We start from the raw sequence: 70085 nt of genomic DNA, 5'->3' as shown, positions 1-70085 counted from the left end.
AGGGACCTGCCAGCTTGATGCTCACACCTTCCTGGAGAAGCCTGTGGATTGTTGGGCTCTGAGTCCCACAGAGCCCAGCCCCCAAACCATCTAAAGTGGGCGTCCATGGGCGCAAAAACAGTGGGGGCTGCAGGGGCTGGTGGGACCTGCATCTCCATGAGTTCAGGTTTCCTCTGAAAGGAACTGGGGGTCTGGGTCCTCCTCTCCTTCGCAGAGAGCCCGATGCACAGGAAGGTGAAGGCCTGGGCATCACGAGGACTCTTGAACCAACTGGCACAGACCTCAGCAAAGCGCCTCTGAGCTGAGCTGGGCCTCCAGGGGCAAGCTCGTATGTGTGTGTGGTGGGGGGAGGTCATTTGTGCTTTGACTGCCTAGAACCCATGTGTCCTGCCCAGCTGCATCCTCGCTGCCTCTGGGGCATCGCCTCCCCCCTGCACGGTACTGTACGGATGACCTCCCAGGCGACAGATGACCCCAGCCAGGCCAAAGGCATGGTGCTGTCTCCTTGGAATGTGAATCTCCAGCAGGAGAAGACAAGCTGGAGGCACCTCTGGGATTTCCTCTGTGAGATCCCCTGGTGTCCAGAGCAGCTGTTCTTTCTGCCAGTTTCCCAGCTCAGTTCCTGTCAGTGTGGCAGCTCCCAACATTCTCCCGTTCAATTCCTTCTGCTTAACTTCGCATGAGACGGTTCACCTACTTGCATCTGGAGAACCCAGCTTCTCACCTGGAGGCGCCCTCGTCCTCCCCAGGCCTGATCCCCTTCCCTCCAGCTGGGCCAGCCTGGAAGGGCGGCCCGTGGAGCCACCGGGACAGCGCGGGCTCGGCTCCGCAGCACCCCCTGGCCAGGGCCCCCAGCCCTCGGAGAGGCGGCCACCTTCCCTGCTTCCCGGGCTTGGGAAGAGATCAATACGGCAGGCTTCCGGCTAAGACAAACGACTCTCCCCATTACAGGAGAGATTCGCCCGCTGGGCGAGGCCTGGTTCACGGTGTGCTGTGGATGTAAGCCTTAAGTGTGTTTTCCACAAAATGAGGCATTTCCAGGGCAAAAGAAAACCCACTCTGTGAAAATGACGAACTATTTTTAAACAGGCCCAGCCTGGTGGGGCCCTATCTCTGTAGGTCGGCATTGCTGTGCCCACTCAAGCAGAATATTTCGGTTGACTCTGGTAAATGATAACACAGAGCAATTGCCCTCATGCTTGTGCCCCGCCTTCACCACAGCCCCATCCTTCTGACCACGACCGAGAGGCAGTGGCTTATCCCTGTGGCCCCAGGGCATGTACCTCATGGTACATCCACCTGTGGGAAAGAGAAGCCAGAGTGGGCCTGGCCTTGGACAGCACCGTTTGCAATGAGCTGGCCGGGTCTGAAGGTGGCCTCGGCCCCTCACAGCCTCCACTATGTAATTCTGAGGTGATGCTGCCAAGGCCTTGTCCCCCCTGCTCAAACCATGGACCCACAGCTCCAAGAAAAAGGCGAAGCGAGAAGCGGTTTGAGGTTGGTGACAAGGCCTTGCCATACTCCCATGAAGACCAAAATTCGGCATGGTTATTGCCAATTTCTGTGACATCCACCAGTTTTAGAGGTTTGGTTTCGTCTGAAGTGGAACCCTTTTCAGATGCTTTATTTGGGAGCTTTTGCAAACCTTCTGATTAAACAGCCTGTTTTTCCTAAAATGACTGATTCGCCAGACACATATTTTAAAATAATTTGAACATGTCCATGGCTTTGCTTGTACAAGTACCTTAGGATTTGCCAAAAACTCTTTTCCTTTAATGGCTTAAGTCAATTAACAGCTAGCATGGGCGAAAATTCCAAGCTGTTAATTTTGGGCTCTGTGGTCTTAAAATGTTCTGCTTCTCCTCAGATAAGACAATATTCTGCAGTCATTAAGCAAACCACTACATTATGGGGTTGAATTTGATCCAGACTCAATATTTTAATTTAAAAAATTCAAATTTCTGAGGCATCCTGAAAATATTTCTGTGGGGCCAGCATTGTTGGCCTGCTGACTTGGGGGGTCCAGAGAGCTCCATGGGCCCCAGAGGGAGCCCAAGAGGAAAATCCTATTCAGCCAGTGGAGCTCAGCGTCTACAGGTAAGATCCCTCTGTCTTAGGGAACATTTTGTTAGAACATTGAGTGCTGGAAAATCGGAGACTTCTGCTCCAGTGATGAGATGTGACAGAAACCCGAAGAAGCCACTCGGAAGGCCTCCAGGGACAGCTCTGCTGGAAAGAGTGGCCACACATTCTCACGGGGACCACCGGTGAGGGAAGCCACGTCTGCATCTCCGAGAGCTCCCCTTTCATCATCTGCCTCAGTAGCACCCACCCACCGCCCCCAGTGTGGGCCCTCCACAAAGCCCAGAGACAAGGCGTTCCTCACCAGGGTCACCTCCAGCGCAGGTGTCACCAGGCCACCCACAGCAGGAAACGAATTATGCTGCATCCGCTCATGGGAACCTATGCAGTTATTTAAAAGAATGAGATGGAATTACATATATGGGCACAGAGCAATCTCCAAGTTATACCATGAACTGCAAAAATAAGGATCCTCCCGTGTGTGTGTGTGTGTGCGTGTGTGTATACATGTATGTGTATGTGTATACACATTCACACACGCACACACATATGCTAGAATGTGTAGAGACTCTTTGGAAAGATGCTCAAGAACTTGGTAACCAAGTAACCAAGTTACCTCTTAACCAAGGTACCTCGTTACCTCTAGAGAGGGGACGAAAGGAGAGACTAACCTTCACACCGTGTGAACTTTTCACCAGGTACATGTAGTATCTTTTCAAATAAAAAAGAGAAAAACTGAACAACGCCAGGGCATCTAGGCTGATTGGGCCCCTCCCCCTACCCTACCCCCCAGTACCTGCCTCTCTTGGCATCCTGGACACCGGACATGACGTGAATTGAAGAGGATGGGCCACTTCCTAGCTGTGTGGTCTGGGGGAAATCACTAATCCTCTCTGATTTTTTTTCTTTTCTATAATACAGTCGTGGGTCACTTAATGACAGGGCTATGTTCTGAGAAATGCGTCATTAGGTGATTTTGTCGTTGTGCAAATGTCATAGAATGCACTTACACAAACCTAGATGGTACAGCCCACCTCACACCTAGGCTACGTGGTACTAATCTTATGGGACCCCCGTGGTCTATGCAGTCTGTCATTGATGGAAACGTTGTTATGTGGTGCAGGACTGTATAACACTAGGTTACTTTGAGACTTAAGTGAGAAATGGATGGGAGAGCTGTTTGCAGACTTCAAAGATATGTACGGTGTTAAGTAAAAGTAGCCCAGTTCAAAACAAAACTCACGACCCTGGTTTCAACCAGCCCACACTGCAACTGGGGTGTGATCAATGTTTTATTTTGGGGCAACTTCTGGTTGTACCTTGGGTCAGTCCCATCTTCCATTCAGATTCTGTCTGTACTGGAAAGTGTCATACATTTTTAAAAATTCTTTTTGAAGTTTTAGAAATATTTACTTCTCTAGCTCATGACTTGAAAACTTAGCTAGCTAAGCCCCGCTCTCTCCCTACCGTGTTGCCTCTTTTCCTCTATCATGTCTTCCTTGTCCTGGCTTCCTGAGAAGCTTCTAATTCTAATTGTCTTTCATCACGTCGAAGACAATCACCACTAAATTTGATGTCTGCACTTTCTATTGCTTTCCGAGTGAATCAGAATCCAGCTCGAGCTAAAACTGGAAACACACTGGAATCTCAATGAGGGCGCGGAGAATCCTGGTGGCTATTAGCAGAGAAGATTGGAAAGTGAGAAGATTAATGGCGGGAGGAAGCACACGGTTGGATGAGGTCATGGTAGTCATGACTCCTGATGCCTGTATCTGCTCTCAAAGAGGTTGCTGTCTTGCCAGATCCACAGCAGCCAATTTATCTGCCCTCCTTTGACATCCTGCTTCCATCTGGCCAACGGGAAGAGAGGCTCCCACCCTGCCAGGGCTTAGGAAAGAGCCAGGTCAGCAGGAGGCTACTAAACAGAGGACGATGACGTTACAGGATGTCCGGGATCAAGAGAGTTCTGTGACTTTCTCTGTCCCTTAGAGGCACAGCCTTTGCGTGGCTGTCTCCCCAGTTTATGGATCTTCAGGAGCTAAAATCCTACATCGGATGCTGTCAAAATCCTGGAGCAGTCCCCCCCTCCTAGGCTTGCACCAGCTGATGTCATGGTAGTATGTGTTCGTGTAGGTTACTTATTTACATTTCTCTAAATCGAAATGCACCTGCATATTAATTTCTGTTTTCTGGAGCCATATCCTCTCACTTGTCGTCAGTAGTTTCTAACGTGGCCAACCCATTCCCTTTAGGGATTCACAGAGGTACCATGAGGGGGCTTCACAAGATATTTTCAATATTTAAAAATGCCCAACAGAAGGTTATCTATTTTTCCTTACTTACGATGTGCAGGTGTCTATGCTTTGGGCTGAAATAACATCTGGCCTGAGTGGCTGCCTGGGTCAGCCAGGCTGATGGGTGCTGCAGGGTGGGCCCCAGAGGCCGATTGTCTGAATTCACACCCAGGTCCCATCCCTACTGGCTGCCTGACCTGGGTAGATTCTTAATGAAGCCGAGCTCAGTTTTCCCATCTGTAAGATGTGGATGCTCAGAGCACTCAAGAAATGGTGGCTATTATTATTGTACTTGATTCTTAATAATGAAAAGGAAAACTGAGTATTACTTAATAATGATTCATTCATCAACAGATCTCCATTGAGCTTTTTACAGTGTTCCAGGAACTTGGGAAACATCAGTGAAAAAAACAAGACAAAATTCCCCCTTGCTTGTGGGATTGACATGCAAGAAAAGGGAGCCGGAAATAAACAACAGACATAACTAAGAAGAAACTGTATAGTCTGCTCTGTGGTGATAAGCATGTGAGGGATATGGGGGCGGGGGACGGGGCAGTTATCATTTTAACTAAGGTCGTGAGTGTGGCCTCAATGAAAAAGTGGCCTTCCACCAAAACCTTGAAGGAGCTAACCATGCCAATATTTGAGGAAAAGCAAAAGAAATTTGCTAAATAGATAAAATCTTCCGAAATACAGAGTTCAAGGGGAGAGAAAAAGATAAAACATGGCTCTTCAGAGAACACATTTGGAAATCCAGAGCATCGTCCATGGTGCTATTTGGTTTGTTCAACACACACTCTCTGAGACTTTGTTGATGGGCAGCGGTTTCTGAGAGCCTCATGCGGAAGTTCCTGGGTCTTCCAGAGAGAATGCAAACGCTGACTGAACGACTGCCCGGTGGGGCCAGCATAGGTCATTGGTCTAGATGAGGTGCTTGCAAATGACAGTCGCAAGCCAAATGCAGCCCACTGCCTGTTACATTTTTTCTAACAGCTTTATTGAGAACTAATTTATACGCTTGAAACAGGTTCGGCTGTTTCAAGTACGAGTCAATGGTTCTAACTTGTACATTTACAGAGCTGTGCAACCATCACCTTATTCAAATTTTAGAATATTTTTATCATCCCAAAAGGAAATCTTGTACCATGAGCAGTCACTCGCTATTGTCCCCTAAGCCTGTCCCCCGGCCAGCCTAGGCAACCACTAAGCTACTTTCTCTCTCTACACATTTGCCTATTCTGGACACTTCATATAAAAGACATCATACTGTATACAGCCTTTTGTGACTGGCTTCTTTCACTGACCATGGTGTTTTCAAGATTCATCCATGCTGTGGCATGTATCAGTACTTCATTCCTTTTGTTTTGCCAAATAATATTCCATTGTATGGACATACTACATTTTTTTTATCCATTCAGCAGTCAGTGGACATTTGGATTGTTTCTGGGTTTGGTCTACTATGAATCATGCTGCTCTGAACATTTGTGTACAAGTTTTTGTGTGGACATAGGTTTTCATTTCTTTCGAGTGTATACCTAGGAGTGGAATCGCTGGATGATACGGTAACTCTATGTTTAACATTTTGAGGAGCTGCCAGACTGTTTTCCAATGCAGCTGCACCATTTTCCATGCCCATCAGCAGAGTATGAGAGTTCTAATTCCCCTACATCCCTGTCAACACTTGTAACTGCATGTCCTTTTTATTCTAGCCATCCTAATGGGTATAAAGTGGTATCTTGTGGTTTTAATTTGCATCTCCCTAAAAATGCTGTTGAGCATCTTTTCATGTACTTATTAGACATTCATACACTTTCTTTTGAGAAATGGTCATTGAAATACTTTGCCCATTTTTAAATTGAGCTATTTATCTTTTTATCATTGAGTTTTAAGAGTTCTTCATGTCTTCTGGGGGCCAACCCAGTGGCGTATCGGTTAAGTGCGAGTGCTCCGCTTCAGCGGCCCAGAGTTCACAGGTTCGAATCCTGGGCACACGCTGATGCACCACTTGTCAAGCCATGCTGTGGTAGCGTCCCATCTAAAGTAGAGGAAGATGGGTACAGATGTTAGCTCAGGGCCAATCTTCCTCAGCAAAAAGAGGAGGATTGACAACAGATGTTAGCTTAGGGATGATCTTCCTCACAAAAAAAAAAAGAGTTCCTCATGTCTTCTGGATCCAAGTCCCTCATTTAGACATATGATTTGTAACTATTTTCTCCCAGTCTGAGGTTGGCTTTTCACTTGCGTGATGGTGTCCTTTGAAGCACAAAAACTTTTGGTTTTAATGAAGTCCAATTTATCTATCTTCCCCTTATCATTTACGGTCTTATTTAAGAACTCATTGCCTAGCCCAAGATCACAAGGATTTATTTCTTTGTTTTCTTCTAAGAGTTTTATAGTTTTAGCCCTTACATTTAGGCCCATGATCCACTTTGAGTTAATTTTGGGTTATGGTGTGAGATATGGGGTAAAATTCTGTCTTTCACATGTGCATTTCCAGTTACCACAGCACCATTTGTTGAAAAGATTGTTCTTCTCCCCATTAAATTGTTTTGGCATCTCTGTCCAAAAAAAAAATTCAATTGACCATAAATATGAGCGCTTAGTTTGGGATTCTGCATTCTATTCCGTTGATCCGTATGTCTACCCTTATGCCAGTACCACACTGCCTTGATTATGGTAGTAAGTTTGAAATGGGGAAGTGTGAGTTCTCCAACTTTATTTTTCATTTTCAAGATTGTTTTAGCTGCTCAAGATCTCTTACATTTCCATATGAATTTTAGGATCAGTTTGTCAATTTCTGGGAAAAAAGTATCCAGCTGGGATTTTGATAGAGATTGCATTGAATCTGTAGCTCAATTTGGGGAATATTGCCATCTTAACAATATTAAGCCTTCTGGTCCGTGAACAAGGAATGTTTTTTCATTTATTTAGATCTTTAATTTCTTTACAGTGGGGTAACCCAGAAAACACTACCTCAGGCAGATGGTCAAGGTTAGCACCCTCAGTGATGTCATGTAGACAGTGTGCACCCTTGACATGATGTGCTGAGAAGGTCGCTTCATCTTGGTAGTCTTCCTCCCCAAAACCCATAACAAGTCTAATCATGAAAAAAAAAATCAGAAAAACCCAAACCGAGGGGCATTGTACAAAACACCTGACCAATACTCCTCAAAACTATCAAGGTCATCAAAAACAGTGCAAGTCTGAATAGCTGCCCCAGACCAGGGGAGCCTAAGGAGACAGGATGACTGAATGTCATGTGGGATCCTGGATGGAATCCTGGGACTAGAAAAGGACAATACGTAAAAACTGGTGAAATCCAAATAAAGTGTAGAGTTTAGTTACCAGAAATTTATCACTGCTGGTTGTTTAGTTGTGACAAATGTACCAGAGTAAATGAAGATGTTAACAATAGGGAGGAGAGGGTGTGGGGTACACAGGAGCTCTCTGCACTGTCTTTGCAACTTTTCTGTAAATTGAAACTATTCTAAAATAAACTTTGTTTAAATTAAGAGACACCTCAGAGTTAAAGACTGAGTCACAGGCTAGGAGGAAATATTTGCAACTATAAAAAACAAATGAATGATATCAAGGGTATATGAGGAACAACTACCAGTCAATAAGAAAAAGCCAAAAAAAAAATTTTTTATAAGAAATGGGCGTGGGATCCAAACAAGAAAATCGTAGAAGAAGAAACATAAATGGCCAAAAATATTTTAAAAGATCTCAATCCCACTAGTAATTTGTCATGTGGAACTAAGACAAAATAAGAATACTTTTCACACGCTGGCTTGTAATAAATGAAGATTCATAATGTCAAACATTGATGAGTATGTTGGAACAGGAATTCTCATTAACTATGGTGAGTGTGGACTGGTGGTTAGAGTGTTAGTAAGGAGTGAGTTAAGGCAAGTGTTAGTAATAAGTAAAATTTAAAATATGTGTACTCATTATTCTAGTAATCCTTTTCTAGGGGTCTACCCCAGAAAAGCTCAAACAGGCAGGAATAAGGATATTAATAGCATCATTGTTTATAATAGCAAAAACTTATAAATAACTTAAAATTCTTCAGTAGTAGACTCATTGCATAAATTGCATTCATTTATAATATGGAACACAATTCCTTTTTTAACAGCAGCTAAAACAAATGGTAGTGTACTGATGTATAGTGATGTGGAGAGATCCCTGAGACATATTAAATGGACAAAGCAAATTACAGAACAATATTTATAGCATTTGACTGTTTATAGAAAGCAAAACCATACATTTCTGTATGTACAAATGTGTGTAGGTAAATACAGCGGGGGAAAGGTCTGTAAAGAAAAACACTAAATCTAGAAAAATCATTAGCTCTGGGGAAGAATTAGAATGGAGGAGGAGGGTGCATCAAGGGGAAATTAAGTGTTTAAAAAGAAGATATAGAAAAGAGACTCCTGCTTCCAGAAAGATGGAGTAGATGTACTTTCTTCACTATTCCTCCCACTAAGTACAGCTAAAATCCTGGGTATTTATGTAAAACAAACAGAAGAAGACTGAGAAAAGGAGAGAAGATGGTGGATTGGCTATGGACCTCAGATAGCCAAGGAAGTGAGTTCTCTGGGTCTTCTTTTGCCCTCATATAGCCCCAGCTTAGTGCTGGAGAAGCCAGTAGCCTGGGTACAGACAAAAAAATCTCCAAGAAAAGCCTGTTCTTCCTAGCCAAAGGACCAGGAAGGGGCAACCTAGCAAGACATAAAAAAATTAGACAATAACTGTTCTACTCCAGCCAAACGCCACAGAAAAAAAATCGCAGTATATCCCTGCATTGGAATACTACTCAGCAATAAAAAGGAATAAACTGCATACACACAACAACTTGGATGGCTCTCAAGGGCATTATGCTGACTGGAAAAAGCCAATCTTATAAGGTCACATACTGTATGATTCCATTTACATAACATTCTTGAAATGACAAACTTATAGAGACAAAAAACAGATTTGTGGTACCCGGGGCTTAGGGATGGTGGTGGGGAGGTGGGTGTCACCATAAAGAGGTCGCAGGAGGGAGATGTTTGTGGTGATGGAACAGTTCCGTGTTTTGATTGCAATGGTGGTTACACAAATCTAGAATGTGATAGCACACACACACATTGTACCAATGTCAGTTTCCTGGCCTTGCTATCGTACTATCATTACGTAAGATGTAACCATGGGGGTAACTGGGGGAAGATATACTGGAGGTCTCTGTAATAACTTTGCAACTTCCTATGAATTTATGATCATTATAAAATAAGTTTTAAAAATCACAATGAGGTACCCCTACACACTTATTAGAAGGCTAAAATGAAAATGGCTGAGCATAACGAGTGTTGTCAAGGTTGTGGAGAAGTTGGAACGCTCATACACTGCTGACGGCCATGTAAAATGGTACAACCCCTTTAGAAAACAGCTGGACAGTTTCTTAAAAAGTTAAACATACACCTACAATATAATTTAGCTCTTCCCATCTAGGTATTTACCCCAGAGAAATGAAAGGATATGTCCATGCAAAGATTTGTAGATGAATGATCATCACAGCTGTGTTTGCAATTGCCAAAGCTGGAAACAACCCCTGTGTCCATCAGCAGGTGAACTGAGAAGCAAATTGTGGTACCTTCATACAGTGGAATATTACTCAGCAATGAAAAGGATGGACTATTAATATAGTAACCTCATGGATGAATCTCAAAGTTATGCTGAGTGAAGAAGCCAGACAAAATCCTGTATGATTTCATTTAATATAAAATTCTAGGAAATGCAAACGAATCTATAGTGACAGAAGGCGTGTCTTTGGTTGGGGAGGGGCAGGTGTGAAACAGTCCATGGTGGCCAGGAGAGGGTGATTAAAGAAAAGTTTTGGGGGTAACAGATATGTTCATCACTTTGATTGTGGGGCCAGTTTCATGAGATACGTGTATATCTCCCAGGTCCTCTTTAAATATTTTCAGTTTACTGTATGTCCATTATACCTCAATAAAGCTGCTAAATATTGAAAAAACAAAAAGAAAATATATTTGTGGATTATAAATGTAATGACAAAAATAAAGTAAAAAATAAACACTTCTGGGTGAGAATTGATGCCAGATCAGAGGTCAGGGTGGCATCCACCTACCCCGACTGCTCCCACCTGGGCTGCCCACCACGATTCCACGGCCCAGAGGAGTAGCCCTGAGGTCACTGTCAAAATGTGAATTGGGTAGAGATGTGAATTTCACAATCATAGTTGCAAAGGAGGGGGCAACAAGGAAACTTGATTTCTCCATCACTGAATGGAATCCTTGGTGCCATGCCTCCTAATAGTGGAGTGCGTGGTCATCCCTCTGTGTGAACTCTGGCACCGGGCCTTTGCTGCATCTCCGTCCTGGATTTTCCAGGAGCTAGTCCCATATGGCTCACCCTGTGACCCCCTAATCCCAAAGGTCCATGGCTCTGAGAGCCACTCTCCCCGCTGACAAGTCTGCCCATCTGCTTTTGCATCCGTAATTGACAGCCGCTATGAAAATGGGCGAAGGCGAAGAGTGCACATTCAGGTGTAAAAATTGTGCCCATACCACGCAGACATGGTGACACCACGGGGAACAGCCCCAGGAAGAGAAGGAGTCCAGACAGCGAGAGTGGGAACGAGGGAGGTGGATTCCATCCTGCCTGCGCGGGAAGCAGATGCAGGGGACGAGGCTATGAGTTGTCCTGTGAGCGTGAGGAGCACAGAGGTCAACCGTTATCACCCCAACAACAAGTGCCCTTGGTCTGTGGGAACCCTGGTGTCAGGGCCATATGACCTGCGTTTTTAAGTCCCCCGGGCTGGCAGGGAAGGCACGCCTTCTTCAAATGACTCGGGGCGTGTCCCTGAGTCAGGCTGACGGATCCAGCGCCACCTGGCTCAGCGACAAGCCCAGCATTTTGAAACCAACGTAAGTTCTGCCTGGAAGTCAGTGGGTGCAAAACCTTCCCCTCTTTGCTGTTAGGAAGGGAGATTGTGCAAGACACTGCACAGCCTGGCATTCCCGGGGCAGACCCAGGACCAGCGGTCAAAGGAATAAAGCAGAGGTCTTTTGTAGCCGCTCCGCAGTCTCGGTGCCTGCCCGCTCCTCCCCAGGCTGAGGACGGGAGCGTCTTCCCGAGCCTGTCCACGGAGACCTGGCTGCTCCCGGCTGCTGCTGTGGGTCTCCAACTGAACACAGCCTTCCCGGGCCCATCAGTGTTGGGGGGCGGGAGGTTTTGACCTGGATCAGGGCATTAAAGAGGGGTGGGGAGAATGGGGCCTCTCCTGGGATCTGGGGAGCTGGGGACAACCAGACTGGGGTGAGGGCAGCGGTCAGAGAGCCGTGGGGGTGAGAGGGGAGCAGCCTGAGGCTGGAAGAAGGATGAGAATGCTCCAGGCGTGTGGACGCGTGCCCGCTGGGCTCTCAGGGGGCTCCTGCCCCTCTAGGAGGGCTTTGAGGTCACTCCTGTGGGTGGCAGAAGGGGCGGCCAGGGGTCCACCCCGCCGTGGTGGGGACAGCCCGGGGCCTGGCAGCCAAACTTGAGTTCCCAAAGCAGGACAAGGCCTCAAGGAGGGTCAGGAAGTTGTTGGGAGGGTTCCTTGCTCATCCCTGTGTCACTTGAGACGCCAGGCCATCTGTGGGGGACATGGGGCTTCGCTGCCAGGAGGAGATAAGATGGAAACAGAGGAAAGCGTCACATGAAGTGCCAGACACTAGGGGCTCTCGGCCAAACCACAGCAGATGCGGGGAGTTAGACGGCGCTGGCTCGTCAGATGTTAGCTGTCATTGTCCTGTTGTTGCTTTAAGTATTCAGAGGATGTGGGGCTGGTGACAGACAGGAGGGCACAGTGGGTGCTGGAACAGAGGGACAGAACCTTCTGGAACAGACATACGTATAGGTGGGAAGTGGAGAGAAAGATTTCCAATCACTGGAAACAAGGCAGGAAGAGCCAAACCAGAGGTGAGTGGACCCAGCTGTCCCTGTCAGCGGGGAATCCTTGAGAATGATGTCTATACGTGAGCGATAAGGCTCAGAGCCTTGTGGCTTCTCCTGAGGGCAACCGAGTGGCTGTATCCATGTCTGCGGGTGCCGTTCCTCCTCCAACTTCTGTGCCGGGGCAGGGACGTGGGGCAGGCGGATGAGGTCGCTGTCTCACAGAGCTGACATTCTGGGGGGTGCACAGGCAGTAACCAGCAAGTCAGGTCATCTCAAGTAACGAGGTGGAGCTGTACAGAAAAGGGCTCAAGCACGAGATCCCACAGCCAGGGGTGGCTGGCCAAGGTGTGAACGCCGGCCAGCCTTGGCCAGGCCAGCATCTTCTTTCTCCACCACGTCAGCTAATCCGAGGTGGATCTTTAGTATTTCAGAGTCTCCCGCCCCACACACGGCTGCTTCACCAACAGGTGGAAAATCCTTGGTAACAGGTAATCCCTGCTTAGGAAGAAGAGCTTTAAAGCAAAAGGACGCCCTTCGTCTCCACGGCAACGCGTGTGGTCCATAGACAAAAATACAGCGTTAATGTATGGAAGCCACTCGAAGGGAGAGAGACTTTCCTGGTCTAGAGAGCTCCTGTGTCTCCTCACTAGCTGGATGGAAGGGATTCTCTCTGACACTGGCAGGGGAGCCCAGAAATTGGGGTTGTCTGAACACATTAAATCATTTTAACAATTAGATTGATTGGTGTGTTTCCTTCCATTTTGGGGGAGTAGGGGGGTGAGTTTTTAAGAAATCATGTTGTTGGGCTGCAATGTGCTTTTCCACTCGATGTATGCGCCCAGATCTCTCATCAGGATATGTGGAGCTGCCTTCTTTTTTAAGCTGCTTCATGGAGCTCTATGGTTTGACTGTAACATCAATTATTTCCCTCATCTTTATGTAACCACAGTGCAATAGCAAAACCAGGAGACTGACGTTGATAACGTGTGTGTGTGTGTAGTTATGATCTGTACCCAATTGCAACGTGTGGGTTTTCCCCCACCCTACACAATGTTCCAACACCAGCTGGGTGTCCTACAATTTAAGTCAATTCTGACACTATCTACCTGGAGAGGGCGTCAGATCGCACAGGTGACGGGCTCAGTCCTACGAGACTGCCCTGCACCCACTTCAGGTGCCAACTGCAAGTCCAGGTTGTCACCTGTGCTTCTGACCGGCCAGATGGAAGGTTCCAAGACCCCCTCGGTGGGTTTGATTAACTTTCGAGAGTGGCTCACAGAACTCAGAGAAACATTCTACTTGCTAGATTACCAGTTTATCAGAAAAGATGCAACTCGGGAACAGGCAGATGAAAGAGACGCATAGAGCAAGGTATGGGGAAGGGGCGCAGAGCTTCCATGCCCTCTTCAAGCGTGCCACTCTCCGCTAGTCTCCACATGTTCACCGACACACACACACACACACACACACAGCCTGGAAGCTTTCTGCACCCTGTCTTGGGTTTCTATGGAGGCTTCATTACTTAGGCATGATTGATTAAATCATTGACCATTGGCAATTGAACTCAATCTCCAGCCCCTCTCCCCTCCTGCAGAGGTCAGGGGGTGGGATGAAAGTTCCAACCCTCTAATCACATGGTTCCTCCCTGGCAACCAGCCTCCATCCTCAGGCGCTTTCGGAAAGTCACTTCATTAACATAACAAAAGACACCCTTATGCCTCTCAACACAGGAAATTCCAAGGGTTTTAGGAGCTCTGTGCCAGGGCAAGGGACGAGGACCAAATATATACATGGCTTATTTTAAATCACAATGTCACAGTAGTTCTATGTCATGTTTTCACATATGTAGATTTGTGTCACCACTACCACAATCAAGGTTAGTGGCAACCACTAACCTATTCTCCATCTCTATCATTTTGTCTAGAGAATGTTACATAAGGAGGATCATACAGTATGTGTCCTTTAGAGACTGGAATTTTTTCACTCAGCATAATGCCCTTGAGATCCATCCAAGTTACGTGTATCAATAGTTTGTCCTTTTTCTTGCTGTATAGTATTCCACAACATGGAACCAACATGGTTTGTGTAACTCTTCACCTATTGAGGAACCTGGGTTGTTTCCAGGTTTTGGCGATTCCAAATAAAGCTGCTATGAACATTCGTGTACACGCTTTTGTGTGGACATAAGCTTTCACTTCCCTGGGACAGGAGGAGATTGCTGGGTTGTATGGTTAAGTGTATGTTTAGTTTTTTAAGAAACTACCAGACTATTTTCCAGAGTGGCTGTACCCATCTATTTTCCCACCACAATGCATCAGAGAATCATTTTCTCCACTTCTTTACCAGCATTTGGGTTTTTTTTCCAGCTTTATTGAGATATAATTGACATATAACATTGTGTAAGTTTATAGTGTACAATGTGATGATCTGATACTGATTTATATTGTGAAATGATTACCACAATTAGATTAGTTAACACCTCCATCACCTCACATAGTCACCATTGTGTGTGTGTGGTGAAAACATTTAAGATCTCTTCTCTTAGCAACTTTCAAGTATACAAACAGTATTGTTAACTATACTCACCATGCTGTGCATTACATCCTCAGAACTTATTCATCTCATAAGTAGAAATTTGTACCCTTTGATCAGTATCTCCCCTTTTCCCCAACCCCTGGCAACCACCAGTCTTCTGTTTCTAAGAGTTTGGCTTTTTTAGATTCCACATATAGGTGAGATCCTACAGTATTTGTCTTTCTCTGTCTGACTTATTTCACTTAGCGTAATGCCCTAAAGATCCATCCATGTTGTTGAAAATGACAGGACTGCTTTCTTTTTTATGGCTAACTAATATTCCATCGTCACTAAATTTTATCTTACCCAATTTGATGTGTCGTGATGTCGCACTGTGGTTTTAATTTGCATTTCTCTAATAGTTAGTAATGCTGAACATCTTTTCATGTGCTTATTTGTCATCCAGTTTATCCTTTTTAGGAAAATGTCTCTTCATGTCTTTGGCCTGTTTTCTAATTGGATTTTGCTTGTTTGTTTTTTACCTGTTCAGTTTGAGAGTTCTGTATATATTCTAGAGATGAGTCCTTTGTTAGTTAGATATGTGGTTTACACCTATTTTCTCCCAGCCTGTAGCTTGGCTTCTCTTCCCCTTCACAGGGTCTTTCACAGAGCAAGTACTTTTAATTTTGACGAAGCCCAATTTATTGATTTTTTCTTTTATGGATTGTACTTTGGTGCCATGTCTAAGAACTCTTCTCCAAGCCCTATACCCTGAAGAGTTATGTTTTCTTCTAAAGGTTTTAGAGTTTTACCTTAACATTTAAGTCTGCGATCCATTTTGATTTAGTTTCTGTGTACATATAAAATCTAGATCAAGGTTGATTTTTTGGCCTATGGATATTTAATTGCTCTAGCACCATTTGTTGAAAAGGTTGCCTTCCTCCATTGGATTGCTTTTGCAAAAATGAGTTGGCCACACTTGTGTGGGGCTATTTCTGGGCCCTCTATTAAAGGCTTTAATCCCTGTCTCTGTCCCTCCACCAAGAGCACATGGTCTTGATTCCTGTAGCTACACAGCAAGTCTTGAAATCAGGTAGAGTGATTCTTCCCACTTTATTCTTCTTTTCCAGAGTGTTTTAGCTATTTCAGTTCCTTTGCCTTTCCATATAAATTTTAGAATAATTTTGTCTACAAAAAAAAAAAGTTTGATAGGATTTTGATAGGAATTGCATTAAGCCTGTTTATCAATTTGGGTGGAATTGACATCTTTCCTGTGACGAGCCTTCCAGTGGCATGAACATGGAATATCTCTCCTTCTATTAAGCTCGTCTTTGATTTCTGTCGTTAGTGCTTTGTAGTTTTCAGCATACCAGTCAGATGCATATTTTGTTAGATTTTCACCTAAGTAATTTTTTAAAAAGCAATTGTAAATGGTACTGTACTTTTAACTTCAGTTTCCCTGTGTTCACTGGTAGAATATAGAAAAATTAGTTTTTGTATCTTCATCTTATACATCGCCACCTTGCTGAATCCACTTATCTGTTCTAGGAGAGTTTTTCCATAAGTTCCTTGGGATTTCTAAGTGGACCATCATGTCATCTGCATATAGGGACGTCTATTTCTTCCTTTCTGATCTGTGTGCTTTTCATTTCCTTTTCTTGACTTTTTGCCGTGGTTCAAACTCCTAGTACCATGTTGAACAGCAGTGGTGAGGGTGGACATCCTCACCTTGTTTCCGGTCTTAGGTGGGAAGCATTCAGTCTTTTGCCGTTAAATACAATGTTAGCTGTAGTTTTGTAGATGTTCTTTATTAAGTTGTGGAAGTTCCTCTCTATTCCTAGTATTCTAAGAGTTTTTATATGAATGGGTGTCGAGTTTTGTCAAATGCTTTTTCTGCATCAATTGGTATGATCATGTGATTTTTCTTCTTCAGCATGTTAATATGGGGGTTACACTGATTGATTTTTGAATGTGAATCAGCCTTGCATCTGTAGAATAAACCCCATTTGGTCATGGTGCATAATTCTTCTTATATATTATTGAATTCTGTTTGCTAGTACTTTGTTAAGAATTTTTGCGTCTATATTCACATGGACCATTGATCTGAGTTTTCTTTTCTTTTCTGTTGTCTTTGTCTGGTTTTGGTATCAGGGTAATGCTGGCTTCATAGCATGGGCTGGGAAATGTTCCCTTCTCTTCTGTTTTCTGGAAGAGATTTATAATTAGTGTTAATTGTTCTTTGAATACTCGGTAGAGTTCTCCAGTGAATCCATGTGGAGATTTCTTTTTCTGGAGGTTTGTAATTATGAATTCAATTTCCTTAACAGCTGTAGGGCTCTTCAAATTAACTATTCCATACTGGGTGAGTTGTGGGAGTTGGTACTTTTCAAAGAGCTTATCCATCTCATCTAAGTGGTTAATTTATGTGTGGCATTGTTTGTGGTATTCCCCTATTATCCTTTTGATGTCTGCAGGATCTGTAGTGATTTTTCCTGTCTCATTCATAATATTAATAATTTGTGTCTTCTCTATTTTTTTTGGTCAATTTGTAGACGTTTTCAATTATCTTGATCATTTCAAAGAACTAGCTTTTTGTTTCATTGATTTTCACTATTTGTATGTTTCCAATTACATTGATTTATGCTCTTACTATTATTATATCTTACCTTCTGCTGCTTTGGTTTTATTTTGCTATCCATTTTCTAGTTTCTTGAGGTGAGTGTTCAGATTAGTGATTTGAGACTTTTCCTCTTTTCTAAGGGAAACATTTAGTGCTATAAATTTTCCTCTCAGCACTGTTTTAGCTTCATTTCACAAATTTTTAAATGTTGCATTTTCATTTCCATTCAGTTTAACATATTTTTTTATTTCCCTGAGATATCCTATTTGACTGATGGATTATTTAGAAGTGTGTTATTTTGTTTCCAATGTAGATAAAGATATTCTTATTATCTCTCTGTTATTGATTTCTAATTTGATTCAGTTATGGTCAGAGAACACAGTCTGTATGATTTCAATTACTTTAAATGAAATACTTTCACTTTCAACCTATGCATGTTATTGTATCTGAAATGAGTTTCTTGCAGAAGACATAGAGTTGGGTCACGTTTTTTAATCCACTTTGCCAGCCTTTGTCTTTAAGTGGTGTCTTGAGACCATCTGCATTGAAGGTAATTATTAATATATTAGGGCTTAAATTTGACATTTAGTTATTTTTTTTTCTGTTTGTTCTGTTTTTTGGTTTCTGTTTTCTTTTCTTGCCTTCTTCTGGGTTACTTTATCACTTTAACTATTTTTTTTGTCATACTGAAGTTTCAAATATTTACGTAATTTTGCTGAAATACATCTTGCTACCTAGTCCTACATGATTTCATGAAATCGGAAACTTATAGCATATTTGGGGATTTTCATTCCTACCATATTTTTAATTCAATCTGCACACCTCTGCAAAGCCCCAGGCCCCTTCCTCCACACTCCAGGCCCAGGAGGAACCACAGCAATTACAGGGTCCTGATTTTTAGAGTTCTGGGACCCACATCTAGAGAAGCAGACTGAATTGCTCCCTCTGAATCATTACCTGTCAGAGGAAGAAGGAGGAAGGCTGAACCCAGGAGGTCTCGAGGAATGCTCCTTTCTTTCAACATTTGCAAGTAATTTCCTAGTTTCTTATTGATGGGGCTGAAAACCCAAATAAAGGCAGAATGCTGCTTCCTTCAGAAGGACTTCTGAGAAGCAGTTTAATTTGAAAGACTAGGCACATTGTGTCTTTGAAATAGAAAAGATGACAACAATTTTAATATGGCTTTAGATGTGCCAGCAGACCATTAATTCTCAGGGCAGACACACACAAGAGCAAAGCTCCTCACGCCAGGAGCCTCCCTGACTCCCTGTGCTCCACAGGCACCGGCAACTAGCCTATGAGAGCCGCATGTTTTGACCCTAACAGTAATCTTCTTAAAATGAGGCCTTGCAGGTGTTTTTGTCAGGTGAATTTGGCCTTCATTCAGGACTGAGAAAACCTCACTGTCGTGGGCAGACTGATTAGTCTCAACAACTGGCAATCACCCTTCCTACTCTTGTTTTTATGCAACCTCCTCATGCCCCACCTCCTAGATAGTTCTGGCTTTCCTTATTCAAATCCTGCTTATCACTCTGCATCCATATGGAATTCCTCCACATCCACAAATCCTTCCTCATTGCTCCCTGCAGAAGAAGAACTGAGCAGATGGACGGAGGGCGTGTTTAGCTCAGTTGACTATCTAACCAGCCCTTCCATGGGTTCAGTTTAGAGCTGGCTGTCTGCTACAGGAGCCCACGAAATGATTTGGGCAGAACATGGACAAACATTCGTTAGGTTAATATTAACTCTTTTAAAGTAAATTAGAAAAACATATAGCTAGTACACATAGTTCAGAATTTCTAAGATCTTATTTCACAACATAAAGCTACATTGATTTAGGTAATTAAAAAAAAATGTTGACTTGTTTGGGAAACAGCAGAAGGGGAGATGGGGATGGCCCGAGTGTCTGAGCCATGTTGACGCAGCAGTGGATCACCTGTCTAACAGGACTTTCTTCTTCCAGAGGGGATTCTGGAATTTGAACTGGAATGTTTTGAGAAATGTGGCAAATTATAGGGGAAAGGCTCTCACCATTAATCCTCCTCCCTCCCCCACTGCAAGATAAGGTGGGTCGGGGCCTCCTCCTCTGTGCAGGGCCATCTGTATAAAAGTCCGGCCCACCAGCCAGTCTGGGAATAATGGCGATGACAGCACAGTGCCCGCTGTCGTCCCTGCTCTGTAGCGCCCTGGTCTCACTTGGACAGTGGATTCGGAGGCATTATCGTATCCTTGTCAACTTGCACATTAATCAACCAATAGGTGAACCACAACCATGTGCAGGGCCCTGAATCAGGCACAGGGCAAGGACTCATATTTCCAGAATCTTCCTGGATTGGGTGATAGCTGAGTGGGATCTTGAGAAATGCATAGGAGTGAGTAGAAGCTGGCTAAATAGAGAATCTTGGAGTCCAGGGGGCGAGAATGTAGACGGATGCAAACACAACACGCTGAGACAGGATACAGAGGATTCTGAGGGAGCCAGGAACCCAGGTGGCCCCAGGTGACCTCAAGGATGCCGGTGATCTGCATGAGGGTGAAACAGAAGCCACCACTACCCCACAGCTAAGACGACCACCCTTCTCCAGTGTGCACGCCCGGGCCCTGGCAGAAATGTCCTTATGAAGGTTGAGTCCCTCTTTAAGACGGTTCCATACAGAAGCATGACCTAGGCAGCATTTTCTGTGTGGTGGCTGGTGCTGCCTGACTTTCACTTTCTCCCCTTACCCTCTCAGGATTCAAACAAAACAAATTTTAGTGCTACAGCCCAATGTTTTCTGCTAAGAAATTTGAGGACAGGGGAGATGGTATTGGACTCCATCCGTCAATATATTGATAACACTTTTATACAGTTTAACCTCAATGTCTCTTGAAATTCCCATTTTAAAAGACTCAGAAATGCCAAGATTTCAAAACCAGAAACCAGCTTCTGCCTCCATGTCTGCTCCTCATTCATTCATCAGACTCTTTTGGGGCTTTTGCTGTGGGGCAGGCACACTGCCGGGCACCGAGGGGACAGAGACATTTAAAGCACAACTTCTGTCTTCAGGGAGCTTGTGGTTCTGTGAAGGGAAGAGAGTTCAACAGTTGATACAAATTCAACACAAAGGCTATGCTCACTCCATAGGGACACTGAGTTTAGCTGGATAGCCACACGGAAAAGGTCTCGAAGGATGAATAGGAGTTGGTCATATAGAAAGGGAGAAAACCCATTTCTCACCCGTTCAACTAGAATGGCTAAAAATATAAAAGATTGACATTACCAAATGCTGGTGAGGGTGTGGAGCAACTGAACTCTCACAATGTTGGCAAGAGTGTAAAATGGCTCCACCACTTCAAAGAACTGTGTTTCTTATCAAGTTAAACATACATTTACACTGTAACCCAGCAACTCTTTACCTGGATATTCACCCAAGAGAAATTCAAACATTGTCAAAAACAAGCAAACAATTTGTAAGACAATGTTCACAGCAGCCTCATTCATAATCCAAGTGTTCATCAACACAAGATGGACAAATTGTGGATTTGTTTAGAAAATGGATAAACAAATTCCAAATGGTGGAATGCTAGTCAGCAATAAGAAGACACAAACTATTGATACACACACCAGTGTATGTGAATCCCGTAAACATTATGTTGGGCAAAAGAGGCCAGATGCAAAAGAATACATATAACGTGATGTCATCTATATGAAACCCAAGAACAGACAAGAAGACATATTGATGGTGGTAGAAATCAGAAGGTGGTCTTGGGGTTGGGAAGCTGGGTGGTGCATTGACCATAACTTTCCACGTGTGGACATGTCTACATCTTATTTTGGGTGGTGGTGATCACGATTGCCAAAACTCATAAGATTACAAGTCCCAGAGCAGAATGGGATAAAAAAGAAAGGGCCCTGGAATGTTCTGGGTGCAATAAATTCTAAAGATATCAACACAGCTGGAGCATAGTATGCCTGATAAAACAGTAGGGAGGTAGGTGGAAGCAAGATAGTGAAAGAAATTAAATACTCAGATTTTTTATACTAGAAGGGGGAAACAGAATTGGGGGCCTGCATAATAATAAAGTTCTCAGAGAGGAAATAAGCAAAACACCGGCTTGCTAACCAGGACATTTTAGCTTGAGGAGTGTATTTTATTTTTTTTTTTTATTGTTGTTGTTGTTGAAGAAGATTCGCCCTGAGCTAACATCTGTGCCAGTCTTCCTCTACTTTGTATGTGGGTCACCACTACAGCATGGCTGATGAGTGGTGGAGGTCCGTGCCTGGGATCCGAACCCATGAGCCCAGGACCCCGAAGCGGAGCACGCCAAACATAACCACTGTGCCATGGGGCGAGTGCCATAGAGGAGTGTACTTTAAATAGTCACTGTCCATTGGTTGTGTTTTGGGTCTTGGTGTCTGCAACAGCATCTACGAAGGCAGGCGCCCATCCTGGTCATCCTGGATCCTGTCCTCATCAAGTCTGTCCTGGAGAAGAAGTTTTACATCCTTTTTACCACCCAGAGGGTAGGTTCCAGCTTGAGGTTACTTCTTCCACTCATATTCTTGACCAGAAGCAAGTTGAACTTGGGCTTTCTGTGCTGGCAGCTTCCTCTCCCTCCCTCTAAACCCGAGATAGGAATCAATCATCAGCTAATAGGCTTGAAGACTGTTTTCATATTCATATATTCATTTCATACTCTGATGGCTTTGAAAAATATGGTTTGGCTCTTTGCAATCCCACCAGGATCTAAGATGCAGAGCAGCTGCCCATGAATTGGTGGTCATTTTTGGAAAATAAAGGCAGGTTAATATGGAAATGGCTATACACACCCAATGGTGGCCTCCAAAGTTACACGATTTATCCTTGTGCTGAAGTTAAGATAGCCATATGTCAAGGCAGGTAGGATCTGAGCGATTTCGATGGATTGCAGGCCTTCACCAGTTGGCGGTCTCCTCTGCAGGGGATCTGAGACGTCTCGGGCAGGCCTCTGTCCAAAAATCTCTCTCACTTCCCCTGGTCATGATAACTAAATCTGTACCATTGGATATTAATTTGTTGGGGTCTTCAGGGCCAAGAACACATTTTAATCACTTCCCTAATTGCCTGTCCTCTCACATTTATCACAGCAATACAAAAATCAATGCTGAAGTCTACTGGACGTCAATTTTCTGGAAAGTTTTTCCCCATACTTTTCCATTTTTATTAGTAGCAAGTGTCCCAAATCTGATTTCTAGTCCCAGATTTGGCTCAAACCAGCCACAGGCCCCTTAGGTAGCTGAGTTTCCTCACATTTCCAAGAGGGTGACGGGCATGTGCGAGGAAGGTCTTATCTACTCTTCATGCAAGATTTCAACAGTCTTCCCTCAGACTAAAATATAATCGTTCAGAAACATTCATGGCTGATTATTTCTCCCAGCCAAGAAATAGACGGACTAGTTCTGCAGGGGAAACTCTGAGACCCCCCGACACTAGTGACAGAGGTTCCTCGCCTCGGGAGCAGCGTCGGTGTCAGCTCTCAGCACACGGCCCCACATCCACCTTGTCATGCTTCTCCGAGATGCTCAGGGAAGAGGCGACATTGCACGGTATCCGAGTCCGTGGGTTTTCTTTTTTTGGTTTTGGGGTGTTTTTTTTTTGACAGTGCATCTAATCCTTCCTTGGAAAAAATCCCAAGCCTTGTTCTCTACCCCAAGCTGCGCCTGCTTTCACTCACTTAATCCTCTTTAGAACTTGGGTTTAAATGGAAGTTTGGAATCCAGCCTCATCATCACCGAGGATGACAAGTGCAAACGGCTCAGAACCATCATCTCCCGGATCTTCAGCAGCGGAAAGCTCAAGGAGGTGAATGTTGGCAAGCTGGCCCTGAAGAGCAGGCGGGGGGACGCTGGGCCCCTCGGGCTCAGAGCCACCCCCAGGGGTCGGGGAGACGCCGGGCAGGTGGGGAGGGGTGTCAGGTCTTGAAGCTCTTTCATTTTCCGTCGTCAGGCTCCCTTTCTCTCTTCCTCCTTCCTGTCATGCTCCATTCCTCCCTCTCTCTCCCCCATTGGCTTGTCTCTCTTCACTGCAGCTTCACCAGCGCCTGTCGCTGACAGAACGTGGTGTCCAGAAACGTGCTCCTTACACTCCAGCGGCAGAGACGGACACTGATCAGAGGAGCTGTCGGCGTCCAGTGGTGCTGAAGGAAAGGAACCCAGTTCCGAGAGTGTAGCCAACCTGGACAGGGGATCCGGGAGGCCTCCCTGAGGATAGAACATGCCCCACTTTCTGGTTCCTTTCAGCTGGAGAAACTAAATATCGGATTTCAAGTTTTCCATCAGACCAAAATTCTTAGATTTTAGGTAAACGTGGACAACATCATCCTATCACTAACGTGTGTAACAAAATGGTTTAGCTGTCCCTAAATCAGAATTTTTAAGAAGTAGGGGGAAAGTAGGTATACAGCATTCAAGTTTCCAAATGTGACTTTCTCTCTATATATGAGTCTCCTCTGTCCCGATTCCCCACCCCCCGGGAACCTGGGGAAGCCGTGTTTGGGAGCCCTGCAGGCGGATCCCGGTGACTGGGGAGCAGTTGGCAGTGGGATGACCCACTGGCTTTCCCTTCTCCTGTCCTAGAGCCAGGGGCCAGGAGGCTCTTCAGACCCAGCCCACCCTGGGAAGAAGCTCTTCGTGCTGGGCTCATGGAACTTCATGCAGAGTGCTTCAAAGAGCAGCTCCTCCTGTGACAAATGAATTTAAGGTGGACGAAATACGAGGCACCTTTAATTCTGAATGTGGGCAGGCAGCAGGTTCCTCAAGGGCAAGGAGTGAGGGTGAGTGTGAGCAACATTGAGAGTCCAGACAAGTCTCTTAGCAGAGAGAGATTTAAAACCCCACGTGCCACAATTAGCTTTGTTGGACTAGTTCCTATTCAATTAACAGCATCTTAAAGGAAAGAACAGAGTCTGTACTGTCTCGAATTGTTATTAGCCAGAAGCCAACTCAAACCCTCAATCTGGCCAGAATGGGATGCAGTGAGTTGACCCATATGGGACTTGTTCATCCCTCAATTTCTTTTTTTTTTTTTTTGGTGGGGAAGATTAGCCCTGAGCTAACATCTGTTGCCAATCCTCCTCTTTTTGCTGAGGAAGATTGGCCCTGGGCTAACATCCTTGCCCATCTTCCTCTACTTTATATGTGGGATGCCTGCCACAGCATCTCTTGATAAGGAGTGGGTAGATCCACGCCCTGGATCTGACCTTGCAAACTCCAGGCCGCCGAAGCAGAGCTCGAACTTAACCACTATGCCACTGGGCCAGCCTCTCATCCCTCAATGTTTTTAATCTGCACTTGCCTTTTAGACAAAAGGGGCCAGATGATAGCAGAATAAATTTTTCACTTATATATATATATATTTTTTTTTTAAAAGGGGGTGGCATACCCACTGGCTTGTACCACCTGTGAAACCCAATTACACACGTCTTGTCCCCACTTCTCATGCTGGGATATCACACGGGGAGCTTGAAGTCGGCCACGGAAGGAGCAGTTACACCACAGAAATTGGTAAACACCACAAATCAGAGCTTTCTCCCTTGGAGAGCCAGTTGTTAAACATTTACCAACGTTCCACCGATATCCTTCCATCTAGAATTCAAGCCAATTTCCTCCCATGCATGGTGATGGCTTAAACTAAGATGGTCTTTAAGTCCTAGAAAGATTTATATTCATAGACTGGACTTGCAAAAAGCAGGCAAGTCAATTCGAGCTTCAGAAACGTTCTAAGAACCGTAATGAAATAAATGTCTTTTCTTGCTCAAGCTAATTCATCAGACCATCTCATGCCTCTTGAAATTCACCAGAATCCCCTTTGCTTCAACAGTTCTGGTCAATGGCAGTTTTCTATTAGATACACCCAGATGTCTTTTTCGGCACTGGTTACACAAATGACTAAACGCAGAATGGCTATGATTGTGCTCCACATGTTTCTACTACTCAAACGCCATGGAGACCTTCTGGTGCAAAACATTGAGAAGAAAGTGGCTCAGAATGAGTTCATGGAAGTGAAGGAGAAAGTATGGCCATCGGGGAGGAGAGGGGTCTTTACGGCGTCGGGAATTCGAGCAAGATGGATGGAGGGGGCTTTGGTCCAAGAGCCCAGGCATAAGTATTCAGGATTTTCTTTTCCTCTTTTTATAGATGATAGTATGAAGCCAGACAAGCCCCATTTACCTTTTCCCGGTCCTGCACATTATTAGCATGGCCTAAAAGGCCCAGAGCCCAAATGAGTTTAGAACAGGTATAAAAAATAACGTGGGGATTTTACTAGAGCTGGAAATTACAACCCGAGGCCTCGGTCGTCTGCTAGCGCCGTGCACCTGCAGACCGGGCAGTGAAGCGTAGACGCAGATTAGTTGTGCAAACACGCATGCTGGGTAGCTGCCCGAAAGCTGGGAGCTGGTGGCTGCAAGTCTGCAAGGGACTGAAGGTTTAGCGAAGCAGCTCCAGCCCCTGGTCCCTATTAAGATGCAAATCCCCCCTTCATATCATCCCATCAGCGCCCTGCCCCAACCACGCTCAGCACGGTGGTGTGGCTAGGTGGCAGCACTCGTCTGAGAGGTAGAACCGACCCGGAGACCAGAGGAGGGAATAGGGGTATACTTGCAGGGGCACGTGGGGTGTCATTGAGGGAGCTGAAGGTGCAGAACCGAAGCCAGAGGGGGAATGACAAGTCCTCCAACCTGGACGATTTATCCAGTGCTGGCTCCGTGCTACTTGGCAAAAAAGAGTGGCAATTTAAGAGACTGGGGATTATCTGCTTAATCTCCTTTTATCCATTCAGCATCTGAGGACTTTCTGAGCACCTACTGTGGACCTGAATTTTGATGCCACCGACCCCACCCCCCCTCAACCCACGGTGTCTCCTCTCTTCTCTGTGAACAATCCGCACCGGGAAAGGTGCCTACTCTGGCCCCCAGCCCAGCCCTCTCTGGGAGGAGCCGTCCGTTCCGCCTCTGCCCACTGACTGCAGGAGCTGATGCACATGCGAAGCCGCAGCCCACGGTTTTCTGAATATTAAAACAGCTTTAAACGTTTCCCTTGGCAGACTCGCTCAGCAGCCCTCAAGTACAGTGTGTTGTTTTTAGAAATAAATAAAGCTACATGTTTCCAATCCTCGAAACACATCTTGTTCAATGAAGCTGCGAGGAAAGGACGATTTTGCTTTGGAATACTGATGCGTTTCAAAGCGTTTCCCCTGCAGCCCAGGACGGATGCCGTGTTGCAGCCTGTAGTGGTGGGGAACAGGGTGGGCCGGGGGAGACAAGGACTTGGACAAAGGTTTTTGCAAAGGTGTATATTTCTGCCTCAGGAAGCTGATGTAAGGATAAGAATAACTCAGAGGATCAGACTTTGGTTTCCCCAAAAAGATGGAAGAAGTTTCCCCCAGTAAATTTCTGGAACATGGATTCATTCCCTGAATTGTCCTTTTTTTTCAGTTTGATGATTATTTTTGGTTACTTTTAAAGCCACTTTTATTGAGGTATAACTCATAGACAGTAAACCACACAAATCTTATGTGTATAGTTTGATAAATTTTTACATTTGTTTCTATTTGTGTAACCATCAACTAGATCAAGATATAGACTATTTCCAGCTTCCAGAAGGTTCCCTCATGCTCCTTCCCACTTGTTCTCCACCCCCTATACCTGGAAACCCTGCCAGGTTACTAGTTCTCCACCTCTATCGTTATAGATGAGTCTGGCCTGTTTTTGAACTTTGTACAAATGTAATTGCATACTACTAGACTCTTGCTGCTGTCGGGGGAAGAGGGAGAATCTCCCTCTGCCCTTTCCCTTAAGGTTCTTCTGGCTGGCCAAATAATCAACAAGACAGGTTAGCAGGAGAAAATAATACCAAGTTTAATAACATGTATACATGGGAGAAAGCAGGGACACTGCGTTTCTCAACACGATAGCAGAAATTCTCGTCTTAAATATCATTTTCAGCCAATGACAAAGGAGGATTTTGGGGGTGGGGGAGTCAATTACAGGAGATTACCACTAAAGCACAGTAAACAAGAGTAAGGTTTATTATACAGCCCCAAGGCCTCATCTTCCACATTGATAAGTTACTAGAAATGAGCTCACCCCCCCTCTCTTCTCCAAACAGAGAGGGAGATACCTTTACAAATGGAGATTTCCCTTATAAATGTAAATGATTGTCTGGCAACTCCTCGCAGGGCCATCCAAAGAATGTGGCCAGAGAGACAGGACTCCCGATAAGATGGGCTTGTTGGTGCCTTTTCTATTGTAACCTCTATCCTAAATTATCTTTTATAGCAGTCATGATAATAACCCCTTCCTAAAACAGATTTTTTTTGGTTTTAAATTTTTTAGGCAGTTTGGGAGGGGAAACTCAAATATTTTTCCTGAGCTCTCTGAGTCCTTATTGTCTTCAGCTCGAAATAATCCGCATACCAGAGTGGTGCTTCCTGGGGCAGCTTGCCCTGAGCACCATCACTGCTCTGGTCTCCTTCGCTCAGTGTTATGTCTGAGATTCATCTGTATCGTGTGCTGCTGGAATTCATTCATTTTCATTGTTATTCGTATGTCACGCTATGGATACACCAGAATTTATGTACCCATTCTACTGTTGGTGAATGTTTGGGAGTTTCCAATTGGGACTCCTATGATTAAAGGTGCTATGAACATTCTTGTACATGTCTTCTGGTGGACATATGTACCCATTTTTCTTGGGTATATACTCAGGAGGGGATTTGTTGGGTCATAAGAGTGTGTATGTGTTTAGCATGTAGTAGAAACTGCATAACTGCTTCCCAAAGTACCAAATCCCACTTTGCATTCCTGGCAGCAATGTCTGTGCCCCTCATTCTTGTCAACACTCACTATTGTCAGTTGTTTTAATTTGAGTCATTCTGGTGGGTGTGTAGAGGTCTCCTATGGTGGTTTTAATTTGCATTTCCCCGATAGCTAATGATGTTCACCCCACTCTTTTGCTCTTTTACTTACAGAAATTCTCTCCCACTTTTCAGGCCCAATTGATATCTCTCCTTTTCCACAAAGCCCTTCCTAATGGTCAACCGTCATCGTTCATTCCTTCTTTGACCCTCTGTGGAAAGCAGACTCCAGCACCCTGCAGATGAGAACAGAGTTGTCCTCTGGTTGATTCTCCAGTGTCCATTTCACAACGTTGCTCATTGTACCTGCCAGAACCTTTCTGCTGCGGGCACTCCGTGATGGGAGGAAGGTTTCCTCTATTCTTTTGAGTTTTTGATTTGCCCAGGAGCCCAGGAGCCCTGGGCCCGAGCAGGGAGCCCAGGAGCCCTGAGTGGGAGCCCAGTTAGCTGGTCCCTGATTCAGTCCCTCCAAGTCAGGGACCAGCAAGTCGGCTGGTGAGTGGGTTCCAAAGTCCCCAGATCCTCTTAACCACTTTGCCACCTCTGTTTTATTTCCTTAAATTTTAAGTCATCTTTTCCAACTTGGCACCTTTGGGGTCTGGCTGTCATCACCAGCACCTCCGTCCGTGTGGACACAGATCCCATCAATAACCTTGATGACGTTCTCCGCCGCCGCATTAAGAAGCTGATCTCGTTCAGTTTCATGGGCCCTCTGATCATCGTCATGGGTACAAAGAACTCTTCCCCATTGATGGTGCTCAGGGCAAGCTACCCCAGGAAGCACCACTCTGGTATGCGGATTATTTCGAGCTGAAGACAATAAGGACTCAGAGAACTCAGGAAGAATATTTGAGTTTCCCCTCCCAAACTGCCTAAAGAATTTAAAACAAAAGATCTGTTTCAGGAAAGAGTTATTATCATGACTGCTATAAAGATAATGTAGGATAGAGGTTACAATAGAAAAGGCACCAACAAGCCCATCTTATCGGAAGTTCGGTCTCTCTGGCCACATGCTCTGGATGGCCCTGCGAGGAGTTACCAGACAATCATTTACAAGGGAAGTCTCCATTTGTAAAGGTATCTCCCTTTCTGTATTGGGAAGAGGGGGGATGACCTCATTTCTAGAGACTTATCAATGTGGAAGGTGAGGCCTTAAAACTGCATAATAAACCTTACTCTTGTTTACAGGGCTTTAGTGATAATCTCCTGTAACTGACACCCCCACCCCCAACATCCTCCTTGTCTTTGGTTGGACATGGTATTTAAGACGAGAATTTCTGCTATTGTGTTGAGAAACGCAGTGTCCCTGCTTTCTCCCATGTATACATGTTATTAAACTTGGTATTATTTTCTCCTGCTAACCTGTCTTGTTAATTATTTGGCCAGCCATAAGAACCTTAAGGAAAAGGGCAGAGGGAGATTCTCCCTCTTCCCCCGACACCATCAACATGCAACATCGCGCTTCCAGCTTTGGCCCCTGGCCATCTTTGAAACACACCATGCTCTCAGAGCACCTTGCCATCAGCACCGCCGCCCTGAAGGAAAACCAAGACCCACTTGCCCTTCCGGGCTGCTGTGAGCATCAAAAAAGACCAAGTGTGGGAACAGGATTTGCAGAGAAATAAAGAAGATGCTTCATGTCAGTAGAAAATTTCTCCACGTTTCCCAATGTGGTTTTGCAGGAGTAGATTAAAATAGAACAGACCGCTAACGCACAGCAAGCCCAGTGGATCCAGGGCCTCCAGCTCTCTGATTGCACACTCATGTGAGTAGCAATTTTTCCAGCATGCATCACAAATATGTGCGTATTTATTTATTTATGAAGCGTACCACATTCTGCTGTGCAAATATGTTATGTACGTAATAAAGCATATTCCAAATAGGTATTTTTCAAAGGGCAAAATAAAAGTAACACAAAGAGAATTTTTAAGACCTTTTCTGGACCACTGGGGGTTGTTCTGAGTACCCCCAGATGCAGCAGGCCCAGCTCATTTTTAAGAGATTCTCTGGTGAATGCAAGGTTTTCAGGACACAGACAAAGCGTTTCCTCAGCAGCATTGTCATCGTGACAGACCTGGTCGCAGCCCTTCCAGGGCGTGTTTTTGCTGGCTCGCGTTCTCCCCTTGCCAACAACCTGTCGAAGCCCAGCTTTCTTGTCATTCTGGCCAGTCATGGAAGCGGAAGTGATGCTTAAATCAACGTACGCAGAGGAGGCTGTGAGAGGTGCAGCCCTTAGAGTGTGGACCCCAGGCTCACAAGGCCTAGACTTGAGTCCAGCCCAGCCTCCTGTGCATGTGGGACCTGGTGTGGGTTTCTCACCTCCATTTTCCTCATCTAGGAAATGCGTCGTAAGAGTTGAATGAGATGACGCATGAAGAGCACTTAATAAACGTCAGCGGCTCTTTCTCTTCTCTGCGGTCATTCTTATTGTGTTTGTTTGGGTGGGGGATAATCTCAGAATTCTCACATCCCCAACATCCTTCCCATCCTAGAACGCGTGGGTCCCATGCAGGGTTGGATCCCCCTTGGGGTGACCTCACCACACTTGGAGTCTCCTGACGGTGTCCACTTTCCCGTTCCTTCTGGTGGTGTTCCCTTGCCTTGCGCCACTATTAGAAAGAAGGAAGGCGACTCTGTTGACTGGTGAGGAGTTGGACTTCCTCAAAAATGTCACCTAGCATCTTAAGGCTGATGGACAAGCCAGTGGCCGAGGGTAGGCCCAGCGCTCCACCCCCACCAGGTTCCACCAGTTGTCAAGAAGCCTATTTGAGGTCCTCAAAGGCAAAGTGACCTTGGTGGTCCCTGCATACCAACATGCTCCAAGTATTTGCATTAAGAGCCAACTCTTGCCTTCTCCCAGAGCTGCCTCATTCTCTACAACTGAACCTGAATGGCAGTGACCCAGGGAGAATTCAGGCGGCCTGAGCAGCCTGGTTCCGGGGTGGCAGGCTGCGGAGTAGAGAAGTGAGCAGGACAGGAAGGTGAACTAGCTAAGTGGAGGTGGGCACAACCTCTGTCCCTTTAAAAGGACAGACTTTGTCATAACCAAAGATCCCGACGTGATGGGGGCGGGGTGGATAGAGCTCCTCCGCTGGGACCAGATGGAAAGGCAGCATGGTGGCCGTGGAGGCAGGTGCCTGGGGAAAGGGAGCCAGGCTTCCGACTTTCCCGAAGCACCATGACTGACGCGGCTGGACCCGGACAGGCCAGGCCCCTCGCCATTCCTCAGAGTGGGTTTCTTGTCCATCTTAGTGTCCTAGGGCTGACATAACAGGGTACCACAGGCTGGGGCCTCCCAACAACAGGAGTCTGTTCTCTCACAGTTCTGGAAGCTGGAAGGCCAAAATCTGGGTGTCGGCAGGGCCTCGCTTCCTCTGAAGGCTCCGGGGGAAGATCCGGCCTGGCGTCTTCCAGGTTCTGGTGGCTCCGCAATCCTTAGCATTCCTTGGCTTGTGGCTGCATCACTCCAGTCTCGGCCTCCGTCACATGACCTCACTTCGTCGTGTCTTCACATGGCCCTTTTACAAGATGCCAGCCCCTGGATTAGCACCCGGTCTAATCCTGAATGACCTCGTCTTAACCACATTACATCTGCGAAGGCCTAACTTCCAGATGGGGTCACATTCACAGGAACTGGGGGGTAGGACTTCAACACGTCTTTTTTGGGGGACACAGTTCAACGCACAGCATTGTCCGTGATTAAAATGCAGATATCCTTGATGGGATTATACACTAATCCATGTTCAGCCGTGTGTGCCTCATTGTCAAAGAAGAGAAATAACAGCTGCTGACCCTCCGTGTGACAGGCTCTGTGCTAGGAGTTTTTACAGACTGTTATCTCATTTCTTCTTCAAACTGACCTCGTTTTACAGGTTTCTCTGGTACTCAGGTAAATCCTGGAACCCGCCCAAACTCCTACAGTGAGCAAGTATTTGAACTCAGTCTAGAGGCCCAAACTCCACTGTGTGGCGCCTACTGCCCCAGGCCACCTCAGCACGGATGCATTTACGGGACCCCTTCCACAGTGACCCTCAAGGGAAGGCAGGAGGAGAGCACGTGGGGTGGCAGAATGAGGAGGGTGGGCTCAGTCGGGGAGGAGAGAGGGAACTGAAGACCATCTATCTACCTGATTAACTGCAGACAGCAAGGTGGGCACAATGTCTGTAAACATATGACAAGTGAGGGGCCGCCCGGTGGCTCAGCGGTTAAGTGCGCGCGCTCCGCTTTGGTGGCCCGGGGTTCGCAGGGTTGGATCCCTGGCGCGCACTGATGCACTGCTTGTCAAGCCACGCTGTGGCAGCATCCCCTATAAACTAGAGGAAGATGGGCACGGATGTTAGCCCAGGGCCAGTCTTCCTCAGCAAAAAGAGGAGGATTGGCAACGGATGTTAGCTCAGAGCTAATCTTCCTCACACACACAAAAAAGTACATGACAAATGAAGTGTTACTACACTTAATGTATAAAGAACCTGTGCAAATCAATAAGAAAAATACCAAGGCCCCACAGATAGACACTCAAAGGACATTCGTAAAAGAAGAAACACAGATGCAAATCAACATATATAGGAAGACATTCAACTTCATTAGTAACCAAAAACATACAGATTTAAAAATATAGCATAGTTTATTTTACTATCAAATTAGAATTTTAAAATTATTATATATTATAATAATATTTATATATTGTATAATAAATATTATATTATATAGATTATATATATTAAGTGTATATATGAAATGTTGGAAGAGTTGGAGGCATGGACAATATCGGTAGAAACTGGTACAAACTCTCTTGAAAACAATGAAAAATAAATAACAAAAAAAGAAAAAGTATTCAGTTCACATTCATTGAAGGAAATTTTCTGAGGCCTGCTACTACCAAGATAATAAATCATGCTTAAATAAAATTTTGCAGTGGTAAATAAATATACAGAAACCCAGCCTACTCAAATCACAAAACAATTTGGCACTGGGTGGGGAAAGTTTTAAAATGATTCCCACTCTTGACCTGGTGATTCCACTTCAAAAAAAATCTAGAAATCTATTCCAATATAATAATCAGAAATGTGTACAAGAAAAAAATTCTCAAGAAAATTTGTTTATTGGAGCATTCTCTGCAAAACAGAAAAAAATTGGAAATAAAGCAAGAGTTATGTAAGTGATAGCGCACTCATGTAATGGGCTCTTATTTGCATATCATCAAGCACCTGCTGAAGAATTTTTTATAGCAGGGGAAAATGCCAAAATTATAATGCTAGGAGGAAAACACCAAAATGCCGAGATTGTGCATAGAGTGTTAACTTATGCATGCAAACAATGCTGGAAAAAAGACTGGAAAGAAATACAAAAAAAACTCAATAGCACAACAGCATGTATCTTTACGTATTGGCTTATGAGTGATTTTTATAACATTTTTGAATGTTTAGAAATATACATAAATCTAAACAAAATAATTTGTACATAAAAATAAACGTAGAAATTCCTACCTCAGCAGTTTTGCTTAAGGTAGCTCTGCTGATGAACGAGTCTAGTGGGATGTGGTCACTGGGCTGTAGACAGGTAGCAGACGAGAGCAGGAGGTGGCCACCTTCTGGTTCTGCCTGGACAAGGTCGCAGATGGGACACAGGCTGAGGTCTGGGAAACACAGCCGTGGCCTCCCCTCCAGTGGGAGCCAGCGAGCAACATCCAAGACAAAGCTGTCAGCTTTGTCATCCTCGCTTCCTCCCCTCTCCGCTCTGGTCAAGATCACGTGGATTTCCTGTAGCGAGTGATCCACACCCGGGAGAGCCCGAATCCAGCAAGGCCAGCCAGCTCCCTCAAGGTAATGCCACAGAGGCACTCAGGGGCCACACCTGGAGTGACAGTTAGCTTGTTCTTTAAATTGAGGTAAAATATACATAACATAAAGTTTACTAACCATGTATTAACCATTTTTTAGTGTCCAGTTCAGTGGCAGAAAGTACACTCACATTGTTGTACAACCATCACCACCATCCATCCACAGAACTCTTTTCATCTTGTAAAACTAAAACTGTCCCCACTAAACGCTAATTCCTCATTCCTCCTCCCCCGGCCCCTAGCACCACCATCCACTTTCTGTCTCTATGAATTTGACTACTCTAAGGAACCTCATATAAGTGGAATCATACAGTGTTATCTTTTTGTGTCTGGCTTATTTCATTTATCATAATGTCCTCAAGATTCATTCACGTTGTAGCATGTGTCAGAATTTCCTTCCTTTTTAAGGCTGGGTAATATTTCATTGTATATATACAGACAGATAGATATACATGTATATCTACCCATCATCTCTATCTATCTCTATCTATCTATCTATCTATTTATATCACATATTATTTATCCATTCATCCATCAATGCATATTTGGGTTGCTTCAGCATTTTTTGCTGTTGTGAATAGTGCTGCTATGAACATAGGTGCAAATATCTCTCCAGACCCTGCTTTCAATTCTTTGGGGTATTTACCCAGAAGTGGAATTGCTGGATTCTGTGGTCATTTTTTATTTATTTGTGAGGAAGTTTAGCCCTGAGCTAACATCTGATGCCAATCCTCCTCTTTTTGCTGAGGAAGATTGGCCCTGGGCTAACATCGGTGCCCATCTTCCTGTAGTTTATATGGGACGCCACCACAGCATGGCTTGACAAGTGGTGCGTCCGTCCGTGCCCGGGATATGAACCTGCAAACCCAGGGCCGCCAAAGCGAGGCAAGTGAACTTAACCGCTATGCCACCGGGCTGGCCCCATGAAGTCATTTTTTAAATTTTTTGAGGAACTACCATACTGTTTTCCATAGTAGCTACAACATTTTACATTCCCACTAACAGTGCACAGTGTTCAAATATCTCCACATCTTAGGCAACACTTGTTATTTTCCAGGTTTTTGTTTGTTTTATAATAGCCATCTTAATGGTATGCAGTAGTATCTCATTGTGGTTTTGATTTATGTATCGAGGGGGCTTGGCTTTTATGAGATCTAGTCTCCAGCTCGTAGAATCCCATGAGCCTTCTGCCATCTCTCCATCATCCTCCTGTTTCCAGAACCTTCACCAGACCATCTTCTTCCAACTAAACCTCATGGGGTGAGTGTTCACAAATACCACCTGCCCAGCCAAGGGCTTCTGCTTCCCAGTTCCTTTTTCCCTTTGTTAGATGGGCATTTCACAAGAACTGAGGAGAGGTGGTAAATTTCACATGGTTAGATAGCCAGGAACACACCAGAAAGGGAAGGACTCTCTGAGGCCACAGTCGCGGGAGGTGTCCAGACTCCATGTCTGTTGTTTCTGTGTCTGTTCATAGTGCAATTCTGTTTTTGCCTCCAAACTTTGACTGACATGGAGATTTATGCACAAGCTGTTACCTTTATTTTTGCTGGCTATGAGACCACAAGCTCGACCCTCAACTTCATAGCTTATAACCTGGCCACTCATCCAGAGATGCAAGAGAAATTTCAAGAGGAGGGAGACAGTGCCTTGCCCAACAACGTGAAGTGGCTTGGGAGCCTTCATGGGGACAACAATCCTGGCTACTTAAATCTCACATTTTTAAGTCTGAGTCTAAATTCTAGAATGTTCTGAGAATGGGAGATGCTGACACCATTGGACCAACAAGTATGCGTTATATGACACCAGATATTGACTCCAGGATCTCATAGGAGCAGTGCGAGATAGGAATTCTGCCTCAAAAGAACTAATTAGGGGTGGCAGGAATGAAAATGTGGCATAGTTAAGAATATCTTAAAATTACATAACATGTGCAAAGTGGCCTGACATTCGTGCATGCAGCAAATCTTTATTGAGCACCTAGAATGGACCAGACCAGGTGTCAGGGGTCCAGTGGTGTGCAAGTAGGACAAGGCTCTGGCTTCAAGGAGCTCTACTCACAGGCGTGATGGGTGGAGACGGGGTTGGCTCTGTGGGTGGGAGACCCGTGCAGGAGCAAATGCGCTTGATTGAATGTTCTGTCACTGTCTTAAAATCCTTCATAACGTTTGAACAAGGAGACCTGCGTTTCCATTTTGCACTGAGCCCTGCAAATTATGTAAATGCTCCTGGGTGGGGAGGAGGCAGACAGGCAATAAACAATAAATAAACCAATAAATAAGTAAAGATAGATGAAAATAAACCAATAAATAAGCAAGATAGATGCAAATGGTGATACATTCATTGAAGACAATACAACAGGACAGCAGGTTGGAGAACAGGGATGGGGCAGAGGGTGGCGTGGGGGTTGGGTGGAGGGTGTGCTTGAGATCAAGTGTTCTAGAAGACATTTCTGAGGAGGCGGTACTTGAAGGAAGATCTGACTGAGAAGAAGGCAGCCTTACAATAGAGTGCTCCAAGTGCAGGGACTAGGAGGTGCAGAGGCCTCGAGGCAGGACGGGGCTCAGTGAACCCAGGACCTGCGAGAAGGTCAGGGTCCCCGGAGAGTAGAGAATGCAGGGGTAGGGTGGGGGGGAGGGCAGGGTCCAGATCCTGTAGGGCTTTGTAGACCACGGGATGGAGCTGGGCTTTGGACCTTGCTGCAGTGAGAAACCACTGTGCAGGGGATGATGTGATAGGATATATGGAGGGGGAAAAAGTGGAGGCAGGGAGGCCAGTGAGGAGGCTGAGGTCCAGGGGAAAGAGGACAGAAAGTAGACACTGAAAAATGGATTGGGTTCTAGAGAGATCTGGGAAGTGAAACTGATGGGATTTGCTGATGGATTGAACAGGGTGTGTTTAAAAACAAAGAATCAAGGACTTCTAGGTTCCGGGCCTGAGCAAGCGGGTGGATGGTAGGACCATTGACAGAAATGGGGGAGGCTAGAGGAACACTTTGATGGGGACAGAGAATTTTGTTTGGCCATGTTGAGTTAGCCATCCCACGGAGATATTGAGTTGACATTGATATCCATATACATATAGGCACAGACTATTCTGAGAAAGGAAAGGTTTTACCAACCCTAAAAGTAATCAGTGGGCTGCCATCTCACACTCAAACCACTCCAAACTCAGTGGAAGAGACTTACTGGTTAAACACATGATGACATCCAACGAGACATGGGACAGTTGAACCCACTCTCACCTGCAGCTCACAGTGTCTACACAACAGACAGAACTGGCTCTGAGCAAGCAGAGGGGCCCCAGTAGAACCCTGAAAGATAAGATTCTTCATTTTTCTTAGCATCCAGCACAGGGTGCATTCAGTAGCCACTTAATAAACACCTTTTTCTCCGTCAGGCAGGCCTCACCTACCAGGTCTTCCTCCAGATGGAGTCCCTAGACATGCTGGTGAACGAGTCCCCCAGGATCTGCCCCACAGGAGGACATCTGGAGAGGGTCTGTAAGAAAACCACAGAGATCAATGGGGTGAACATCCCCAGGGGGACTCCAGTGATGATCGCCATCTATGTTCTGCACCGTGATCCTGAGCACTGGCCAGAGCCTGAGGAGTTCCATCCTGAAAGGTAAGCAGGCTGGACACCAATTTCCAGCATCTCTCAGGGTTGTGTCATCATGGACCTTTTTTTGATTATGAGCTTTGATAAACATATATACCAGAGCAACCACCACACCAGTCAAGATATGGAATATTTTATCACCCCAGAGAGTTCCCTTGGGCTCCTTCCTAACTAGTCTGCACCTCACCCTAAGGAACCACTGTTCTTATTTCTGTGGCTATAGATTAGTTTTGCTGGCTGATGATCTTCGTAAAATGGAATCACCAGTATGTACTTTTGTGTCATTTGTTCCTTTTTATTACTGAGCAATAGTCCATTGTATGGAGGTACCACAGTTTGCTTATCCATTCTCCTGGTGACAGACACTTGAGCTGTGTCTGTCGATAATGCTGCTATCTTCATTCTTAGGAAAGCCTTTGTGGACATATGTCTTCATTTCTCTCGGGTAGATATCTAAAGGTGGGAGCATCGTAGAATTTTTTAAAGGACCTTAGAAGTGCCGCTTCCCACGCCATCCCAGATGGCCTCTGCCCGTTATGTGTTGACACCATTGTAAAAAGATCATCTGAATGTTCGCCCAGATGTATCCAATCCACTCTCTCCAGCCAAGGAGCTTTATAATCTCCATTCGCACACCGTGCTCAGAATTTAATTAACTGTATTGAGAAAAGTGACACCAGGACTGGCTTATAGCGGCTGTAACACTGAGGGGTTTATGGCCACATATTAAAACCAAAGCCATAGGGAAACTGGCTTGGAGCCAGACAAATCAGCAGCAAGAAGGGTAAAGATGTGTTGAAAATAAAATTTGATTTTCCAGCTGTGGTTTTGAGCAAGCCATATTCTGGCTTCACTGTGGGGTCACAGCCCAACAAACGAGGCAGGCACGGAGGATGACGTCAGAAGCCCAAAGGAGCGGCAAACCGAGAAGATTTAGCAGCCCCACGTGCGGGTTGGGTCAGTACCAAGAGCAGCCTTGATGAAGGATGTAAAGCCTGCGTCCTTTTTTGCACAAATCCTCACGGTCACAATCAAGGGAATCACCTGGAACCTATTCAACTAAATCGCTTTTCACAACAGGTCAGGCACAGCAGGAACTAATTCTGTATTCGCCTGGAGTAAGAATGTCACAGCCCAGCCAGGCCCAGCCTTTGGGGCAAACTCATCCTTGGTCAGGGCAGCTGTGCCGTTGAATATGTGGCCACCACAAGACCCAACTTGACCCCACTCCAGCCTGGCGTCCAGACTCACTGTCCGCTCTTCCGTTGGCTCTACCGCCCGGACGTGTCCATCTTCCCCAGATGTGCCTGCGTCTCACACGGTGGCCTCTTTGCTCACAGCGGCCTTTCCCTCCACCCCACCATCCTTCAAGTTCTGCCTGAGACGCCAGCTCTTCCACACGATTCAGCCGGCTCAGCCAGTGCACCCAACGGTTCCTTCTCCCTGTCGCTCTGCGCCCTGCATTAGCACAGACAAATCGTGCCCACCTTGCCCTTCTCTAGGGCTGCAGCCATGTCTTCTTCATCTCCATCCCCACTGCATGAGCTCACCAGGGCTGCCCTGACAAAGCACCACCGACTGAGGGACTTAAACTTCAGAAATATTGTCTCACAGTTCTGGAGGCCGGAAGTTCCAGACCAAGGTGTCAGCAGGGCCGTGCTCCCTCTCAAGGTGCTAGGGGGGATCTGTTCCAGGCCTCTCTCCCAGCTTCTGCTGGTTCCTTGGCTGTGGCAGCGTAACTCCAGTCTTCCCATGGCGTTCTCCCTGCGTGCGTGTCTGTCTCCTCACGTGGTATTCGTCTTATAAGGACCCCAGCTGTATCGGATTAGGGGCCCAGTGTCCTCCACTGTGACCTCACCTTAACTTATTTAATTACATCTGCAACTACCCTATTTGCAAATATAGTCACATTCTGAGGTATTGGGGATCAGGACTTCAACAGATGAATTTTTAGGGGGGAGATGCAATTCAACCTGTGAAACCTAAAATAGTGCCTTATACATCATAGATGCCAATAAAGATTCATTGTTATTTGTATGCGTGTTGGGCATCTAGCATGTGCCACTTACTGGGTGGAAAGCAGTGAACAAGGTACCCAGGAATGTTATTCCACCGTTTGAACGTATGTGAATGTTCACAAACAATGCTTCCATTTTCTCATCTTCCTAGTAATCTCCTTGCCTGGATCCAGGTTCAGGAAAGAAAACAGAGAGCTGCTGGACCCCTGCGTGCTCTGCCCCTTTGGTGCTGGGCCTTGGCACTGCACTGGGGTGATGTTTGCCCTGCTCTCTGTGAAGTCATCTCTGGTCATGCTCATGCAGAAATCTCCTTGGAGACTTGCAAAGAGACCCCCATGAGACAGTACTTTCTCTACTTTTAATCAAATTTGATTCAAAAGCCCCTATGGTCTTTGGGTTGGAGTTTGGAGAGTGTACTGTTGGGGAACAGTCCATAAGACTGCCCTCACTTTTGACACCAATTGCAAGTTCAGGGGCCCCCAAGATCCCCCTTAGGTTCAGTAATTCGCTAGAAGGGCAGAACTCACTGAAAGCTGTCCTGCTCGTGGTTATGGTTTATTACAGAGAAAGGATTCAGATTAAAATCAGCCAAGGGAAGAGGTGCCCAGGGCAGAGTCCAGGAAAGTTCTAATCTCGGAGCTTCCAGCCATCCCCTTCCAGCAGAGTTGAGAACAGCGTTACTTTCCTGGCAAGGACATGTTATAACACACTAGAGTGTTGCCAGCCAGGGAAGCTCCTCTGAGCCAGGGTTTTCACTGGGACACCATCATGTAGCCTCCAGCCCCTCTGGAGGTTGAGCTGATGTCACAAGATCCAAAGTCCTCACCCTGATTCACATGTTCTACTACTTGGTGTGACCCAAGGCCCCTGGGAAAACAAACACACTTCTATTAGGCCTGACATTCCAAGGGCTTTGAGATTACCTCCCAAAGCTGAGGGTGAGGGCCACACCTCCTTTCGGGCGGGGGTCAAATTCTGTACAACCCAGTGAGGGATCCATACACATTTCCTAGAAGTGAACCAAGGACTCCTGTTTCATACTCTACATTGCAAGGTAAACCTGTTACAAAAATATGGTCTAGAGTCTAGATACATCATGCCCCTAATCACAGGACTTTGGAATTTGGGAAGAACTTTAGAAACCATTTCAATGGGGTGGGGGGTGGGGGGGGATTTAAACTTGCTTAAAACCACACAATGGAATAATCAAATGCTCTGTCTACTTTGCCAGTGGGGAGAGATTGTAGGCCTAAGCGAGGACACAAGGAAGGGGCTTGCTTCCTAATTTAGAGAGCTTCGTACTGAACACTTTGCAGCTCTCGGTAGCCTGCCGCCCTTATAATCTTCCTCAAAGTCCTGTCTGCTTTTTCTCCACAGATCCCCTTGGAATTGGAAAACAGGGGTTTCATACTGCCCAAGAAACCCATTTTTCTGACACCCAGAGTGAGAGCTGAGTCCCAGGAGTAAAAAACAAGCACTCTATACCAGGCAAAGTTCCATCCACGGGACTCTGACCGCTGAAGGAGAATCAAGACATCTTGGACGCCCAGGAAGAAAGGTGCTACCTGGTAGAGGTCGAGTCGAATGTTGGCCTTTCCCCAGTGGCAGGCTCAGTGCCTGGGCAGCCCCACTGCCCTTGACAGCCACGTGAAAAGAAAGCTTGCCCTGGAACGCTGAGGTTTTATTCTTTTAAAATCAGGCCCTCTGCCTTCCACCCCGGCAAGCAGAGACACGCAGTGTGAAAACTCAACCTGCTCGTCAGCAAGCTCTGCATTTTAGGTCCCTTCTTGCTGACCTGGTGGTCGGGGCCTTTGCTAGACTCAGAGCCATGTGGCTCAGGGGATCAAATCCTTGGTAATTACCCAAAGACAATTCTCACTGTCTAATGTACTCTATACCTGTTCTGAAAAGGGGACTCCACTTAGGCACATGAATAAAAGCATTTCTGAGGCTTGCTGGCCATGGCATGAACTGGCGAGGTGGAGATGAAATTCACCCAGGGTGAAAAAGGATTACGGAGGCCAATCCAGCCACACCCGCCAGTGCTGGCTGTTCTTGGGATCTCCTTAACCCCAGCCCTGAGCTCATCCCCCAGCTGTCTCTCGCTCCTTAGATGTATTTCCACCGTCTCTTTTAATGTCCACCACCACAAATACATCTTGCAACAGGGATTAAGGTGAGATGCTTAATAGCAAAGCAGACTGTGGGAACCCTGCAGGCACCCATCACCACTCACCACTAAGAATCTGATAGTTTTCTTAAATGTGGAGGGTTTGAAGCCCCAGACTCTGCACAGAGACTGTCCTTTTCTCTCTGAGAAGCTGGAAAGGGGGAAGGAGCAGCGAGTTCAAAAAGCTTTCCAAGCTCTGCTGGAGATGGGAGAAAAGTTATGTGGGATGGCTCCAAGGAATTTAGCTTCATACCAAGGGCTATGGAAAGCCATTGAAGAATTTTAACCTGAAGTGTGAAATAGTCTCATTTGCATTCTGAAAATTTCTCTCTGATATATCTGCCACAGTGTCAAAGGTAAAAGCATGAATTTGGAGAAGATTATATCAGTAGTGCAGCTGACAGATGATGCAAACTTGAACTAGAGTGGAAGGTAGCAGAGATGGAAATAACTGTACAGGTAAAATTTTGAGGAAGATCCAATAGTACTTGGATCTGTGAGAGATGGGAAGGAGGAACATCAAGTCTGACCTCTGCACATGTTGACTTGAACACTTGCTTGTATGGTGGAACCATTAACAAAGGTGGAGAGATAGGGAGGCACAGGTCAGGGGGAATCAAGCAACCTGTTTTGGCCGTATTAAGTCTGAGATGTTTATCCGGGAGGTGGTTCCAGAAGGCAAGTCCTTTCATGAGTCTGGCTAGAAGCTGGTGGCAAATCAGGACTAGAGATGGGAACTTGAGAGCCGTCAGCATACAGATGATTGTTAAAGTCATGGGACTGGATGTGATGACCTAGGAATTCAGTGTAGTTAGAGGAGGGATGGGGGCTAAGGTTAGTGCCCTGCTTTCTTCAACATTCAGACTTAGGGCTGATCAGAAAATAGAATAATAGACTGAGAGATCAGACAGAGAGAGAGAGAGAGAGAGACAGAGAGACTGAGAGAGAAAGAAAGAGAGAGGGGAGAGAGAGAGAGAGAAATCATAGAGAAGATAATGTTTCAAGAAGAGTGCGGGGGTCAGCTCCGTCAAATGCTGCTGAGAGATGAGGAGTCGCAGGAGGGAAGATTTGTCTTGTTCTGAAAACGGGAGACATGAAAGCAGGCGATATCCTGATGAGAATGGTGCAGCAGAGACAGAAGTTTGCTGGTGCCAGGGAGAAAGACAGGTATAGGACAAGCTCTTAGGACAGGAGAGCAGGGATAGGCACCAAAATACAAGTGGGAGGATTGGTCTTGATAAGTGAGGGGATAGTTTGTCCACTATAAATTGAGAGAAGACAGGAAGCAAATAGACTTGTTTGTCACTGAGAATAGGAAGAAGATGCTATTTTCCCAGCTAGGAAGGAGAAGAGCTCCTAGGAAATATGGGAGGTTTGAGGAGAAGGTAGGAATGGCCAGCCTCCTCTTTCTAGGGAAGTGGAGTAGGATTGCCTGTTCATATTATATCCGCTTGTGGTTAGCGGTTATGACTTTAAGGTGAAACCAGCTAGCCAGAGTGTATGGACTTTCCTCCAGCCATCTTCAGCTACCTGGATGCAGATGGTTGGGGTCAAGCAGAGGTGGCATTTCCCCAGGCAAGTATACTGGAGACAGAAGAGCAAGACAGTCAAGGGCATGTGCACATGTACCGGTTAGGGTGACCTAGCTGACAATGACAAAATTCCCATTCACAGTGGATGAGCAAATGAAGAGGATTAATTCTCTCACATAACCAGACGTCCAGAGGTAGGCAAGTCAGTAGTGCAACGATGTCAGGGGCCTGGGTTAGGGCCTGTGAAATTCTCTAGGTCTTTGCTTTGTGGCTGTAAAATGGCTACAATTAGCATCAATGAGATGAAAGATGGAGGGAGACCAAGAGGAGGATTAGGGGGAACTTATAGTTTAAGAAATCACTAGGCAAAATGAACATGAACATAGCTAAAGAAGTCCATAGAGAAAATTTTATAGCTTTAAATACTTTTACCAGGAAAAAACAAAGGTTAAAAATAAACGAGCTGTCCACACAAAAACTGATACAAACATCCATAGTGGCGTTATTCAAAGTAGCCAAAAGCTGAAACATCCCAAATGTCCATCAACTGATGAATGGATAGATAAAATGGGGTATATCCATGCAATGGAATATTATTCTCCATGAAATGGAATGATGTAGTGACATGGGCTGCAACAGGGATGAACCTTAAAAACATGACGCTTGAGCCAGCCCTGATGGTCTAGTGGTTAAAGTTCTGCGCTCTCACCGCTTCGGGGGCCAGGGTTTGTTTCTCGGTCGCGGAACCACACCACTCTCGTCTATCAGTTGCCATGCTGTGCAGGGGATCACACAGAAGAATCAGAAGAAATTACAACTAGGATATACAACCATGCACTGGGGCTTTGGGGAGGAAAAAAAGAGGAAGATTGGCAACAGATGTTAGCTCAGAGCGAATCCTCTGCAAAAAAAATCGTGCTCAATAAAAGAAGCCAGTCGCAATACACCACATATCGTATGATTCCATTTATGTGAAACATCCTGAGTAGGCAAATTCATAGAGACAGGAAGTCGGTTAGCGGTTGCCTAGGCCCTGAAGAAGGGGGAGAAATTGGGGGGGAAATGGAGAGTGACTGCTGATGGTACAGGTTTTCTTTATGGGGTGATGAAATGTTCTAAAATTAATCGTGGTGATGGTTGCACAATTCTATGAATATACTAAAAACCATTGAATTGTACTTTAAATGGGAAAATCACATGGCATGTGAATTATATCTCATGGCTATATAAACAAATAATAAAATAAAATAAGCTGGACTTTCTCTTCCAGACAAGATGAAATTCCACTCCATTCCTCCCGATAATTGCAACCCCAAACCGTGTACAAAATAAATAATTATCAGAAGACTCTGAAAGGTGGAGAAATGAAGGCAGACTCGCTGGGACCATGGGACTCAGGGTGACCTGCAGTGAGGTTGTTTCTTCATTTGTTTTGCCTCCTGTACAAACCTGTGGGCACTAGAGGAAGCCCACAGCCTGGAAACACCAATGGGCACTGACAAAAGAAGTCCCAAGAAAATCCTGTTCTCTCTAGCCCAAGGACAGAACTCTTGACTGCCCGCCCAATTCCAGGTGAACACCACAGGAAAAGCTGCACCCCGCCTCCACTGCCATGGCCCTGTCACCCAGCCCCTGCCTGCACTGGTGCCCTCAGACTCAGGGGAGATATATTCTGTGCTCTTGTATGGGATGCACATATTATAAGGATAACAATTAATCTATAATTTTGTTGCAATCCCAATTGAAAGTCTAGGTTTTTTTTTAACTTGATAAACTTCTTCTAAAATTTGTAGAGTGGAATAAATGTCCACAGATACCTAAGTCAATCTTGAAATAGAAAAATAAAGGAGAAAGGCTTGCCCTACTTGATATTAAGAAATAGCGAAGACTCCACCTTAATTTTAAACTGTGTGATTACAGTACAAGTACAGTGAAACTGTGTGGAGAGTACAGAGGCCAATCCATGTGTAAATGGCAACTTACTGGATGGTAAAAGCGGCCCCAAATATAATCGGGTGAAGGACAGATTGTTTCGTACGGTGCATCTCACAGTTTAGCGTCTCTAAGAGTGAGCCTCCTTCCCAGTTTCTGAGCAGGTCTGAGGCAGGAGCTGAGAACTGACATTTCCAACAAGTTCCAGATGATGAAGACGATGGTGCAAGGAGCACATGTTGAGAAGCACTGCTGCGGTAGACGGTGCTGGGAAATCTCACCGTATGGAGAAAAGCTGAGCTAGATCCTAACCTAATATCCCTCTCAAAGGAGAAGGTTAGGTGACTTAAAGACCCAGCTGTAAAGAGTAAAGCTAGGCAGATGTTAGAAGAAAATATAAGAGAACATCTGGTGATTTGGCATGGGGATGGACTTCTTAAACAAAACTTCAAAAGCACAAAATTTGTCATAAGTGAATACCACTCCTAGTGAAATTTTTTACATCAAAGTTATGAATTTCTGTTCAGTGAGGGACACCATGAACAGAGCTAATAAACAGCTGACAGAATAGGAGAAGATATCTGCAGTGTCTAACACCGACGGGAGAGAGATAGCTAGAATAAATGAAGAACTCCTGTACAATCGATCAGAAAAATACAACAACCTCCAGTAGTAACATGAGTGAAATATATGAACAGGAAATTTGCAGGAGAGGAAACCCAGAAAGCTAACAAGCACGTGAAAAGATGCTCAAAGGCATGAGAACTTGGAAGAGCGTAAATTAAAACTAGTTGTCACTTTATACCAATTAGGGAATTTTAGTGACTTAGATCAGTCCTCCTGGGTGGGATGGGGAATAGAGGATCGCTCATGAATTGCTGGTGGTGGTACGGGCTGGAGCAGCCAATCTGGAAAGCAATTGCCATTATCACCATCATGACCTAGCAATCTCTCTCCCGGGTACATATCCCAGAGAACTTCTGACACAGTCTGTAGGGCACATATTTGAGGATGATCATTGCAGCATTACTTGTGATGGCAGGGAGGTGGAAGCCACCTGGGTGACCATCACTGGGAGGTGGATAGGTAAGATATATTGGATCACACAGTATGGAGTCTGATGCAGCAATTAGGAGAGATGGATTAGATCTATAAATAGAAACATGGATGGATCTTAAGTTCATGGTATCTAGTGAAAAAGAAAAGAATGATACTAGGACACAATACAATTATATAAATTAAAAACACAGCCACACAAAGCAACAATATGCATTTTGTAAAAACACCAACAAAAAGATATGCACTAAAGGAATAGCTGCCTGTGGTGGGGTCGGAGGAAGGGGCTGTGAGTGGGACGTGGTATTAAAATGGAATAAACGCAGGAATAGAACACAAGAGTGGCATTGCGCAGACCAGGAATGATGCTGTGCCATGACCAACTCGACTCTCTCTACTTGAAGTCAAAAAATATCCCTGAGTAGATACCACTGAGTTACAAATTTTTGAACCTATTGTTTTTAATAAGAATGAAATAATGTCTATTGGCCCCTACACATAAGGTGAGAAAATTAGCATGTTTTTCCTCCACATTTTCACTCACGTCCTGATGTTTGTTGGAATAATTTTGGGTTTATTATTAGTAATTATTAATTATTCAACCAATAAATTTGAATATTTAGATGAAATGAACAACTTCTTAAGGAACTATGAATGACCAAAGTTAACTCAAGAACATTTAGAACACCTGAATCACTCAACAACTGTAGAAGAAATTGAAAAAGTAATCCAAATTCTACCATACCAAAAAGTCATTGGTACCCTCCAGTTGTGTTGAGGATTTCATTTCATTATTTTATTTTATCATTTTACGCATTTTCATTACACTTACTATGGGCCAGACGTTTGTTAGTTAAAATATTAACTAACTTATCAGCAAGGTTGCAAGATACAAGACCAAGCAATCAAAAAACTTAATTGTAATTCTATACACTAGCAGTGGAAAATCCAAAAAGAAATTAAGAAAACAATTCCTAATTACAATAGTAATGATAAGAATAAAATACTTAGGAAGAAATTTAATAAAAGTGGTGTAAAATTTGTACACTTTAAACTACAAAACACTCTTGAAAGAAATTAAAGATCTAAGTAAATGGAAAGATATCCCATATTAATGGAACAGAAGATTTCATATTGTTAAGACAGCAATGCTCCCCAAAATGATCTGCAGATTCAATGCAATCCCTGTCAAAATCCCAGCTGACTTCTTTGCAGAAATTGAAAAGCTGATCCTGAAACTTGTTTGGAAATTTAAGGGACCCAGAACAGCAAAAACAATCCTGGAAAAGAACAAAGTTGGAGAACTCACTTGTCCTGATTCCAAAACTTATTACAAAGCTGTGATAACCAAGAAAGTGTGGTCCTGGCATAAGGATAGGCATATAGATCAAAGGATTAGAACTGAGAGTCCAGAAATAAACCCATAGGTTTTTGATCAGTTGATTTTGGACAAGGGTGCCAAGACCATTCAATGGGGAAAAAACAGTCTCCTCAACAAATGGTGCTAAGACAACCAGATATCCACATACAAAAGCATAAAGTTGTATCCCTTCCTCACACCAAATACAAAAATTAACTCAAAATGAATCAAAGACTTACTCGTAAGAGCTGAAACTATAAAACTCTTACCATAAAACATAGGTATAAATTGTTGTGACCTTGTATCAAGCAATAGATTCTTAGACACCAAAAAAGCAAGCAACAAAAGAACAAATAGATAAATTAAACATCATCAAAATTTAAAACTTTTGTGATTCAAAGGACACCATGAAGAAATTGAAAAGAAAATCCAGAGAATTGGAGAAAAATTTTGCCAATCATATGTCTGATTGCATCTGTACCTAGATAGAAATCTAGATCTGATAAGGGACTATATCTAGAATAAAGAACTACTACAATTCAATAATAAAGAGACAACTCATTAAAAATGGGCTAAGGATATGAATGTCTATATATTCTGTATTTCTCCAAAGAAGATATCAAATGACAATAAGCACATGAAAAGATGCCCAGCATCATTAGCCATCACGGAAATGCAAATCAAAACTATAATGAGATACCATTTCACATCAGGGAAGATGGCTGTAATCAAAAAGTCAGATAATAACAAGCACTGGGGAGAATGTGGAAATAGGAACTCTCATACGCTGCTGAACGGGAATGTAAAATGGTGCAGCCACTTTGGAAAACAGTCTGGCAGTTCCTCAAACGGTTAAACACAGAGTTACCGTATGATCCAGCAATTCCACTCCTAGATATATACCCAAGAGAAAAGAAAACATGTCCATGCAAAATTTGTCAGAAATATTCACAGCAGCATAATTCATAATAGCCAATAAGTACAAACAACTCAAATGTCCGTCAACGGATGAACAAATAAAATGTGGTATGTCCATGAAATTGAATATTATTCAGCAATAAAAAGGAATGAAGTGCTGATACGTGCCAGAACATGCATGAACCTTGAAAACATTACGCTAAGTGACAGAAACAATCACCAAGGGCCACTTATTGTCTGATTCCACTTATATGAAATATCCAGAATAGGCAACTCTACAGAGACAGAAGGTAAATTAGTGGTTGCCGAGGTCTGGGGTGGATGGGAGAATGAGAGGGTGTTAGCTGAGGGGTTTCTCTTTTGGGTAATAAAAATGTTCTAAAATTGATTATGGTAATGGATGCACAACAATCTGAATACACTAAAAACCATTGAATCATACATTTTAAATGGGCGAATTGTAGGTATGTGAATTATGTCTCAAAGTAGAACTTTAAAAATAGTAATTTAATGCTTAAAACAAGTCTACTATTCTCTGCATTTTAGGGACTGGGAAACCACAGCACAGAGAGGTTTAGGGAGATGAAGCCCAGGAGTCTGGCCCCAGATGCTGTTTCATTGTTTCTGTATTTGCAAGAGCATTTCACACCACCCACTACTCACTGAAGAAATGTAGCAAGATAGGTAACTAATTGGATAAAAATAAAGTTAGTTTCCATCCTTGCATCATATATCAAAATAAATTGCAGATGGTAAAGAGTTAAATATAAAAACCAAGCCACATAGGGAGTCTCAAGGTCGGAAGGATTTCATAGGCATAAAAACACGAAAGAAATGGCAACAGAAATGAATGAAATCATACTAATACACTGATGTTAGAAAAAAACCTCATGAACAAAATTAAAAGTGGAAAGACAAAATAGGGAAAAATATTTACACTTTGTATGAAAACCAGTGGCTTTGGAAGCAAGTCCTAAAACTAGAAAAATAGGTACCAAATATGTACAGTATTCAATTTATTAATCAGAAATATAAAACAATGCAAAATGAGGTGTTAAAAACCAAAATTTTGGGGCCGGCCCAGTGGTGTAGTGGTTAAGTTCACACACTCTGCTTCAGCGGCCCGGGTTTCGCAGGTTCAGATCCTGGGCACGGACATATGCACCATTCATCAAAGCATGCTGTGGCAGGCGTCCCATGTATAAAGTGGAGGAAGAGGGGCACAATGTTGGCTCATGGCCAATCTCCTTCACCCAAAAAAAAAAAAAAAATCAAAAATTCGAGGCTTTAAAAAAATAGCATACGGTATTAGTATGAGTACGATGAAATGGACATTTCCATTCAACTGCTCACAGAAGAGAGAGATCCCACTGCGTCTCTGGAGCTCCACCTGCACATAAGCATCCAAAACTTACGTAGTGTTTATACCTTGACTAGGAATCTCATTTAGCAATTCATCCTCAAATAGCAATTAAATGAACACACAAAGATTTATACACAGATATTAATTTATAACAGCCAAATATGGGAAACTTCCTAAATATGTAAAAATAAGTAAACAGTTAAATAAACCGTGATAAATTTGTGTAACAAATTTTACGTAACAGGTAAAAAGCTACTGAATGGCAAGAGAAAATGCAAGCAACAAAACATTAAGTCAGGGTCCTAGTGGCTAAGTTTGGTGTGCTCCACTTTGGTGGACCAAGTTCGGTTCCTGGACGTGGACCCACACCACTTGTCAGCGGCCATGCTGTGGCGGCGACCCACATGCAAAATGGAGGAAGATCGGCGCAGATGTCAGCCCAGGGCCAATCTTCCTCAAGCAAAAAAAAAAAAAAGAGGAAGATTGGCAATAGATGTTGGCTCAGGGCAAATCTTTGACAGCAAAAAAAAAAAAAAATTAGAGAAAAAATAACAAGGTACAAAATAGAAAGCTTGGTACATCTTAATTTTGAAGTATAAATACACAGGCATATATGCACAGAAAAAAATCCTGAAAGGAACAGTGCTTGACATACAGTAGGCGCTCAATAATACCGTGGAATGTTTGATAATGAGAATGAAACAAATACACCAAAATAGGAATGCTGGCTTTTGGGAGGTGTGATTTGGGGTGACATTGGTTTTATCCATGATTTTGTACATTTCCCAAATCTTTTACGATCAACATGAATTAACCTTATAATCAGAAAATAATATACTTGAATTTTAAAAAGCTAGAGATTTAGAGATGTCAAGTAAAATAAAGACTGAGAACTATCCGTCATAGTATGAAAGCAAATACTCAAATAAAAATCCAAACTAAACAAAAGCAGAACAGACAGGTGTTGGATTTTTGGTTTGTCCTTGCTGGACAAGGAAACAGCTTCGTATCTTTTCCCTTTAGGTTTATAAGAAATGAGTTTAGAGTCAATTTTCCATCCAGTGTCCCTGTGAGGAAGAAAAACCAAAACTGTCACCACCAACAAAAACATTTTCATGGGTTTTATTTTTGGATTCCCGGTCAATAATTTACTATCCCTTTCATCAGAAGATTTTGTCACTACCAGCTCGTAACAGGTGGAAAATTGCAATTGTTTTGTCAAAAATCACAGGCACATTTCAGAGCTAAGTCTACCCAGGTATAGAATGGAGCAGGTGCTGGTCCTCGAAGGCCGCTCGCCCTCGATAGAGACCCCTCTTCCTCCAATCTGAATCTGGCTGTGCAGAATCCTGAATTACTTTTCACCCTTTGGCCACCAGCATAATCACAGCAAATGAACACGGACAGTGGAAGTCCTTAATAATGCACAAAATGACCCAAATTTCTGCAGAGTGGAGCTATAAATGTAACATTGAAATCCTAAAACCCTCTTAGTTAAGAGAGCCAGGCTGTCTCATAATCTGTTGAGAAGAGTAACTAAAATGTTTCTGGAAAGCAGCTGAGGCACAGATAATAAAGAAGATTTGGGTTCATTTTTGAGCCAAACAAAATAATGTGATTCATATTAACCAGCTGCATGATAAACTCAGAGTCATTCTGTCTGGTTTGTCCCAACACCTGCTCCAGAAGATTATTTTTTTCCTCTCAGATTTGCATTCATGGATCTAAAACTATGGTTTCTAGATATTTGAGGAAATGGAAAGTAGCCTAGCAACTGTTAATACACTTCCTATGGTGTGGAAAATCAGGGTCATTCTCTAGACCCACCCTATGGGGGCGCTGTGCAAAAGTTAAACTGCAAAGAGATGGTGGATACAACTACTTCGAGCATTTCACCCCCTCTAACACTCCCAACTGCTGTTGGGATGCAACCCATTTGCAAGGCAGTATTTTTCCTACCACTCTATTTTTTTTTTTTTTGTGAGGAAGATCAGCCCTGAGCTAACATCCATGCTAATCCTCCTCTTTTTGCTGAGGAAGACCGGCTCTGAGCTAACATCTATTGCCAATCCTCCTCCTTTTTTTTCCCCAAAGCCCCAGTAGATAGTTGTATGTCATAGTTGCACATCCTTCTAATTGCTGTATGTGGACGCGGCCTCAACATGGCCAGAGAAGTGGTGCGTCGGTGCGCGCCTGGGATCCAAACCCGGGCCGCCAGTAGCAGAGCACGCGCACTTAACCGCTAAGCCACGGGGCCGGCCCACCTACCACTCTAGATGTTTGTTCATGTTCCTGGAGATCAGGACCTTCAACCAGATTTGACACAAATATTGGTGCTGAAGTGGGAGTTCCCTACTTCCTTTGCACACGTTCCCCCAAAAGGAGCCCTGTATGACTTCTGAAGCAGGGCATTGCAAACTGGCAGTCTGAATGTGGCGGTGGACACTTGAAGGGAGCTTCACCTGCGGTCCTCCACACCCTGGTCTCATATCTGCCCGCTTCACATGTTTACGTTATCTGTCCAGCCCGAGGGTGTTTGCGGGAGAGACTGATAGAGCCTGGAGTTCCGGCCATGGGAAATGGATTCAGTATGTTTCGTGCTCTCCATTCTTGGTACAGATGAAGAGGTTTCACGAAGGAGCCACAAGCTCTGCAGGGTGACAGCAACCTGAGGCTGCAGGAATCATCAATTTGGAGAGGTTTCATGAGCTTTAATACATTTCCTACCCCCTTTTTACAGTTTGGAATGGCCACAGGAATATCAGGAAGGGATAAATGTCCCCCAATTGCAATTGTTTGCTGTGAGAATTTGTGGAGAGTATGTAAGAACACAGCTTGCGAGTTTCTATGCCTTGCCTACTCCAGCTGGAATTATTCACATGTCACCCTCTACATAGATCATGATGTGAACAATGCCCCCTGGAGTTATGTACCAAGACAGCCCTAAGATGGGACTTCCACCTTTCAGCGGGCATCTCTTCCCATGGTCGTCTCTAGAGGTGGCACTTTTAACTAGGGTAGGATTAGGGATTCTTCTGGGTCTGGCAGTATGTGTCATAGACCTGCTGGCTCTCAAATTCATGGGGGCTTCCATTATGATGTGTACATGGGGCCAAAGCCAACATCATACATGCTAAAATATGAGCTGACCCATAAGACCTCACCCCAGAATATCATGATCTTTCAATACTCACAAACTCCAATGTCAAAGATGGCAAGAGTGAAGAAATCATGTGAATCAGCCAGTATCATGAGCTAATTCTTTTTTCAAAAAAAAAAAAACAAAACACAGCTGTATTGAGATATAATTCGTGTGCCGTATAACTCACCATTTAAAGCGTACGATTCAATGGTTTTTAGTCTATTCACACAGTTTTGCAACCATCAACAAATCTAATTTTAGAGTAGTTTCATTACCACCCAAAGAAACCCCGTACCCATTAGCAGTCGTTCCCCATTTCACTCCTACCCTAGCCCTAGGCAAACACTAATCTACTTTCTGTCTCTATAGATTTGCCTGTAGATTGAGCATTTCATATAAATGGAATCATACCATGTGTAGTATTTTGTGACTGGCTTCTTTCATTTAACATAATGTTTTTGAATTTCATCCATATTGTAGCATGTTTCAGTAATTCATTCCATTTAATTGCTGAAAAATATTTCATTGCATGAATATAGTGCATACTATTTAATGTGTTGTTAGTTGATATACATTTGTGCTGTTTCCACTTTTTAGCTGTTACCAATGATGCTGCTATGAGCATTTATGTACAAGATTTTGTGTTTCCATTTCTATTGGGTATATACCTAGGAGTAGAATTTCTGAGCTATATGATAACCCTATGTTTAGCATTTTGAGGAAATGCCAAAGTGTTTCCCAAAGTGGTTGAACCATTTTACATTTCTACCAGCAATGCATGAGGGTTCCAATTTTTCCACAGCTTTGTCGACACTTGGGATTGTCTGTCTTTTTGGTTGCAGCCGTCTCAGAGGGTGAGAAGTGGTATCTCAGTGTGATTTTGATTCACATTTCCCTGATGGTAATGATGTTAGGTATCTTTTCATTTGCTTTTTGGCCATTTTTATATCTTCTTTGGAGAAATATCTATTCAGATCTTCTGCCCATTTTTTCAATTGGAATATTTTTTTAAAATCATTATTACTGAGTTGTAAGATGGTTTACATATTTGGGATACAAGTTCTTTATCAGATATAGATTTGTAAACATTTTCTCCCTGTCTGTGGGTCGTCTTTTTACTTTCTTGATGGTTTCATTTAAAGCACAAAAGTTTTTAATTTTGATGAAGTCAAATTTATCTATTTTTCCTTTTATTGCCTGTGTTTTTGGTGTCATATCTAAGAAACCCTAGACTAACTCAAAGTCATAAAGATTTACTCCTGTGTTTTCTTCTAAAGAGTTTTATAGTGTTAGCTCTTACATTTAGGTTTATAATCCATTTGAATTAATATCTGTGTATCACATGAAGAAGGGGTCCACTCCATTCTTCTGCATGTGGCTATTTAGTTGTCCCAGCATCATTTATTGAAAAGACTATTATTTCCTATGGTATTGTCTTGGAAACCTTTTCAAAAAAATCAATTGACCATAAATGTAAGAGTTTATTTCTGGATTCTGGATTCTATTCCATTGATCTATGTATCAGTCTTTATGCCAATACAACATTGTCTTGATTATTGTAGCTTTGTAGTAAGCTTTGAAATAAGAGTTAGTATTCATTTTTAATCTTCTTTTTCAAGAGTGTGTCAGCTATTCTGGATCCCTTGCATTTCCATAGGAATTTTAGGATCAGTGTGTTAATTTCTGCAAAATAAGATAGCTGGGATTTTGACAGGGATTGCATTGAATATGAAGATTAATTTGGGGAGTATTGCCTTCATAACAATATGTCTTCCAATCCATGAATATGGGATGTCTTGCTATTTAATTAGGTCTTTTAAAAACAATGTATTAGGGTCAGCCCCGTGGCTTAGCTGTTAAGTGCACGCGCTCCGCTACTGGCAGCCCGGGTTCGGGTCCCGGGCGCGCACCGACGCACCGCTTGTCCGGCCACGCTGAGGCCGCATCCCACATACAGCAACTAGACGGATGTGCAACTATGACATACAACTATCTACTGGGGCTTTGGGGGAAAAAAAAAAGGAGGAAGATTGGCAATAGGTGTTAGCTCAGAGCCGGTCTTCCTTAGCAAAAAGAGGAGGATTAGCATGGATGTTAGCTCAGGGCTGATCTTCCTCACACACACACAAAAAAAACAATGTTTTATAGTGTAAAGTGTGCAAGTTTTGCATTTCTTTTATTACATTTATTCCTAAGTATTTTATCCTTTTTATGCTATTGTAAAAGTAATTGTTTCCTTAATTTTATTATAGGATTGTTCATTACTAGTGTATAGAAATACAAGTGATTTTTATGTGTTGATCTTTTATCCTGAAACCTTGCCAACCTCATCATTTGTTCTAACAGATTTTGTGGTTTTTTTAGTGTATTCTTTGAGATTTTATAAATACAAGATCAGATCTTTGTAAATAGCGATAGTTTTACTTCTTCCTTTCCAAACTGGTCAATTTTTATACCTTTTTGTTCCTTAATTGCCCTGGCTGAAACTTCCAGTATGACCTGGGACAGAAGTGCTGAAAGCAGGCATCCTTGTCTTGCTACTGATCCTAGTAGGAAATAATTCAATTTTTCACCATTAATTATGATATTAGTTGTGGGTTATTCATAGACGCTCTACATCAGATTGAGGAAATTCACTTCTATTCCTAGTTTGTTGAGTGTTTTTATCATGAAAGGGGTGTTGGATTTTGTCAAATTCTTTTTCTGTGTCTATCAGGTAATCATATGGTTTATGTCCTTTAGTTTATTAATATTTTTATTATATTGATTATTTTAATATATTAAACCAACCTTGCAGTCCTGCAATTGCTCCCAATTGCTCATGGTATATCATCATTTTCAGATGTTGCTGGACTTTGTTTACTAATGTTTTGGTAAGGATTTTTGCATCCTTGTCCACAAGGGATATTGGTCTGTAGTGTTAGTCTCCTTTTGTGATGTCTTTAGTTTTAGTATAAGGTTAATACTGACCTCATAGAATTAGTTAGTAAGTGTCTTTCCTCTTCTATTTTCTAGAAGAGTTTGTTAAGCATTAGTGTTAATTCATCTTTATTTGATAGAATTGACCAATGAAGCCATTTGGTTGTGGGCTTTCATTCATGGGAAATTTTTTGATTGCTAGTTCAATCTCTTTACTTGTTATAGGTCTATTCAGATTTTCTATTTCTTCTTGAGTCAGTTTTGGTAGTTTGTGTCTTTCTAAGAATTTGTCTATTTCATCTGTTATCTAGGGTATCTATATAATTGTTCAGAGTACTCCCTATAATCTTTTTATTTGTGTATGGTCACTAATTATGTCCCCTCTTTCATTCCTGATTTTAGTAATTTGACTCTTCTTTTTGTGCTTAGTCAGTCTAACTAAACGTTTGTCAATTTTGTTAATCTTTCCAAATAACCCACTTTTGTTTCATTGATACACTGTGTTGAGTTTCTATTCTCTATCGTATCATATTTCTTCTCTAATCTTTATGATTTCCTTCTTTCTGCTTGCTTTTGGGTTTTGCTTGCTTTTTTTTTTTTTTTCTTGTTTCTTAGGGTGGAAAGGTTGGTGATTGATTTAAATTGTTGTTCTTTCTTTTTTCTACTATATAGTTCCCTTAAGCTTTAGCTGCATTCCACAAGTTTTGGTACGTTGCATTTTTATTCTCATTCATGTTAAAATATTCTTGAATTTTGTTTGTGATTTCTTCTTTTATCTATTGGTTATTTAGGAATATGTTTTTAATTTTCATGTCTTTGTGAGTTCCCCAAATTTTCTTCTGTTATTTATGTCTGATTTAATTCTATTGTTGGAAAGAATACTTTGTATGATTTCAACTTTTAAATGTACTGAGGCTTGTTTTACGGCTAGCATAGGGTACTTGCCTTGGATACTGCTCCACGTGCACCTGGGAAGAAAGCCTATTCTGCTGCTGTTGGGTGCAGTGTTCTGCAGATGGCTGTCAAGTCTTGATGATTTATGGTGCTTTTAAAGTCTTTTATATCCTTGTTGATCTTTTGTCCAGTTGTTTTACCATTTTTGAAAGTGGGGTATTGAAATCTCCAATGATTATTGTTAAATTTTCTATTTCTCCCTTCAATTCTGTCATTTTTTGCTTCATATATTTCAGCAGCCTGTTGTTAGGAGCATATATGTTTATCATTTTTGTATCTTCCTAATGGATTAATCATTTTATCATTATAAAATGTCCTTCTTTATCTTTGGTAACATTTTGGGATTTAAAATCTGTTTTGTCTAGTAGTATAACCAGTCCGGCTCTTATGCTTGCTGTTTGCGTGGTTTTACTTTTTCCATCCTTTTATTTTCATTGTACTCATATGTTTGAATCTGAAATATGTCTCCTATGGAGAACATAGAGAGTTTTTTTTTTAAATCTAAGCTGACAACCTCTGCCTTTTGATTGGATTATTTCATCCATTAGCAGTCAATATTATTACTGATATAGTTGGATATACATCTGCCATTTTGATTTTTCTTTTCTATATCTCTCATGTATTTTTTGTTCCACTGATCTCCTTTCCTCCTCTCTTGTTTTTTTGCGTTAAGTGAATACTTTCAAATATAACATTTTAAATCCTTTAAGACATTTTTACCTATTTTTTGTTACTTTCTTTTTGGTTTCTCTCAGGCTTACATCTTAACCTATCAGAATCTACTTCAGATTTATACTAACAATTCCAGTGAGATATAGAAATGTTACTCCTATGTAGTTCTAATCCCTCTTCCCTCATTTTGTGCTATCGTTATTATACATTCTGTGTCTCTGTATGTTACAAACTCACCAAAACATTGTTAATTTTTACTTTACGTAACTGTATGTCTTTTAAAGAAACTTAGAGAATAAAGGAGAACAAGAATGTATTTATGGAGTTTGTGACAGTAACCTTCTTATTTACCATTTCTAATTCTCTTCATTTCTTCCTGTGGTTTTGAGTTACCATCTGGTGTCATTTCTTTAATCCAATACAGCTTGGTTCCCACTGCCTCCTTTGTGCTGTTATTAAATATATTATAATTATATATATTATAGGCTCAACAATACACCTTAAGAATGTTGTACCTTTTCTCTGGCTTCCACCTCTTCTTATAAAAAATCTGTAATCATACAAATCATTATTCCTCCATAGGTAATGCATTGTTTTGCTGGTCTTTTTTTTCCTAGCTACTTTCAATATGTTTTCTTGTTTTTAGTTTCCAACCTTTTGATTAGGATGTGTTTGAATTCCTTTAAGTTAGTCCTGTTTGTGGCTTGTTTAACCTCTTGAATCTGTAGGTTTTTGTCTTTCTCCAAAATTGGGAAATTTTCAACCATTATTTCTTCAAATATTTTTTAAGCACTGTACTCTTTCTCCTTTCCTCCTGAGACTCTGATGACATGAATGTTAAACATTTTGTTATTGTTCCACTGGCCCCTGAGGCTGTGTTCATTTTTTTTCCATCTTTTATTCTATTGTTCATATTAGATTATTTCTATTGATATATCTTTAGTTCATTAACTTTCTCCTCTGTCATCTCCATTCTTCCATTAAGTTCACTCAGTGAAATTTTATTTCAATGATTATAATTTTTTCATTTCTAAAATTTCCATTTTCTAAAATATTTTCTATTTCTTTACTGAGATTTTCTATTTCATATGTGTTCTAAGAATACTTGTGTTTGCTCATTTGATTATCATGACAGTTGAACTCTTTGTGGTTCTTCGTACCCTGAAAAACTTTGGATTATATCCTGGACATTTTTAATAGTATGCTGAGAGACTCTGAGTTTTGTTTAAATCCTATGGAGAATGTTGATATTTTTTGCTTAGTGAACAACCGACCTCATTAGATTCAAGCCGCAAGTTCTGTGGTCATGGCTCCCGTGTCAGCTTAGTTTTCGAAGCCTGAATAGTGCTCCTCACATCATCTGTCCTGTGTGTGCCACCCAGTGGTCAGTCTGGGGCCTGAGAGGAGGCTTATCCATCAGCTCAAGTCTCAAGTTTTTTGGTTTGCTAATTAGGTCAGACCCTGCCACCCTGAGGGGAGCCCTGAAGTTCATACACACCTTTGTGGAGTGACTTTCCTGAGCTCCTCCGTCCTCTGGCCAAGGCTAAAGGCTCTAGTCACTCTTGTCTGCTGGGCACTTCTGTGGTCAGGCCTGCATCTGGGCCCAAGTTGGGGGAGGAAAACTTGGGAGAGAGAAAAAAGCCCCTGGGGTTGGTATCTCCTTTTAGGGTCACAGCTCCACTGATCATAGAGGAAAGCTCCCCTCTCTCGGAGTTTTGGCTCCTGCTGGCCCCTTTACCAGATGCTGCCACTGCCCCTGGGATTGTCTGAGAGCTGGGACATGAGAGAATGGAGAAAACAAGAGGAAAGAAAGAAAAGGAACTCCAGGGGATGTACATGCTCTCTCTGAGCATTAGGAGCTCCTTACTCGTCTTTGAGCCAGAACTAGCTTTCCCTGAGCGCTCTCTGTCTGTGCTCCAGGGCTCACGTCTGGTTTCCAGCTGCATTAAATTCAGACTGGGGACACTAGAGGGAAAACATGACAGACTCACCACCCATTTGGTGGTGCTTTAAATCCTGGTCTTCTTCTCCAATATGCCCGACACTGTTTTCTTTTCAGAGTCCTCGGGTAACTGCTCCATGCCTTCTGTCCAGGTTTCATAATTATATACAGTGGAAAATATGGGCTAACTGTTATTCCATCTTATCCAGAACTGGAACCTGAATGGGATTTTAGAAACCAAAACGAAAAGAAAAACACAGCTCAATGAAATCCATTACTTTTACTGGAAAGATAATTAAGCCCATTGTCTCCTGGTGGTAGGTTACAAACATCATCTTCACCTACAAAGGACAGCTTCATTATTATCATCTAAATTTTATACCCCAAGCATAGCTTTATCTAACTTTGCTATTTGAAAGAATTATTGAGATTCATTGAAATTTCCACCTGCTTCTAGACTAGGTTGAGTAAATAACTCTTAGGGACTTTCTCACCTTTTAGAGATAGTTCACAAACTGCGTACTCTAGGATTCTTCCGATTTCTACATTGAGTTTCTGCAGGGATTATCTCAACCCACAGTCTTAAATATTGACCTCCATTATTGATAAGAAAGTTGATGGCAATGCCAACTCCAAAAACAAGAATTAAAAGACACTAGATTGCATTCATTAGATGCAGGTGTATGATGCTTCCCATGGATTCTTTAAGAGTCGGCCTAGCAAAACACAAGGAGAGGTCAGAGGGCAGAGATGCCACAGTCCTCAACTCACAGAAATGCAGAATTTACCTGGCGGAAGCCATGGATCCCCCAGTCAAACATCAGAGAATACTGTTTAAGATATTAATTTGTTTTCTTCCTGTACTTACCTATTTTCTCCCCCTATGGATGCTGTCAGCGTCAGGAGATTTGGTGCAGGAGGTGCTTGCCAGATACTTTTTTTCCCTACCTGGGAAAAAAAAAGCTTTTGAAAGTTTAGTTTCAAAAGCTTAAGCTCATTGAGAACGTAGAGTTGGAAGAGAGAAGTGAGTTTCTGAGGGAAACATGGAGGCAGAGGGAGAGATTCTCTTAGATAAAAAGAGAACTTCTCCTGGGGGTGTGGAGTAGGGGCCACAGGTGCCCTCAACAGCAGGGACCTGTGCCAGACCTCGAACTACACTCCAAATGGTGCTGGCCCTCAGAGACAATGGCCGCATGAAGTCCCAAGGGTGTGGATCTCAGCCTGGACTCCCAGCTCCACCAAAGATTCTAGGACCCAACCCTGGTTCACAGGCGGCAAAGAGGGCTTCAGACTTCAGAGGTCCACAGGAGCCGGCGATGGGTGTCTCTGTTCTCACCCATCTGTGACCCAATCAGCCTCTCAGCTGTTGTTGCCCCACCTAGAGCTCCAAATCCTAGGCATAATTTCTAGAAGAAGCTAGTGTTGTAAAAATGCCTTTTGTATTCCCACCAGCCAAGCAGGAAGGGGACTCAGAGACAAAATTACGTTGATTTAAAGACCTTGAAGACGTAGGACATTTCTGGTACACTCTAGGCGTGGACTAAGATTCTGGTCCCCCACGCCCCCAACCCCCAGCCCCACACGCACAACAATAAATAGTAAACAGAGACATAACCTTTGTGGGAAGAAGAATTTTTAGCAAATATATGGGGCTGCTGAAGTCAGGGAGTCTTATTCAGCCAGATGATTACAGCCTGGGTTTTATGTCTAAGCGTCTTTCTGGCATTATGTTGTCCCCTAAAATAAGGAGCGCTTCTTGCGCAAGTGCGAGAGGATCCTAATTGGCCCGGGCGAAGGAATTCTTCATACATTTCAAGAGGGAAAGGATGAGCAGCATATGCAGTTACACTAATGGTTTCATTTTTTAAGACACTGAGCATTGTTTATGCGCTGTTCTTATTTTATTGCGCACAGATCAACAATTGCTCATCCCAAGTAGAGAGCCGCGTTCGGGGGGCGCATTTCATCTACTCGCTACTGGAGCCTCCTTGATTGGTTTTTCTCTCCCCTGCTGAGGTCAATAACCAGCTCCCAAATGATTTCTGCTGAATCAGTTTGCTGTGATTTGTCTTGTCCTCCGTCCCGACGTTAATTATACCTCCAATTGAGCACTGGGCTGAAATACAGTGCTTATTTCAATAGTGGAAAAATGTATTTCTCCTCATTCGATGGTCCTTCATTTTGACTTTCAGTTCCCTCCCCGTCCTGCCAAGGTCTCTAATCAATAGCCACGTGTCTCGGGTCCTCCATCTGGGAGAGATGTGGAGACTTTGCTGTACTTTCTTCTCAGACTTCAGAACCCAGAGTTAATATAGGGATAAAAGGACTTTATTCTCCTTCCCTTTCCAGTGAAATGCATTCTCAAACTCTTATTTTAAAATAGTCCTTCCTTCTAGAAAACTGATAAATTTCTCTCTTCTATCTCCTGGGAGTTTATATGGTTCATCTTACAGAAAAATAGCTCTGCCTCTAGGTGACCAAAAGTAAAAGCAAAGTTCAAACAAATAACTTCAAAAAAAAAAAATCTTTTTCTCAAAGAGAAACTAATTTTTTGTCCGATTTAGAATGTGAATAGCCGCCAGACGCCTCCAGCGTACCAGAAATTCAGACGTTCATTCCGCAAACCTGCTACGTGGTGCTGTGGGCTTGTGGTGACACAGAGATGAAGACATTCTAGCCTCTGGCCTGGCACAAGCTATATTCTCCACTAACGGTCATTAGTATAAAACGAAGGCCATTAGTTGAGCCCAAAATGCTGATGATGGAACTTAGCATTATCACTACAAAGCAAGGAAGGTAAGTTATCATCTCTGCTGTCCATGGCGATGGAGAAAGGATGGGTTGATGGAATCCACATATGAACACCAACCACCATCTTCACAGCACAAGTGGTCAAGACGTGTCCCTTCATCCCCTCCGTAATCACCTCCACATTTGGGGACCCGCCTTAGATAAACTGTTAATAGGAGCACCCCTTAGGAACCCTCAAACCCTTGCCCCTAGAGCATCTTACCAACTTATCCCTCCCTAGGAGCATCTACAGCGGAGTCTCATCGTTCCCAGTAATTATATTCTATCAAGTCACCGCGAACACTGAATTAGAGGATACCGAACCACTGCTCCCAGGAGAAATACTACACCATTCCCGAGGGAGCCTCTGGTCACGACATTTTTGTAAACAGATGGATATATAACCTTGTTTGTGTGTGTTTTTGTTTAAAGACACCTTATTTAATGTATATTTATTGTTGATTCGTTAACACTGAGCTCATAGCCAACAGCTCTCTCTCTATCTCATGCCCAGACAAAGGTTGCCTAACACGTGTATTCTCTCCGTATGGCACATCGCCGCCTTCTTGCACCTGGGAATACTGCACGGCATTAAGGTTGGGGCCATTTTAAACAGCAAAATCACCAACCAAAAGCACAAACATGCACAAAGAAGACTTGTTTACAGCATGAGCTGAAACTAGAAGGCGGAGTGTGGCCTCGTTCCACCTTAGCTGAGAACGTGTCTCTCCGGCGACTCTAATCTTTCGCTGCTCTGCGTGTGTCCGTGAATGACCCTGCAAGCGCCACGACGTTGACTCTGGGGTTACAAATAAACGTGAAGGAGCTGGCGAATTTGTATGCGTGGAATCTGTGAATAACAAGGATGCACGCTACATCCTAAACAGCTTTACACTTTTCCTATCAAAACCTCTCCATCCTGCGTCCCCCTTGTTAGTCTGCTCGGGCCCCCATAACAAAGGACCACAGACTGGGCGGCTTAAACAACAGAAATTTATTTTCTCACAATTCTGGAGGCTGGAAGGAAGTTCAAGATCAAGGAACCAGCAGGGTTGGTTCCTTCTGAGGCCTCTCTCCTTGGCTTGTAGCTGGCCGTCTTCTCCGTGTCTTCACATCACCTTCTGCCTGTACGTGTTTGTGTCTTACTCTCCTCTTCTTATAAGGACACCAGTCGTATTGGATTAGGGCCCACCTCAGTGACCTCATTTTACCTCAATGACCTCTTCAAGGTCTGTCTCCAAATACAGTGGAATTCTGAGATACTGGGGGGTCACGACTATAAAGTGTGAACTTGGAGAGGACGCACGAAGCCCGTAATAGTCCCAGTCCCTCAAGTCGCTGCTAAGCCACACGGATTTACTATCTCCATTAAGATGTGAGGATCTTAAATTGGAATTTTAGGTGTGAGCAGGAAGGGCTTTCTTCTGTTAAGAGTTGGGATCAGGCTCCCGCGTGTGGGCCTGTCATGAAGACTAAGGTGTAGAGCAAAGCTGACAAAACAAGCCCCCAAGTGAGGTGTAGGGCATCTTCCCCCGTGAAGGTCAGTTACTCAGGAGACTGGAGAGAAAGCAGCCTCATCCACGGCCGGACCAGAACAAGGCTCACGTCCACTAGAAACACCTGGCCCCTGAGTCCTTGGTGGCCCTGGAGGGGACAGCTGCTCTGCTTGTCCCTGGCGACCTTTACGTGCCCGGTTTCCTCGAGGGAGCCTCATGACCTCAGGCTTGGGGGAAGGGCTCCTTTGCGCATGCCGTCAGCCCAGGGCAGGGACTCTGCACACCTCTGGGCCTCCGACCACGGAGGAATCCAGGAGAACAATTCTCGGTAAACTCAGTCAGACTTCTGCCTTCCACGCTGTCTCCCAGACTCGTCTACCCACGCAACTCCAGTGTTATGGGCTGAACTGTGCCCCCTCCCCCTCAAAAAGATGTTGAAGCCCTAACCCCCAGGACCTGTGGATGTGACCTTATTCGGAAGTAGGGTCTTTGCAGATCATCAAGTTAAACTGAAATCATTGGGGTGGGCCTAATCCAATATGACTGTGTCCTCTTAAAAGGGAAATCTGGACCCAGACACACACACAGGGAGAAGGCCATGTGGAGGTGAAGGCAGAGATCAGGACGATGCTTCTTCAAGTCAAGGAACCCCAAAGGTTGCCAGCAAACCGCTAGAAGCTGGGAGAGAGGCCTGGACCCAATTCTCCCTCACAGTCCTCAGAAGGGACCAGCCCCGCCCACACCTTGACCTCAGACTTCTGGCCTCCAGACTGTGAGACAATGAAGTTCTGTTATTTAAGCCACCCAGTGTGTGGTACTTTGTTATGGCAGCCCTAGCAGACTAATACACTCAGAGAAATTGTTTTTAAATCAGATTCCTTCTACCCTCTGCTTAAAACTCACCACCCCACTTAGGATAAAATTCACCCTCCTTATGAAGGCAGATGAGCCCTGCATGGCCTAGTCTTTGCTGACTTCTCCCCCATTTCATGCCTCTTCCTGAAATCCAATACACTCCAGGCTCACTAGACCCCCTTCTGGACCACAGACATACCAGATCCTTTGCTACCTCAGGGCCTTTGCACCGGCTGTCCCTTTCATCAGGATGGTTCTTTCCCTAAGTGATTTTGTCATTTTGGTTTCGGTAAACACATCACCCCTTGCTAGAGGCCTCTCTGACAACCACATCTAAGGCAGTACACCCCAATACCCCAAGCCCTTATCCTGTTTCATTTCCTGCATAGAACTAATCATGATCTGAAATTATCTTGGGGAAAAAAGAACTGAAAGGAAATATGCCAGAATGTTGCCAACAGTTATATCTCTGATGAGGTTACGCATGGCATGATTTTAGCTTTCTGCTTTCTAGAGCTTCTGCCATTAACATAATCAGAAAAGAGGCAATAGCTGCTCAAAAAATGGTCAACAATCGATTGGCATCTGTGCCCTCCACGCAGTGCTGGTAGCTGGCAGAGCACGTCCCTTCTAGGTGGTTCTCCAGCAGAGTTTCCTTCCAGAGGATTGTGGTGGTTTTAAAACACTTCTTCAGAATTCTTTGATCTTTGTCTCTCCTGTCAGAATGAGGCTGACCTGAGCGAGTTGCTTGTGACCAAAAGAATGAAGCAGAAGGGACGCTGTGACTTCCAAGGTCAGGTCGGAAAGAGCCCTTTCTCTTTGGACGCTTGTTCCAGAAGCGTCTGGAGGAAACGAGATGCCATGTTAGAAGCACAGCTGTTCTGAGCCCACCGTGCTGCAGAGGCCGCCTGCAGGCGCTCCAGCCACTGGCCCCACGGACCACCCGCCTCCCACTTGAGCCGGCGGGGTGCCATCTCGGATGTCCATCCCCTGCGGTCCTCAGACAACCAGACATCAGCCACCATCTGATGGCAACAGTGTGAGCAACTCCAAGTGAGAACGGCCCTGCCAAGCCCTTCCCACCTTCTCGTTCCAAAAATAGTGAGCAAAATAAAATGATTGTTATTCTACACGCCTAAGTTTTGGGGTAATTTGTTTTGCAGAAACTGAAACAGTATTTCTCCACGGAAAAATAGTGATTTCCTAGTGGAGTCTAAGGAGCCGGTAACGAGGGGTGCTGTGTGAACAGCAGAGGGCACTCCCAGGGGACCTGGGGATAAAACAGGAGACACTCCTGGGGGACGAGGTAGGCCGCTGGGGAGACTGGATCCTGCTGGATTCCCAGCCCCTGCATATTTGCTCTTCATCCACAACTAGAGCTTCATGCCCCACCCTCTACTCGCTTCCAGCCCAGGCACATGCAGCTCAGCCTCGATCCAGAGGACTCAGGACTGAGCGAAGCCCTGGGCAGAAAGGACGTGGGGGACTCTCACTCAGTGAGGTGAGACTCAGCATCACGCCTGTGGCTCCTGAAGCCTGGCCATGTTGCATGACAGTTTTGCTATTTTTCTTGAATTCTGGGAGCCTGCTTCAGAGTCTTTCGTCAAGGAGCTACCGTGGTGGAGTGGAAACCACTAGGACTTTGGAGTCAGACAGCTCTGAAACGTTCTAGTTCTGCTCTGCTACTTTATCAGGCATGCATTTGGCTGCAATGAAGAGTAAACTTGAATAACATGGGTTTTAAAAAGAACGGGGTATTTTTCTCACAGAAATCTGGAGGTAGGTGGTTGCTGGCACTGCTGTCACTGCTTTAATAATGTCATCTGGGGCTGTGTTAACTCTGATACTCATGATTTTTTTATTTTTATATTTTTTGCCTCATGGTCACAAGGTGGCTGCAGCAGCACCAGATATCTGCTAACAAGGCAGTGAGGAGGGAGGAAGCGTGAAAAGTCACGCTAGCCACATCTTTCCTTTTTATTTTTTTCACAAAAAAGCAAAAGCTTTCTCAGAACTCCGTGTAGCAGTCTTCTGCTTAGGTTTCATGGGTCAGAAGTGGATCACATGGCTTCCCCTAGCTGCAGGAGAGGCTGGGGAATTGAGAAATAGCTTTGTCGTGATTGTTGTAGATAATCAGAGGTTATCACTTGGGGCTGGGTGCATTGCAGCCTTAAACTCAAGGTCTTCTTAGCAAGGAAGAAGGCGATAGTGGGTTTTAGAGACACGGTTAGCAGTATCCACTCTGGCCACTTGACCAGTTTAATGGCTTGGTGACGTTGAGCATGACACTTGAGCCCTGTGAGCCTCAGTTATTTGTTTGTAACACGGAAAAACACCGTGTCCTCAGCATCCAGCAGTGCACCTGGCTCCCGAAGGAAGTCCCGGATGGAGGCATTCCTGGAAGAAAGCCAGGCTGCCTCACCTATCCAAAGACATCGCAAAATGTCTAGAATCAACTCGGTGATGGGTTGCATCGTGGGAACACAGACATGTTCACACTTCTGGCTCTGAGACCAGCAATCTGCTTCAAAAGGAAAAAACAACAGAACTGGATGCTCCAGAGAAAACTTTTTGCTGCAAGTCCTCACCATGCAGAGCAGATGAAGTGAGCTGTGCTCTCTATGTTTTATTGGGCTGGAGACACCAGATGGAGGCAGAGTTATGGCCCTAACCACGCTGCTGTCAGGCTCCGCGCTCGGTTCATTTATGACCCGTGGTTACTGTGCCCGGCAGGGGGACACCACTGCCCACGGAGATCTCTCTTTGCATGTACTACTCAGCGGCACTTACACATTCATTTCTCGGAGTTTACTTTTTTGTAGGCTCATTACCTACTTCAGAGGTGCATCTGAGCCAATTTCAGTGGTTAGAGAACAGGCTTACATTTCGCCCAGGGCAATATTATCAAGGTCGTCCTGGGATGGCAGACAATGAGATGCTGCTTTTGTCCCTAACCCAGATGCATTCTCTCGTCGTCTGATCTTGTCGTTCATCAAGCTGATTTTCTGTCACCAGCCTAAATTGGTACTTGTTGCAGTCTCTTAGTCCTACAGAGAAATCCCTTTTACTGCCATATCCTGAGAGGCCAAGTCCTTGGCTCCTTCTAACCAGGATAAAGTGACTCGTTAAACTATTCCATCGCCTTTCGGAATGAACATAGCTGTGTAAGAACATTTTTCTCTGTCTCCTCCTGGAAACCATGCGTAAGGAAAAAGGAGAATTTTAAAACCCCATGAACTCCATCTTTGAGGAAACCAGAAAACAGATATAGTCCGCAGGCTTCAAAGTATGTGTATGGACTAGCAAAACAGCTGGGATTGAGCAGAACCATACGGGAGGAAAGGAAGTGAAGAGGGGAGACCAGTGGTAGCTGAAGAATGCACCTGTTAAAATGCACCGCCTACAGATGAGGGGTTCGCCCTGAAACAACAGCTGCACCTATTGTCTGCAACAGCGAGTGTGGGGACTGGGCCAGAGGCTGGTGGAAGAAGCTCTCTTGGACTTGGATTGGTTCAGAGAAGCAAAGGAGATGGGGCTGGAAAGAAAGGAGCAGTGTTTATGAGAAGTAGCCTAACTCTGGTGGGAGAGAAGAAACATCCACCCAGGTGGACAAATTTCATTCGCCATCCCTCACGACTTCCTGTAAAGAGCTCACCTAGCAGATTGCTGGGTGTCTTCCCAAAATCTTTGTCTTCTTTTTCCATGTTAGTGGAGTGTTAGCCAGGCACATGGCCACCCACCTGGAGACTACATTTCCCAGCCTCCCTTTCAGCTTGATGTGGTCTTGTGACTACTAGGGGCCGATGGGATGTGAGCAGAAGGGAAGTGCACAACTTCTGGCCTAGAGGCAAATGACTTGTTTTGGACTTCTGCTCTTTTTCCTTCTTTCCCACAGGCTAGGATGCAGATGTGGCAGCAATGCCACTCCCACTATGTTGGATGTGGACAGGAATCTAGGGGATGATGGAGCAATAAAATGGAAAGAACCTGCGTCCTGAGTGACATCGTGGAGTATGGAGCCTCCCCAACAGCCTAGATTGAGAACCACTTGACTGTTGTGTGGGGGAGACAGGCTTCTCTCTTACGTAAGCTATTGGTTTCTCTATCCCTAACTATACCCTATATTTATATCCTTAATATAAATTTGCACCCAGAAGTGAGGTGTGGCCATAACAAAAACCTAAAGTAGTGTCACAGGCTTAGTGGCCTGTGAGGGGCTCCATGGAAATGGAGCAAGCCTGAGTCCCCACTCCAACCCTTTGTCTGTGAATCAGCCTCTCCAGGGCTGATTCCAGAGAAGCCCAGTGTCGCCAGCTCCTGGGCCTCCACTCCTCCTTCCTACAGAATTAGGGGAATCTCTCTGGAGTTCTGTCCCTCTCTACACAGTTGCCAATTAACTTCCAAAGCTTGTTCTTAATACAGGATCCCAAATTTCAGAAAAATTTGCCCAGAAAGCCTCAACTGTGCAGGAACACAAAAATATTTTCTCTGCAACAACCTCACAGTAAACGTATCGCACTTGTCATCGACCTCTCATCTTTTTCCCTTTTTTATTTCACAGAGCTCAAAGAGGCTTCCCAAGCATTCTGCAAGACATGAGCTCTCTGGACAGGACAAGTCGAGCTCACTGCGGAAAAGCAGCAAGGGCTCTTGACAAGTGTTGTTACGCATCTCACCAATTAGACGTGGACCACTGCAGGTAGAGGCTCGTCCTGAGGTTGAGGAATCTTCTGCAGAGTCTAATGCACTTCTTTGCCCATGCTGGGTGGCCAAATGCTTGTTCTTTGACTTTCTAAAAAACTCAGACTCTTGACTGTGAAATGATTTCTAGGCAGAGAATGTGCTCAGTCCCGAAAACAACCACCCACGAGCCTCCCTAACATGTTTCCAGTCCCTGTTTTTCAAGTGATGGTTAGTAGCAGAAACTTCTTTTTTTTCCCCAAACAAAATCTTACCCAAATCATCAATATATAAAAAAAGACAAAAGTGAATCTGATTGTGGTGGGTTCGGAGGGCACAAGGACCCTACTTCTGGGCTCATCTGACCCCCATTCCTCCTTTCTCAGCCAGTCTCTGGAATCAGAGCAATCCTTGTTCAGATAGAAGCAATGAATTTCACAGCTTCTCTGTGGTCCGCCATGGACCACTTTATCCTGTCGCAGTGCATAGAAACCATAGATTAACT

General features: G+C 44.1%; 1 pseudogene; it reads left to right on the top strand.

Annotated features, from left to right (window-relative positions):
* The first annotated feature begins 10954 nt into the window (after positions 1-10954).
* On the top strand, positions 10955-41266 carry LOC131422912 (cytochrome P450 3A24-like; annotated as a pseudogene).
* Positions 41267-70085: the final 28819 nt, after the last annotated feature.

The sequence above is a fragment of the Diceros bicornis genome, chromosome 26 (assembly GCF_020826845.1).
Source record: "Diceros bicornis minor isolate mBicDic1 chromosome 26, mDicBic1.mat.cur, whole genome shotgun sequence".
In the NCBI taxonomy this organism is placed as follows: domain Eukaryota; kingdom Metazoa; phylum Chordata; class Mammalia; order Perissodactyla; family Rhinocerotidae; genus Diceros; species Diceros bicornis.
Note: the sequence above shows the minus strand (reverse complement) of the source record. Positions and strands in the feature narration are given on the sequence as shown.